The sequence below is a fragment of the Cucurbita pepo genome, chromosome 6 (assembly GCF_057944985.1).
Source record: "Cucurbita pepo subsp. pepo isolate OVF chromosome 6, ASM5794498v1, whole genome shotgun sequence".
In the NCBI taxonomy this organism is placed as follows: Eukaryota; Viridiplantae; Streptophyta; class Magnoliopsida; order Cucurbitales; family Cucurbitaceae; genus Cucurbita; species Cucurbita pepo.
The window spans coordinates 15,645,914-15,716,828 of record NC_141803.1 but is presented as its reverse complement, the minus strand read 5'-3'; the positions used below and the strand labels follow the sequence as shown (position 1 = coordinate 15,716,828).

The 70,915-nt window shown below is 35.9% G+C and overlaps 2 long non-coding RNA genes across 3 annotated transcripts; both read right to left on the bottom strand.

Moving 5' to 3' along the window:
* Positions 1-31,889: 31,889 nt before the first annotated feature.
* On the bottom strand, positions 31,890-34,436 carry LOC147792437 (uncharacterized). Its single transcript, XR_015421342.1, has 2 exons — positions 33,365-34,436; positions 31,890-32,159 (listed from the first exon to the last, which is right to left on the bottom strand). It is a non-coding gene; the product is annotated as an uncharacterized LOC147792437 (long non-coding RNA).
* Positions 34,437-38,774: 4,338 nt separating this feature from the next.
* Positions 38,775-41,112, bottom strand: LOC111784656 (uncharacterized). Of its 2 annotated transcripts, XR_015421336.1 has the most exons (3): positions 40,426-41,112; positions 40,250-40,328; positions 38,775-39,044 (listed from the first exon to the last, which is right to left on the bottom strand). It is a non-coding gene; the product is annotated as an uncharacterized LOC111784656 (long non-coding RNA). The 2 variants fall into 2 exon arrangements; XR_015421335.1 differs by having other exon boundaries at positions 40,250-41,112.
* Positions 41,113-70,915: the final 29,803 nt, after the last annotated feature.

Below are 70,915 nucleotides of genomic sequence, written 5' to 3'. Positions count from 1 at the left end.
ACATATGTTCTTCTCTCTTGTAACAATTAATTTAATAAAAAATTAAACCACCAAAATAAATTTAAAAAATAACAACATATTAAAATTAATTTAATAAAGTTCACTAATAAAATTTTAAAAAATTATTTTAAATTTAAAACTAGAAAATATACTTACAATTACTCGTAACACTAGTCTCAATTGTTTGACTTAAACAGTACAACTATTATCTCAACAAAAAGAAAAAAAAAAAAATTATTTGACGTCATCTCCTAATGGATGGACGACGTCTTTATATCAATTTAAGTTACTTTAAGATTAAAGTAATTACGACAAGTTGTTTCTAACATATTGAACTTTGATTTCAACATATATGTTCATTACAAGATCACTCAAAAAAGGATTATTTCAAGTTAACCACTTTTATACATATAATAATGATAATATATGTGTAACAATCCGAAATTTTCTGTTTAATTTAAGGTCGTCACTGTATACATATCATGAACATTGAATACAGAAATACTTCATTTAAACTTTCATAAAATGTCACCTTCACCCTAAAACACAGCCATAAACTTACGTGTTTTGAAAACACTTTTAAAAATGACACAACAAAGGACTAAATAAAATAAATAAACGTTTAAATTGTAAACATCCTATTTTCCTACGGCAATATCCTAACGGTTAACTTGGATATGTACCATATACTCTATACACAGCCCATATATGCGAGTATGGACTCACCATTCAGTTCGCACTCTGCTGGGTCACGTTTCTTTTCGGGCGAGCATACTCTGGGAGCTCCTTAGGCCGGACACCCGATAGAACTAGTAACTTTTACGACTACATTAGGTTAAACATAATGATCGCTCTCCTGCCTGACCGTCACAGCATTATGATAAACATAATGATTGTTCATCTACTTGGTCATCGCAACATTATGATAACCATAATGATCGTTTTTCTGCCTCGTAAAGCATGCGCCCGTACTCTCGTGAAGGGTAAGGGGTATCCCCCAATGCATGAGCATGAGCACTCAATAATGCATGAGGTCCCAAATTTTTTTCCATTTTTATTATCATTTCATATATCATTTATCATATCATTTATCATATGTTTCATGCATACGTCGGGGTTGTATCTCTTGCTAGTTCGTCGTTTTGCATTTCAATAACATCATATCATTCAAATTGCATAAATATATCATATCATAACATTTCATGCTTCCAGACATAATTGTTGGATCGGTATGGCAACCCTAGAGGGGGGGTGAATAGGGATTTAACGATAAAAGTGTTTAAACGTGATTAATTTTTCTAATGATGAAACTTTTTACAAATAAGTAGAAGATGATAATTACTAGAACAAAATAATTCAAGTCAAAATAATAATCAAGTAGAACCTGCAATAAATCACAATAATAATTTTGAAATTAAATAGGAAAGAGTCAGAGAAAATGACACCCTAGTTTTATAGTGGTTCGGTCAAACTCGACCTACTCCACTCTCCAAGCACCTCTTGGAAATTTGAATAAAGAACTTTCTCGACTCTTTCCACGAATCAGAGCCAAACCGCTACACCATTCTTTTTTCGAGTTCAAGAGCAAACTTAATCGTTTCCACGGCGCAGGATCAAACCGATACAAGTATTTAAGTTTGATAATAACACACCATAACTTTCTCAAAGAGTAGATTTACAATTTGGGACACTCACAACTATTTCCTCACAATACAATAATAATCTCTCTCAAGAATAAGATGAAAAGAAATAAACTTATAAGCTTGGAGAGAGCAACGAACAATGGAGACTTTGAATAAATGAGGATTGGAGAATGTATGTAAGTTGTATTTTAAAATGTGGGGAAGATAGTTTATATGGAGGAGAAAAATGGCAAAATGTAGGAATTAATATTGACCATTGGATTGTGTTAGGAATAATGGAAGGTGGAGATTAAAAGTAAATAAATAAAAAAAAAAAATCCAAATTTATTTATTTAAAAATTTTAATATAATAATAATAAAAAGTTACGTGGGTAACGGTCAAATGGAAATTCAAAATTTATTATAAATATAATAATATAATAATAATAAAAATGATGTGGGTAACTACCAAAATTTTAAAATATAATAATATAATAATATATTAATATATTATAGTAATAATAAAAATGGATGTGAGTAACGGTTAGATTCAAATTTATATTTTGTAAAAATAATTTTATTTAGAAATATAATAATAAGAAAAACTCCCCCATTTGTTACTCTTCCAAAATTATAAATGTCATACTTATATATTTTGATTTGTCCATCCTTTTGATTTTGCTGCCACATCATCACGTCGGGTATGTTGTCTCGACTCTAATTTCTTCGTTTTAGCTTTGATTTGAGTAATTGAAAAGTCGTTGTAATCGTTATTCCCGACCTTATACTGTGGACAGTTCAAAATACTGATAATAGTTAATAATTAAAAGTAGGTTTGTTATCATCAAAACAAATCAATTAATTGATTGAAATTAATTAGAGTGAGATCAATGGCCAAAAAGCCAACAATAACAATTTTCATCATATATATATATATCATACCATAACATATCGCATCACAATATATAATATTATAAACATGTCAATTTATCACATATCTCGTACCATAACATATTTCATATCATATCATTATGGTCATATCGCTCCCTAACTTATCATAGCCTTAACATTCTTATACCTATCACATTCATATCGTACATAAACATATCCTAACACTATCGTTCTATCAATCTGTCATAATCCTATCCCTTTCTACCCATAATTTAACCATATTATTTTATCAATCGAACGTGACTAAATCGTGTTTATCAATCTCTTATATACATAGCACTTCGATACGTAACCTAACCTTAATGTTTCATGAACATATCTTACTCCTATCATTAGATTAGGTTTAGTGCATCCTTCTCGTATCCTATCTCAAACATATCATTGAACACCTCATACTATAAGTGTTACCATGCAATTCACATATTATAACATATACATATCATATCATAAGCATATCGATCCATAAATAATTCATACATATCAATATATATGACACGTGCAGAACCACGAGGCACGTGTCAACATCAAATATAACCATGTCGATAGTAAGGCCACTTACCTGATTAGTTTAGGTTGATATCACCAATTTATGCGTAATGAAAGTTTGATTTTGTCCTTTGTACTCATGTCAACCTACGGAACCCGACATCAATTTCAAATTCAATTCTCTATCTATTCTAATGTTTTAGTATTATACTATGGGTTATGGATTCTGCTGTTTAGTTATCGGTTAGTCAATTGTTATACTAAAACTATATATTGAAAATGGTTATATATAGTAAATGACTATTTATAGTAAAAAGGAGATATATGTAGTAGGTGGTTATGTGCGGTAAAGTTATATATATAGTAAGCTAAAACTATGTATATACTCGGTAGTTCTTACAAGATGTACTTTCTCTATTCTATCTGTACATGAATACAAAACTTTTTAGCCAATTTTCTTGCATTTTCTCTCTCGCTTATTATTTATGTTTATAAGATGGATTGTGTGCGTTGTTGTGCGATCCTAACACATATCGTTCCATGAACATGTCTTAGCCATATTGATACATTATGTTTATAACGTCCTCCTCGTATCCTACTTCAAACAAAGCATTGAATGCATCATACAATAATAGTTATCATACCGTTCACATATTGTAACATATACATATCATATCCTAGTTATATCATTTCATAAACATTTCACACACATCAAATATATATGACGCGTGTAGAATCACGTGGCACGTGTCAACACACAACATCAATTCTATCATATTTCCAAAATTGGCTTGACTTGCTCTCAAAGTTTGTAAGGATAAAAAAAAGTACATAATTGAAGGGAAAAACTAACAAAAACCCTATAGAGGAGTTGTTAAGGATAGTTAACTGTTCATTATAAGGCAAATATCTATATTTGCCTTACATTATGGGTTAGCATATTTGCCATTTTATTAAAGGCAAATATATTGTATTAATTTATTATTTTTTCCTTTTATTGCTATTTCCATATTATTTGTATTTTACCATATTTTCTGTATTCTGTAAATGATTATAAATAAGAGAACTCACACCACCATTTAGGTGTGGTGGATTCAGCAAACATTCACATAGTATCAGAGCCCTTTCGGTTTAACAACCCTGATCCTGTCTTCTCTATGACTTCCGAATCTTCTTATCATCTTCTTCCTTTCCATACTCTAATCCATATGATCACCATCAAACTTTCTTCCTCCAATTATCTTCTCTGGAAAAGCCAACTTCTCCCTCACCTCACTAAAAATCTTCTTTCCACAAGTAAATTAACGTCTGATTTTCCTCTCTCCGTTACATTTACTAATAATCTTATTACTATCCAGAATCGTCAAACAGGAAGGGTGGTGGCAACCGGTAAAAGAGATGGAGGGCTATATGTGCTAGAGCGTGGCACCTCTGCTTTTATTTCAGCCCTTAGAAACAAATCTTTACGTGCTTCATATGATTTATGGCATGCTCGTCTGAGTCATGTGAATCATTCTGTTATTTCTTTTTTAAATAGAAACGGTCATATTTCTCTTACGTCTTTATTGCCTTCTCCATCATTATGTAATACTTGTCAGCTTGCGAAAAGTCATTGATTGTCTTATTCCCGCAATGAACGTAGGTCGTCTCATGTGTTAGATCTTATTCATTGTGATCTTTGGGGTTCTTCTCCCGTCAAATCAAATTCGGGTTTTCTTTATTATGCTATTTTTATTGATGATTATTCTCGATTCACTTGGTTTTACCCTTTAAAATTTAAATCTGATTTTTTTGATATTTTTCTTCAATTTCAAAAATTTGTGGAAAATCAATATTCTTCTCGTATCAAGGTATTTCAAAGCGATGGTGGTACCGAATTTACTAGTACTTGTTTCAAAACTCATTTACGTAATTCTGGCATCCACCATCAACTCTCTTGTCCATATACACCTACTCAAAATGGTCGTGCTGAGAGTAAACATCGTCATGTGACTGAGACTGGCTTGGCCCTTCTCTTTCACTCTCATCTTTCTCCTCGTTTTTGGGTTGACGCCTTTAGCACTGCAGCTTACATTATCAACCGGTTGCCTACTCCACTTCTTGGAGGTAAGACACCCTTTGAACTCCTTTATGGCTACACTCCACATTATGACAATTTTCATCCCTTTGGTTGTCGTGTTTATCCTTATTTGCGTGATTATATGCCTAACAAGCTTTCTCCCCGCAGCATTCCTTGTATTTTTTTGGGGTTATAGTTCTGCTCATAAAGGGTTCCGCTGTCTTGATCCCGCCACCACTAAGCTATATATCACCTGCCATGCTCAATTTGATGAAACTCACTTTCCTGTTATCCCTAGCTCTCAGGCCCAACCTCTTTCCTCTATTCCTATTTCAAATTTCTTGGAACCACATCTTCATCATATTGATTCATCCCCCTACCACTTCATCACCGCACATTCCTCGATCCAGTTCATCCCCGTGTGATATTTCTTCTGACCTTGTAGATGAGTCTGTGTAGGTGGCCAAGTTTAGGTGATAAATGACTAAAATGTCCCTAATGATTAGCTCAAGATTTGTGTCTTAATGATTCTAATCCGTTAGAAATTTGATATGACTTGTGCTCACTTTACAGCCTTGAATATCATCAAGTTGTGTTATAAACTTTATGTTATGCTTAGGGTTAGCCGTGAATTTGTAATTAGCCAACTACCCTAAGTCAAGGTAAGTAAATAAGCTTCTCGTTAGTCCTTAATTTTCAAGTAAACAAGATGGTACCCAAACCAAGATAAGTAATAAAGTTTCGGGATAGCTCTTGATTTTCAAGTAATTAGGATACTACCTCAAAAGAAACATTAAGTAATCAAGATGTTGCCCTCACAAACAGCTCCAAATTAGCCCTTAATTTTCAAGTAATCAAGACGTTACTAAGATAAGTTTAGGTTAGCCTTAGATTTTCAAGTAATCAATATGCTACCTTAACGCATGAATCAAGTAAATAAGCTTTCGGTTAGCCCTTGATTTTCAAGTAATTTGGATGCTACTTATAGGCTATATATTAAGTCAATTAAGTTTACTACACCCCGATACCCTCAAGTTAGGTATACTTTAAGGTCACGATTAAGAGCTTACATGTAGGCTACTTACAGAGTATTTATACTCACTCCATATTTTTAAAGTTTTTCAGGTAACTAAGGAGTGGTCAAGGACGTGAGTGGATTCTAGAGCAAGTGTCATAGACAAACCACACTTCAACCTCGAACACCCTTCTTATTTTCGTTTTGTATTGAAACTATGTCTATATGAACTCTACTTTGATATATGTTCTTAAAAAATATTTTATTTTCCTTTTTTTTTTCCAAAATAATATTTTCTATATATAAAATCTTAAATGCTAAAGTTAGGCAATTATTTGTTCATTATACTCTAAAAATTCTAAATACATTCATGTTATAATATCTTCAACTTAATAGATTAATTGGGTTTAGGCTATTTTAGTTGAGAAAGTAAACATTGAACGCAATACAAATCCTAAAAATATAGAAATATATTATTTTAATAAACTTACATCATACGAAAAAAATGAATATAGCCCATGCATAAAAATACGACATATAAACAAATTATTTACAGATCAAGTTTTATTCCACTTGCCAGTAAAGTAACAGTTTGTCGCTCAGATTCAAGAACACGGTTTCGATAGATCCTGTCAATGTAATCCTTAGCTTTTCTATCAATGCCCGGTTCAGCAACCCAACGATGCATTTTGTCCTCATCGCTCGGCCATACCTTGTTCGATCTTGGCATCTCGTCCCAACAGCCACTATGGTCGCAGTGATCTTCCTTTCTACCTCTTCTAAATTTGAAAAAGTTAAAGATCGAGAAAGATGAGTGAGCTTTCTTCGACCTATTGTTGCCTCCCATCCGTAGAGATAGAGAAAGTGATTAAATGGACAAATGAATTGGAAAGTGAGTGTTGGTTTAAAGAGGGAGGGATGAAGATGATGCTTTTATAGGGAATTAAAAGGGCATCACTTGTTAAAGGACAACTCTTGGGAGAACAAAGAATCTTTGGATTCAAGCTATGAGAAGTCACTATGCAAAGAAACATAAAAGTTAGTGTGTAGGGTAATTATTCAAACACTTTTTATTTCCTCCATTGCTTTAAGAAACTTGTTGACTAGAAGAATCATTTCCAAAGACTTCGAATAATTCCCCCCACTTTTTCTCCCTTCCTACTCATGTTGTTGGGTAATTTAACAATCACATGAACAGTAAATAAATATCAATATCAAAATTAAAAGTATTATAATGTAGGAATATGTTTAAATTTATAAATGTAAAATTTTCATTGATCACCACCTCATTATAATAACTATTTCATGAACACGTTCTAAATAAGATTGCTCGTAACTTTAAGGAAGAAAACAAGGGTTGAAAGTATCCCAAACACGTTTTCTCGGTTCATCAGCCATAAATTAGTTTAAGGAAAAGTTCGAAATTGAAATTTAGGTCTACACACATATTCATCATGTCTATCCTATCTCAATCAATTTTTGAGAGTCCAATGAACATTTCTTGTGAAGACCTCGAAGACCAACAAGTTTAGGAACATTGCGAGTTTGAAGAAATCATTTCGGGTAAATTTTGGGAGTAAAGTTGAATTTTATATTTACCATCCCTCTCATTTTAATTTAAATTTCTATTAGTTTTAGAAGCCTAAGTGAGTATTTTTCATGAGAGAATCGTGACTTGAGGAAGTCAGGATCGAGCTACACAAAAGAAGAAAGTTTCTGCATTTAATTGACCTATAGACTGAAATTATAACAGCCCAAACCCACCGCGAGCATATATTTTCTGATTTGCTCCGTTACTTATCGGTGTTAGCGTCATGATTTTAAAACACATCTTAATGAATTATTTAACAGAACTGGTACTCATCCATATACTATCCTCTTTCGGCTTTTCCTTCCGGATTTTTCCTCAAATTTTTTAGGCTTTCCCTTTAGGGCTTTCCCATTACCTCTATAGAGAGGTTTCCACACCCTTATAAGGAATGTTTGATTCCTCTCTCTAAATTACGTTGGATCTCACATAAATGTTTGACTCGAATATTGAGGCCACACACAAATTCATCCCTCCAAAATAAATTCTTTAGCTTTAGGGGATGAAAGGAAGAACTCTCCTAAAGAAATTGGAGGCTAAAAAGGTCCATATTGAGCTAACTAGTAAGAAGTGATTCTAGGTAAGCTCTGGCTAGGGAAACAAGTTTCAGCCAACTTTGAAAATGAATAATTCGAGCTACCGCTCACTAAAATATATGAAATTGGTCCATACTCTTTCCTTGTAATGTGATCTTTTAAGTTTGATGATAAAATCGAGTTCAAAAGAATGTTGTACAAAGATGGAGAAGATGAGTTTGAGGCCGAGGAGCAACCGAGCAAAGGGTTGTGTATCTTCTCCCTCTATTTTAAGGAAGAAGAAGATGACATAGTAGCTTCAATTGAACAACCCTTGAATTTCTTTAAATTAAAATCATTCTAGGTCGTTTCTTTTAAAATTATTTTTGATTTGTGAAACTATATTCTCTGATGGATCACCCAAAGAAAATTTGGAGGAATTCGAGTACTAAAAACTAGAAAACCGAGGCCTCAAACATCACCTCAGAAGTAAATAGGCAATCTGAAATTTTCTTAAGAAATACCGGTAAAAATCACTTGGATTTAAAAATGAACATTAAGTTTACTAAGATTTAAATATGAACATTAAGTTTAGTAAGCTTTAAAGTATTACGGAAGAATTAACTTAAAGAATTGTGAAATAAGGAACTAAAGTAGATATTTTACTTGAGAATTAAGTACGTTAGAATAACCCATTAAATGGACTGCGATATTTTTGTAGCCATTAGATGATACATTAACATTATATATGAATTTTTGTAGCCATTAGATGAGCTTAAGGAGCTAAACCAAGTAACGGTGTAAAATGGCTATAATGTCCATATGGTAACTTACCTTCGATTCATAACCCAAATGACCTCCATATATTATAAAACTTTATAAAAGCCTTATTTTGTGTTGTTTAAGGATTATGTAAAGTTTCAGAGCCAGTAGATGATGTTCGGGGCTCAAACTAAGTCTAGGTGATAAATGAGTAAAATGCCCTGAATGATTAATTTCAAGTTTTACGTGTCTTAATGATTCTAATGTGTCGGAAGATTGATATGACTTCTACTCACTTTAGGGCCTTGAATATTATCAAGTATCATAATCAAGCTGTGTTATAAACTTTATACTAGGCTAAAGATTAACTCTTGATTTTCATGTAATTAGCCCACTCCTCTAAGTCAAGGTAAGTAAATAAGTTTCTCATTAGCCCTCTATTTTCAAGTAATCAAGATTGTACCCAAACAAAGATAAGTAATAAAGTTTTAGGATAATCTTTGATTTTCAAGTAATTAGGAGGCTACCGTAAATCAAGATGAGCTATAGGCTCTTGATTTTGAAGTATTCAGGATACTACCTTAAGATGAGCCTTAGGATTGCCCATGGTTTTTAAGTGATCACTATGATATGCTTAGGTGAACCTTAGATTTTAAAGTAACCAATATGCTACTTTAATGCCATGAATCGAGTAAGATTTAGATTTAGATTAGCTTTAAATTTTCTAGTAATGAATATAGTACTCCAAGGCCATAAATCAAGTAAGTAAACTTTAAGTCAGTTTTTGATTTTCAAGTGATCAATATACTACCCAAAAGTTAGGAATGAAATCAAGTAAATAAGTTTTAGGTTAGCCCTCGATTTTTAGTCAATCAGGTTGCTATCTCGAAGCTATATAGTAAGTCAAATAAGCTTACCACACACCCATTTCCTCAAGTTAGGTACACTATAAGGACACATTTAAAAGCTTACAAGTAGGTGACCCTATGTTTTTCAAGTATTTTTAAGTAATTAAGGAGTGATCAAGGACGAGAGCAGACTCTAGAGCAAGTGCCATTGACAAACCACACCTCAACCTCAAACACCGTCTTTGTTTAAAAAATTTAGGTATGTTCCTTATTTTGTGTCGAAACTATGTCTATATGAACTTCATTTGAAAATAAGTTTTGAAACAAAAAATTTAATTTCCCATTTTTTCAAAAGTAATGTTTGCTATTTATACAAATCATAAATGCTTAGGTTATGCAATTATTTATTTACTTATTTTATGTCCCGTTTTATAATTATTACTCTCAATACTTTTCTCTATGGAATCCCAAAACACAAGATTTTTCTTTTCTTTCTGAATTGCACTATTTAAATATGATTCTATCAATATACTCTAAATTTGTAAATATATTCTTGTAATAATATCTTCAAAATATATTAGATTTATCTGGCAAACCAAAACGTGCAGCTAATATTTGAGTTGAAAAAGTAAATATTGAATGCAATACATATCCTAAAATTATAGAAATATATTTGTAATAACCTAAACTTTGGTAAAAAAAAAAAAAAAACGGGGGGAATGTTCCCCTTGGACAGTTCGTCTGCTAGAGAATACACTATTTTAAATTATTTTATGCAAAACAAAGTGAGCTAATTCCGTTACTCGATTCTAGTTTTTGATGTTTTTATATAGAATTATATTTCAGAGAGAAGTGTTAAGCTGGCATCAAAGGGTTATAGTAGGTTTGGCCTAGACAAACCAAGTAAGTGGCCCTACCGTGAGTTTGGTTATAATTATATGCTGAATAAAGACATGTGCCTGTGGCTTCCCATGTGTCATATGCTGGTATATGCAAACTATTATAAAATGATATGTGAATAAGATGTTAGGTGAATATGTTGTATGTGATGAATTGATATGTTTGAAAGCATGCTTAGGTTATGTTCTGTGACTGTTATGATATATGATATGATATGTGCATGATATGAATTTATACGTTTGAAAACATGATAAGTTAATGATATGACATATGTGCAACGTGAATAATATATGACATGATTGACATTCAAATGACAAATTGACATAATGTACAACCTGATATATGCATGGAAAGCTATGATAAAAATGTTATGATATGAAGGGAAATGCTAGAAGGGTTAAAATACATCATAATGAAAAAGGAAAATGTTGGGACCTCATGCATTGAGAGATACCCCTTCTCTTTTATGATAGTACGAATGCATACGTTACGAGGCAGGGAAATGATCATTATGTTTACCATAATACTACTATGACCGCCGCTATTCCTAGCGGGTGTCCGACATCAACAGGTACCAGAGAATGCTCGCCCGTCCAGAAAGGGACCCATGAGGTGTGCGAACCAATTGGTGGGTCCATACTCACATGTGTGGATTTTATGTACAAAAGTAAATACACATCCAATTGCCCACTTAGGATAACTGCCGTAGTAAAATAGACTGATATGATAGGTCCCACTCATGATTTGTATGTGTTTGCATTTAATCCCTATAGAAGGTTCACTTACTGAGTATTTCTTAAAATACTCAAGCCACGTGGTACTTCTATTACAGGTAAAGGCAAGTCATCCATGTATGGCGGATGAAAACATCGCAATCCGAGACCATGACACATGCTTAAGGTAGTTTTACTTATTTATATTAGACTTAGGTTCGAATATGATGTTTTTAATTGTAACATTTATTTATTTCATTTAGTATTTCGCTATGTCGTTATAAAGATGTTTCCGAACACGTAAGTCCATGGACATGTTTTAAGATGAAGTTTATGTTTTACGGTAAAGTTTAAACGCTTATTTTCGCACAAAATGATTACATTTTGACAGCGGTAGTGACTCTAGGTTAGTAGAAATTCTAGACCGTTACAATATTATTTCAATAAACTTACATCATACGAAAAAGAAATGAATATAGTCCATGCATAAAAAAATTAAAACAACATATAGACAAGTTATTTACAAATCGAGTTTATCCACTGGCAGGTAAAGTAACAGTTTGTCGCTCAGATTCAAGAACACGGTTTCGATAGATCCTATCAATGTAATCCTTAGCTTTTCTATCAATGCCAGGTTCAGCAACCCAACGATGCATTTTGTCCTCATCGCTTGGCCATACCTTGCTCGATCTTGGCATCTCGTCCCAACAACCACTATGGTCACTGTGATCTTCCTTTCTACCTCTTCTGAATTTGAAGAAGTTAAAGATCGAGAAAGATGAGTGAGCTTTCTTCGACCTATTGTTGCCTCCCATCGGTAGAGAAAGTGATTAAATGGACAAATGAGTTGGAAAGTGATTGTTGGTTTACAGAGAGAGGGATGAAGATGATGGTTTTATAGTGAAATAAAAGGGCATCACTCGTTAAAGGACAACTCGTGGGAGAACAAAGAATCTATGGATTCAAGCAATGAGAATCCACTATGTAAATAAACATAAAGGGTTGTCTGCAGGCTCATTATTCAAACACTTTTTATTTCCTCCATTGCTTTATTAAAATTGTTGACTAAAAGAATAATTTCCAAAGACTTCGAATAATTCCCCACTTTTTCTCCCTTCCTACTCATATTGTTGTGTAATTTAACGATTACATGAACAATAAATAAATAACAAAATCAAAATTAAAAGTATTATAATGTTGGTTTTTAATATAGGAACTTGTTTAAATTTGTAAACATAAAAAATTTTATTTGATCGTGTCTAACCTATCCCAATCAATTTTTAAGAGTCCAATGAACATTTCTTGTGAAGACCTCGAAGGCCAACGATATTTAGAACATCGCGAATTTGAAGAAATCATTTCGGATAAGTTTTGGGGGTAAAGTTGAATTTTATATTTATGATCCCTCTCGTTTTAAATTGATAATTCGATTAGTTTTAGAAGCCTAAGTGAGCATTTTCACGAAAGAGGAAAGTTTCTGCATTTAGTTGACCTATAGGCTGAAATTGTAACAACTCACGTCTACCGCTAGAAAATATTGTCTTGTTTGGTTCATTATATATCGGCGTCGATGTCACGATTTTAAAACACGTCTTATAGAGTTATGCAGCGGAACCTGGTACACATCCATATACTATCCTCGTTCGGCTTTTCCTTCCAGATTATTCCTCTTTTAGGCTTTCCGTTTTAGGCTTCCCCATTATGCGTCTAGATAAAGGTTTCAATACCATTATAAAGAATGTTTCGTACCTCTCTCCAACATAGAATCTCACATAAATGTTTGACTCGAATACTATGGCCACACACAAATTCATCTCTCCAAAATAAATTCTTTAGCTTTGGGGAGGAAAGGAAGAACATTTCTAAATAAATTGGAGGCTAAAAAGGTCTGCAATGAGCTAACCAATAATTATTGATTCTAGGTAATTTTCTAGATAGGAAACAAGTTTGAGCCAATTTTGAAAATGTATAACTGGAGGTACAACTGGTTGGATGATGGAAGTCCTACATCGACTAATTTAGGGAATGATCATGGGTTTATAAGTGAGGAATGCTAACTTCATTGGCATGAGGCCTTTTGGGGAAGCCCAAAGCAAAGCCATGAGAGCTTATGCTCAAAGTGGACAATATCATACCATTGTGGAGAGTCGTGTTTGTCTAACATGGTATCAGAGCCATGCCTTAAACTTAGTCGTGCCAATAAATTGATAAATCCTCAAATCCTCAAATATCGAACAAAGAACTCCTAAAGAAAAGGAGTCAAGCCCCTCCTCGAAGGCAGTCAAAAATGACTAAGACTCCAAAGGAATCGAGCCTCGATTAAGGGGAGGCGCACTTTGTTCGAGGGGAGGTGTTGGATGATGGAAGTCCTACATCGACTAATTTAGGGAATGATCATGGGTTTATAAGTGAGGAATGCTAACTCCATTGGCATGAGGCCTTTTGGGGAAGCCCAAAGCAAAGCCATGAGAGCTTATGCTCAAAGTGGACAATATCATACCATTGTGGAGAGTCGTGTTAGTCTAACACAACTTACTAAAATGTATGAAGTTGGTCGATACTCTTTCCTTGTAATGTGATCTTTAAGTTTGATTAAGGAATCGAGCTCAAAAAACCGTTGTTGAATGTTGGAGAAGATGAGTTTGAGGCGGACTCTTCCTATAGTTTAAGGAAGAAGATGATGACATAGTCGGTTCAATTTAACAACTCTTGATTTTCTTTAAATTAAAAATCATTCTAGATCGTTTCTTTTAAGATTCTTTTTGATTCATGAAACTAGACTCTCTCATGGATCACCTAAAGAAAAATTGGAGGAATTCGGGTACTGAAAACTCGAGAACCACGGCCTCAAACATCACCTAAGAGGTAAATAGTTAATCTTAAATTTTCTTAAGAAATACTTATAGAAATCACTTGGATTTAAAAACGAAACTTAAATTTAGTACATTAGGTTTAGTAAGTTTTAGAGTATTATGGAAGAATTAAGTGAAGAATTGTGAGATAAGGACCTAAACTAGCCATTTTACTTGAGAACTAAGTATGTTAATTAACTCACTAAATGGATTCCGCTACTCATGAAAATTTAATTGAAGTCCTAATATGATAGATCAACACTATTATGAATTTTTGTAGTCATTAGATGAGATTAAGCAGCTAAATGTAAAATAGTCATAATATCCATAACGAAAATGACCTCCAAATATTATAAAACTTTAAGACTTATTTCATGTTGTCTAAAGATTATATAAAATTTGAGAGCCATTCGATAATATTTGGCACTTGAAACAAGTCTAGGTGATAAATGACTAAAATGTCCCTAATGATTATTCTCAAGATTTGTTTCATATTGATTCTTGAACATCAAGTATCATGATCAAGTTTCTCATCCGCCCTTAATTTTCAAGTAATCGAGATTGTACCAAAGTAAAGATAATTAATAAAGTTTTAGGATAATTCTTGATTTTCTAGTAATTAGGATACTACCTAAATCAAGATGAGCTATAGCTTGACTCTTGATTCTGAAGTATTGAGGATACTACCTCAAGACGAGCCCTAGGATAGCTTTTAATTTTTAAGTGATCAAGATGCTACCTTAAGTCACAATGAACTCTATGTTAACCTTTAATTTTTCAATTTATCAAGACGCTACTAAGATAAGCTTAAGTTAGCCTTAGATTTTGAAGTAATCAATATGTTACCTTAATGCCATGAATCAAGTAAGTAATCAAGATGCCATGAATTAATATACTACCCTAAAGTTATGAATCAAATCAAGTTAATAAGCTTTATGTTAGTCCTCGATTTTCATGTAATCAGGATGCTACCTCAATGCTATATATTAAGTCAAATAAGCTTACCACACACCCATACCCTCAAGTTAGGTACACTTTAAAGGCACAATTAAATACTTACAATTAGGCTACTTACTGAGTCCGTGTACTCATCCTATGTTTTTCAAGCTTTTTTAGATAACTAAGGAGTAGTAAAAAACGAGAGCGGACTCTAGAGCAAGTGTCATAGACAAACTACACTTCAACCTCATACACCGTTTTTGTAGACATGAACTTCACTTTTATATAAGTTTTGAAAAAATATTTAATTTCCCCTTTTTTTTAAAAATAATATTTGCTATTTATAAAAATCTTAAATGCTTAGGTTAGGCAATTTTATCATGATATTCTAAAATTCATTAGTTTCACGCAAACTAAAACGTGTGGTTAATATTTTACTTGAGAAATAAATATTGAACTAATATTGTATGAAAAAGAGAAAATATAGTCGATGCATAAAAAAATAAAATAACATATAGACAAGTTATTTACGGATCGAGTTTTGTTCCATTGGCAGGTAAAGTAACAGTTTGTCGCTCAGATTCAAAAACACGATTTCGATAGATCTTGTCAATGTAATCTTTGGCTTTTCTATCTATGCCTGGTTCAGCAACCCAACGATGTGTTTTGTCTTCATCACTCGGCCACACCTTGCCCGATCTTGGCATCTCGTTCCAATAGTCACCATGGTCGCAGTGATCTTCCTTTCTGCCTCTTCTGAATTTGAAAAAGTTAAAGATCGAGAAAGATGAATGAGCTTTCTTCGACCTATTGTTGCCTCCCATCGTAGAGAATGCGATTAAATGGACAAATGAATTGAAAAGTGAGCGTTGGTTTAAAGAGGGAGGGATGAAGATGATGGTTTTATAGTGAAATAAAAGGGCATCATTCGTTAAAGGACAACTCGTGGAAGAACAAAGAATCTATGGATTCAAGCTATGAGAAACCAATATGCAAAGAAACATAAAGGTTAGTGTGTAGGCCAATTATTCAAACACTTTTTATTTCCTCCATTCGTTTATGAAATTTGTTGACTAAGAGAATCCTTTCCAAAGACTTCGAATAATTCCCCCTACTTTTTCTCCCTTCCTACACATTTTGTTGGTTCATTCAACTATCTCATGAACAAAAAATAAGTATCAAAAACAAAATTAAAATCATTATAGTGTTAGATTTTAATCTAGTAACATGTTTAAATTTATAGGTATAAAATTGTTATTGATAACCACCCCATTATAATAACTATCTCATGAACACATTCTAAATAAAATTACTCACAAATTTGGTGAAGAAAACAAGTGTTTGAAAGTATCTCAAACAAGTTCTCTCAATTCATCAGCCATATTAACTAGTTGAAGGAAAAGCTTGAATTGAAATATACGTCTACACATATTCATCGTGTTTAACCTATCCAATAAAAAATTATGAAGACCTTGAAAGCCAACGAGCTTTGGAACATCACGAGTTTGAAGAAATCATTTCGAGTAAGGTTTGGGGGTAAAGTTGAATTTTCTTTTTACGGTCCCTCTCCTTTTAAATTGAATATTATATTAGTTTTAAAAGGCTGAGATGAATATTTTTCATGAGAGAAACGTAACCTAACGAAGTCAAGATCGAGCTACCCAAAAGAAGAAACTTTATGCGTTTAGTTGACCTATAGACTGAAATGTTTGACTAAAAAATTAATGCCACACACACAAATTCATCCCTCCAAAATAATTTCTTTAGCTTTAAGGGAAGGAAAGAAATAATTTTGGTGATGAAATTGGGGGCTAAAAAGGTCTAGAATGAGCTATCCAATAAGAAGTAGTTCTATTTAAGTATTTAAGTTCTGGTGTCGGAAACGAGTTTCAGCCAACTTTAAACGTTTCCCACCCCATAACTTTAAAAGTTTATAACTCGAGCTACAATCCATTAAAGGGTATGAAATTGGTCCATAATCTTTTCTTGCAACGTTATCTTTAAGTTTTAGAAAGAAATCGAAGTCAAAAAACCACGGTAGAAAGTTGGGGAAGATGAGTTTCAGGTGAAGGAGCAAAGGGTGGTGCATCTTCTTCCTCTGTTTTGAGGAAGAAGAAGATGACGTGTTAAATTAAACAATTCTTAACTTTCTTTAAATTAAAATTATTCTAGATTTGTTCTTATAAAATTCTTTTTAGTTCGTAAAATTAGACTCCTTGATGAATCAACCAAAGAAAATTTGGAGGAATTCAGATACTGAAAGCTCGAGAACCGAGACCCTAACATCACTTAAGAGAGAAATAGTCAATCTAAAATTGTTTTAAGAAATATTTGTAGGAATCACTTGTACTTGATAATCAACCTTAAACCTTAAATTTAGTAGGATTTAAATATGCTTATATTTAGTAAGATTTAAAGAATTAGGAAAGAATTAGGAAAGAATTAAGTACGAATTATGAGATAAGGACCTAAACTAAATATTTGAACTAAGTAAGGTTAAAATAACCCACTTAAATTTAAATATGCTTATATTTAGTAAGATTTAAAGAATTAGGAAAGAATTAAGTAAGAATTATGAGATAAGGACCTAAACTAGATATTTGAACTAAGTAAGGTTAAAATAACCCACTAAATGGTCAGATGCTCATGAAAATTTAATAGAAGGCTTAATATAATATAGTAACAACATATATGAATTTTTGTGGTTATTGGATGAGGTTAAGGAGCTAAATCAAGTAATGGTATAAAATAGTCATAGTGCCTATATGGTAACTTACCTTCGTTCATGACCCAAATGACCTCTAAATATTATAACACTTTATAAGAGACCTTAATTCATGTTGTCTAAGAATTATAAATTTTTTTAGAGTCATTAGATTATGTTTGGGGCTCGAACCAAGTTTAGGTAGTAAATGACAAAAATACCTCTAATAATTAGTCTCAAGATTTATGTGTCTTAATAAACTTTATGTTATGTTTAGGTTTAGCCCTTGATTTTTATGTAATTAGCCAATTACCCTAAGTCAAGGAAAGTAAATAAGCTTCTCGTTAGCCCTTTATTTTCAAGTGATCAAGATGGTACCCAAACCAAGGTAAGCAATAAAGTTTTAGGATAGCCATGATTTTTAAGTAATCATCATGTTACTTGATCTCTTGTGGATGATGTAAAATTCACAAGAATAAGTGCAAGTATACACTATCATAAGTAGCAAGTAATAAGTAAATTATCGATTCCACAGAGAACCTATCTTTTTGGTTAGTTTTGTTGCAGGAAATTAAGTGAGTTTTTGGGTAACATTCAAATGGTGTGGGTGATTTTAAACTAATTAAACGAAATTAACGCAGACCGCCACTACCGTCGAAAAACAGAAAATGACGAGAAAATCAATAATAATGAGAAAGGTTCGGCTAAGAGAAATTAAATAGATAAGTTGTTGAGTTTTGTGGTAGATGTTAGTTTCTTTTAATAGATTCCCAAGCTCAGTTCCGAGGGTCATGCATAATGATTACTTTCATAATCATTTTTTAATTTCTATTAGCAATGTTATAGGACAAGAATTATTCTTTTAACTCTTCTGTTTTTTAATTTCTATTAACAAGTTCTAGGAGAAGAATTATTGTTAACCCTTCGGTTACCTTCAAGTATCCTTGCAATGGAACTAGAGTATTAAAGAAGATTTCATTGATTCCTCTGTTCTCGAATAGGAGAACAACTATGCATGTAAAGTAGCTAATTAAACACACATGTAATTATTAACAACTTTTTAATAAATTAAAATCATATCGTCAACATACTTAAACTACATAAAACTCTCTCGTCTCCCTTATAAAGTTTAGCTCTCCCTACAAGCTTAATTAAACAGAGGAACCCACATCTCAATCATATAAAATTGATAGAATAAGAGAAGAGAGTAATAAATAGAGAGTTATCAAGCTTTGTTGCTGTTCTTCCATGGAAGTTCCCTTCTTTTGAGCTCTCACATCTGCCTCTTTCCCCTAATCTATCCTTGTTGATCTTCTTTTCCTTTTGCTGTCAACAGCGGTTGGATTAGGATTTTTTTTCTTTTTCTTCTCTGTTTTCATAGCAGTTCACAAAAGCAGAGTCTTTGCTGTCTAATCTCAAATTTTCTTCTTCCACAAATGTGGCTCCCCCTTCTTAGGTATCCATTTTCCTTTTATATTGTGCATTGCTTCCCATTTAGGGCTAAAAAGGAATAAATTGTCCACCTAAGACGTTTTTAATTAGGTAGTCAATGACCCACTTGGACTGCTGATGTAAATTAAAATTTTCATGTCATCTCCGAAAATTTGCTTTCCGAATTGTTTCAGTATCAGAGTCAAGAATTTGTTTCCAAATTTGCTACAGAATCATATTTCAGCATAAATTTTTTGAAATTTTTACCAAATAACTCAATTAAGTATACAATTAAGCTCGATTTATGTAAATTGATATTCTTTTCATATTGTACTACAATAGACTATTTCATGTATATTAATTAGAATAAATAGAGTAATTAATGAGAAAATGGGGAATATAAATGCAAAATTAACTACAAAAATATATAAGATATAACTCTACTTTTGGAGAGTTATCACTTTTGAGTAATCATTGTCTTTACTCTCACTTTCTTTTCATTTTTTCTCATTAACAAAATTTTTCTTCTATGTATATTTATGTTTCTTCCCCCACCCCCCTTTCACCTTACACTTTAACTAAATCTTACTAGAAAAATAACACGATTCTCACTTTCACAACTTGACTTCATAATTTATTTCATTAATTTTCTCTTATCATAACACAATTTTTTTCCCCCAAAAATCCTTCAAGTCATCTTCTATTCTATGGGTGCCTCCACTTGTGGTGTAAATAACCCAAGTCTACAAGGGATGACTGTATAGGCCGACACTCATTGCTCGTCTCTCTTGCTAGCATCCTGAAGTTTACAGTATGGTCACATTTGTGATGCGACTCACTTGAACAATAAGATAACTTCATTTTTTTTTCACATCCCCATTAACTTCGATCAGACACCTCTATTGGTGATGCAGATTGTTTGACAACGAGCAATTTGGACAATTTTTTTGTTATTTATTTATTATTATTGAGAATGTTTGCATAATCCACCGCACCTAAATAGTGTGTGAAAGTTCTTTATTTATAATCAAATAAATTACAAGGATATGGAAATGGAAAGAACAATATATGGAAAGATAAGTATGCTAAGAAGGCAAATATCTAGATATTTGCCTTATAATAAAATATCAAATATGATATATATGGTAAACTATAGTTTAGTACTAAAAATCTTTAACACCCCACTGCAAGCTAAGCGTCGGATTTGAACGAACGTGAAGCTTGGATCTGAAAAATTTAAAGAGATATTAAGAAATACTTTTCGTGAAGATGTCAACAACCTGGTTCGGAGGAGGCGTAGAGAAATACTTTCTTGGCCATCGAAAATTGTAGAGGGATTGCCGCTCAGCGGCGATGTTGCCTTGGCTTCGATGAGAATATGTCTAACCCATGAAGAGGGATCATCACTCAGCAACGATGCTGCCTTGGCTCTAGTGAGAATATGTCTAACCCCAAGAAGTAGAAGGGAAAACCTAGAGCAAGGGACAAAGACAATGTTGAAGCCGGTAGAGTCGCCACAGTGGGCGAACAAGCCAATTTTGGTGAGAGAAGGGCAATCGGAAGAGTCACCACGTTGGGCGAAGGAGCAAATTTTGGCAAGAAGGGCGGGCAACTTGGTTGGCAAAGAGGCCAGTGCGGCACCCAGATTCCGAAGGTAAATCTCTGCAAAAGGTTGATGGACTTGTCGAGATTCCGTATATTTCTGAAGAGAACACTGATGAGGATCCTGAAATTAGGGTTTCTGTGAAGGATGAAGGGAAGATTGGGAAGAAAATGAAAGAGAATATGTTGGCTAAGGGAAAGTTGATTGTGTTGGAAAAAGTGAGGTTGTATGTACAGAGTATGGCAAAAGGTGATTTGGGGGTCAATAGGGTAGAGTCGAAGAGTAATCAATCGGCTCTGCATGTGGCAGTCATGGAGACTACCCCTGCGGCGTCAAAGCCAGCACAGGTGGTGGAAAAGAAAATGAGTAGGGGATTCAGAAGCCATTGAAGATAAGGGATCGAGGTTGTTAAACCGAAAGAGCTCTGATACCATGAGAATATTTGCATAATCCACTAAATAGTGTGTGAAAGTTCTCTATTTATAATCAAATAAATTAGAAGGATATGGAAATAGTAATAAATGGAAAAACAATATATGGAAAGATAAGTATGGTAAGAATGACAAATATCTAGATATTTGTTTTATAATAAAATATCAAATATGATATATATGGTAAACTATAATTTAGTACTAAATATCTTTAACAATTATTATTATTATTATTATTATCTTTTTGCATTGAGAGTTCAAGCTTGGTTGAAGAGGAGTGGTCTCGGATATCGATTTTTTTTTTTTTTTTTTTAAATCTTGCATTTTATATGGGGTGAGAGAATTGTTTTAATACCCCTGAACTTAAACTAGTGATTGTCCTCCACCAGCATTGGTGTGGGTGTGAATCATTCTTAAAAATAGATCAAGATGTGGAAGCTCTTGGTTATTGTTTTTGTTGTGAAAATGTTTAAGATGGATTATAATAGATTGGATCCTCATCTTAACTTTAATGAATTTCAATTTGAGCTTTAATTTCTTTACTCTTTTTTTCTTTCGAGTTATATATTTTTTTTAAGGAAACATACGTTTCATCTTAACTTTGATGAATACTCCTTTCAATTTGGGCTTTGTTTGTGGCTGATGGATTCGTGGTGCGGGTTTGGGTTGTGTTCTTCAAATTGGCAGGTGGGTCATGCTGGGAGACTTTAGGCAGAGCACAGATGTGCTCCTTGTTTCCAGAGACTGGGCCATTTGTCAACAAGGCTGGACTGATATTGGGTTGCAGGTGGCCGGTGCCCTACCTAGATCGAAATTCGATGGACTTCGTCTTCTTCGCCTAATTCCATGCATTTTCCAGATCTCCTTGTTGAAATTAAAAGCCACTCTGATACCAATTTGTTGAAACAAAATTCACTTTGATACCAACTTGTAGAAAATGAACGCTCGCTCTGAAACTAACTCGTTTAAATAACTCTCACGAAACTGTGAAGGAGATGTCGAGAGAGAAGAGACAAGGAGACAAAGAATTCTCAAAACTCTATCTCTATAACTCTCGCTCTATCTGCTCTACTTTTTACAATGAAAAACCTATTAACTTAGGTTTTTCTAAAATCTAAAATTGGCTATCCCATAATCCATTCTCTCACAAAATTATTGTTGGCCTTCATTTTTTTTGTCTTTTCCTTCTCACGACTTAATTTCAAAAACCTTACCGAAATTAACAAAATTAAAAATTACCTTTTTTTCATTTAAGTTTATTCCCAACAAAACTCCCCCATAAACTTAAATGCTCTATTCAATGATTTCACCTGCGCCGCTTTCGTTTTCTCGACTTCAGTCGTGGGTTCTTCAATTTCCACTCTTTGCCCTCGAGTGGCAAACTGAGCTTGTCCTTTTCTGATGAGACTTCATTTAGAGCTTCTCGAGAACAGCCCATTTGAGATACCGACTCTTCATTTCTCCCGTTCTTAGCCACGCTTGACTCAGACATCATGGCTTTGTTCAGTTTACTTAATTCCCTTCGCAAGTCTACAACGACATTTATAGCTAGCATTTTTGCTTCCTCCAATTCGGCTTTATCACGAGTGAGTGTCTCAATCGTGTATCGTAAATTCACTGCCTCCTGTTGGATTTGATTCAGGTTCACGTCGAGTGAGTCTCTCTGTTGAGTCAGCATCTCTATATTTTTCTCCTCCCTCACTAGCTCGTTCACTAGAGCCTCAATCTCCATGAACAAGCCATTCTCTTTCTCCACACCTTCTTCAACTCTCTTCGTAAGATCAGAGATTATCTTCCCATTCTTGTCCTTCTCTTGCTTGAGATAGAAGGAACTCTTACTCAACTCAACCATTTCTTTCTCTAACCTTTCAACTTTTATTTCTACCTCTTTCCTTTCTTCTTCCATTTTCATTCTATTTCTTCTTTCTTCCTCGAATTGTCTTTTCGGCCATTGGAGCTCTCTCTCTTCGAGCTCGGGCTCTCTGTTATTCGGTTGTTCATCTTTATTCGATTTTCTTGTCTCCGCTATCACGATTTCGCCACATCCGCTGTGCATCACCTCATTTCTAACAGTTTCCATCGTCTCACAACCGTTGCTATCGTCTATCGTGCCGCCGTCTCCTTTTGTGTTCGGCTCTTCATTTTTTGCCATCAAGAGAATCCCTCCATTTGTTGCATCATCCAAGGCTAGGTTGATGGTTTCTTCCACCTTTTCTTCGGCTCAACAATCTCTCGCATAATGACCCATTCTGCCACAATTGTAACATCTGTCGGAGTTACAATTATTTGCATAGTGGCCATATTTCTGACATTTATAACACTGGATGTTGGAATTGTATCCTTGACCGCGTCCTTGATTGCATCCTCTTCCACGCAAATTTTCTTGGCTCGACAGTCTCTTCTCCTGGTAGTTTTTTTCAGAAGTGTTGCCTTGACCACCTCGACCATTCCCGCGGCTTCCACGACTTCTACCTTGAACATTTTGTGAATAGAGTACTTTTCCATCCTTTATTGATGCCTTCGTCTGAAGCGCTTGATCGAGTGGCTCATCTTTCTTTTTCTTACGTTGTTCATGTGCCTCGAGAGAACCGGCGAGCTCATCGACCGTGAACTTCACTAGGTCCTTCGACTCTTTTATTGCATATACGACATTCTCGAAGTTGTCTGTTAATGACCTCAAGATTTTCTCCACAACCCGCGTCTCAGGTAACATTTCTCCGTTTCGATTTAGCTGATTCGCCACGGTCTGTACACATGTAATGTAGTCAGATACATTTTCTAACTCCTTCATCTTCATGCTCTCCAACTCGCCACGTAGAGTCTGGAGACGCACCTGCTTGACTCGGTCAGTTCCTTTGAACACCTTTTCTAGGGTGTCCCACGCTTCTTTTGAAGTAGTTGCCCTTTTCAACATGTATAATGCTGCCTTATCTTTTGATCGTGCTTTTTTTAACGCCTTGTTTTGCGCTGCCGTATAACCCGTGGTATCCTTCGGTTCTTCGAAACCTTTTTCGACCACCTCCTATGCGTCTTGCAAATCGAGAAGAGCTTTCATTTGGATTCTCCAATTCTCGTAGTTTGTCTTCATCAATCGTGGTAGCGGCATTTGTCCCATCATGTTCGTCATCGACTCTGATACAAATTTGTTGAAATTAAAAGCCGCTTTGATACCAATTTGTTGAAACAAAATTTTCTCTGATACCAACTTGTAGAAAATGAACACTCGCTCTGAAACTAACTCATTTAGATAACTCTCACGAAACTGTGAAGGAGATGTCGAGAAGGGAGAGACAAGGAGACAAAGAATTCTCAAAACCGTTTCCTATTGCTATGTACTTCTTTTTGTCTACTGTTGCTTTACTTGCTCTGCTTCTTACAATGAAAACATATAAATTGATAGGTTTTTCTAAAATCTAAAATTGGGTATGGCATAACCCACTCTCTCCGGTGATTGTTGGCCCTTCCTTCTTTTCTTTATACTTTTCCTTCTCAACTGAATTTCAAAACCTTACTAAAATTAATAAAATTAAAAATTACTTTTTTTTTTTCATTTAAGTTTATTCCCAACATTCCTTCCTCTCTCATTTGACAATGCTTTCTCACCCAATATCCGACCCCTAAGACACTAAATCAATTTGTCTTCCATTCTCATGACATCTAAGGTCCTCCTAATACTCCCAAACATAGATCCATTGATTTTTTCCACGAGTTTGAACTTCGCCTATGACGAGATGAAAACACGAAGTTTTCCTTTATACGTACCCAAAGTTGTTACTACCTTATTCCTACATATGCATCGTTCGTCGTAGCGTACTCGAGAGGGTTCTTGCATCTTATCGGCGTCGTGCTCGTCAGAAAACAAAAACCAACCTTTCGTCTTCCCCCTCATTTTTTGCAGGGTATTCTGGAGTGTGCATGACTGAGTGGAGCGTGTAGGCAAGCTGAGGTTTCGTGGTTCGATAGGAGTTACGAATATTCCGGCAAGTCGACGAAATTTTCGCGTCTTTTCCGGCGACTGTACAGTTTTTTTTTTTTTTTTTACTATTACAGTCTGATTATATCATAATACTCTAAAGTTCTAAATACATTCATGTAATAACATCTTCAAAACATAATAGATTCATCTGTTTCAAACACACCAAAACCTACCGTTGATCTTTTAGTTGAGAAAGTAAACATTGAATGCAATAAATTCTAAAATTATAGAAATATATATTAATAATAAACTTACATCATACGAAGAAATGAATTTAGCCTATGCATAAAAAAATGACCTATAGACAAATTATTTACAGATCAAGTTTTGTTCCATTGGCAGGTAAAGTAACAGTTTGTCGCTCAGATTCAAAAACACGATTTCGATAGATCCGGTCAATGTAATCCTTAGCTTTTCTATTAATGCCAGGTTCAGCAACCCAACGATGCATTTTGTCCTCATCGCTCGGCCATACCTTGCTCGATCTTGGCATATCGTCCCAACCGCCACTGTGGTCACAATGATCTTCTTTTCTACCTCTTCTAGATTTGAAAAAATTGAAGATCGAGAAAGATGAGTGAGCTTTCTTCGATCTATTGTTGCCTCCCATGGATAGAGAAAGTGATTAAATGGACAAATGAATTGATAAGTAAGTGTTGGTTTAAAGAGGGAGGGATGAAGATGGAGCTTTTATAGCTCGTTAAAGGACAAAGAATCTTAGGATTGAAAGCTACGAGAAACATAAAAGTTAGTGTGTAGTCTAATTATTCAAACACTTTTTATTTCCTCCATTGCTTTAAGAAAATTGTTGACTAAAAGAATCCTTTCTATAAAATTAATATTGGTTTGTTTTATATTAAAAAATTGAAAGAAAAATATTTATTATCTTTATTTAAAGGAAATATATTTTTGAGAAATCAAATTATTATTTGGTTTATTAGATTGAAAAAAAATGTAAATGAAATAGTTTTAGAAAAAACAAAGTTTCTTTAGAGAGAAATTCGTTTTTATAATATATTTTTTTAAAATTTACAAATAATAGAAAGAATAAATTATTAATAAAGAAAAAAATAACAAGGAGTATGCGCTAGCTCATAGTCAAGCTTAGAGGCTGCATATACGAGCTTGCCTAGTGAATTCATGGGCACGTGCATGAACCGTCGTAGAGAAGTACTATGCATTCAACCCTACCAAGAAAAGAAAGTAGAGCTGTGACACCCGAGTAGAGGAAGGATATATGAATGAACCGAAGACCACATCCGAATAAGAGCGATATGAGAATAGGATGACTAAGAAAGACTAATTGAGAATTACTACCTATACCAAAAGAAATACCTTCCTTTTAGGTGGCTCAATTATAGAAACTCCAAGGTTAAGCATGTTTTGCTTTGAGGAATTCTATATACGAGGAGATTCAGTTGTTGGAGGAATTTGATCAAATAAATTAAAAACCAACTAGAAACTCCTCCATATTTCTTTCGTGTAAGTTTCCTTAACCCTTAGTTTTGTATAATTGTAAATAAATTTAAACTCAATTCCAACACGCACGAATGAAGTGTTCATTAAAAAAAAATGTCTATTTGTAAAGGCCGGGCTAGGTTCTAGATCCATCTTATTTGCTCCTTATCATTTTGTTGTTCAAGTTTATCTTTCAACTAAATGTAGGCTATGTCATGACTAGATTTTCAAAGTTCATCAGTGAAGAATCTCAGACTCAAAATACACAGACATGACATCCCGCAATGACCCCATTTATGACTGCACAACTCCTAAATGGTCCACCATCTCGACAAGTAGTCACCAAACACTTGAAAAAGAATTGTAGAATAGGGTGAGTATAGAAATACTCAGTAAGTAGCCTATTAGTAGCTCTCACTACGTCCAATTCCTAGTAGGTGATTATGAACTTTTCTCTGTGCTCAAGGAAGTTTGGGTCTAATTCTATAACTATCTGATCTTTCGGGGAGAACTTGAAATTTCAAGTGATTCTCTTACATGTCATCGATCCCGTTGGAGTCTGGAAGTTATTTACTGGGTTTTAGCATCTCGGATCTACTTGACTGCATCTTCTGAAATACTGGAAGTTTCACTGAGTTGCTGAAGTTTCAAGTGATTCTCTTACCCAAGTTCTTCACGCAACTTCTAAAATACTTCTAATTTGGGAGGCTGTCAACAAATCAACAAGTTGATTTCGAATAGAACAAAACAATAAATTAATAGCTTCTTATTTTGTAAGATCTCTAAGAAAGTGAAATCTTACCCTTATGCATTTAAAATGTCCATGTAGAACTGGACTCTTGGACAACTTAATAGTTGCATCATCACACATTAGCTTTGTTCTTCTATTTGAGAATAACCAATCTCTTTGAGTATCATTCTCATCTAAACAACTTGACATCTTCTATTTGAGAATAACCAATCTCTTTGAGTATCATTCTCATCTAAACAACTTGACATGCACATAAAGAAGCAATAACAAACTCAACTTCAGTAGTAAATAAGGTGACTATAGGCTACTTACGAGAAAACCAAACTATTGCTTCTCCACTCATCATAAACACATACCTTGAAGTACTCTTGCTATCTTCCATGTCTCGTGCATAGTCACTATTAGTTAATCATACTAAATCACTAACTCCTCCAATCTATAAAATTCACCATAATTTACGGTATTTTTCAAGTACCTTAAAACCTTTTTAGCTGCTGCAAAATATTTGTTTTGGACGTCATAAAATGACTAATCAAATTTACAACAAACATGAGATCAAGACGAGTAGGTGTGAGATACATCAGACTTCCCACTATTTCTTTGTACAAAGTTACATCTCCTCTTGCACCATTTTTATATTTGTTAATTTTATGTCCGAGAACTATGAGATTACAAAAAAAAAAAAAATAAAATAAATAAAAAAATAAATAAATAATAATAATAATAATAATAATAATTATTGTAATTCTCTATGCTAAATTGATTTAAAACTTGAACGTCATGCTTTCTTTGGCATATAAAAATATCATATGATCATTGTATTACCTCTTTTCAAAGGAAAAATCTCATATGAACTAAGTCAAATGCTTGCAATAAAATTTTACCTTCATTCCTTAAGTAGTGTTTGCTCACTAAAACTATTTTTGAATACTTCCTTGATAAAATAGAACTTTATTAGACTAAACCACCTCCTAGGTGCCTCTTTAAATCCATAGTCTTTTAGAGTTTGTACACTATCTCCTTACTTCTCTTTTTTTTTTTTTTCTCGGTATTTTGGTTGCGATTCAAAAACATATTCTTTTAACTCCTCATATAAAAAAAGTTGATTTGACATTTAACCGTTAGAGTTTCCAACCTTTTTTGGTCCGCAAAACCAAGGATCAATCTCACAATATCTATTGTTTCCACAGGTGCAAACAGTTATGTATAATTAATTTCGTACTTCTGTGTGTAGTCTTTTACCACCAATCTTGGTTTGTATTCATCAACTTCTCCAGACTCATCTAGTCTTGTTTTATGAATCTATTTTACTCCTATTTTCTTTGTTCAAATTGATAGCCAAGTTTAATTTTTTGTTTTTTTAATGAATTTAATTTCTTCACCCATAGCCAATTTTAATTTTGGGCGTTTGACAACTTCCTCAAAATTTACCAGATCCAAAATTATCAACAATTCCATATTTTCTTCATCAACTTGAGAGAAACCTTCATAAGAATCATAATATGCTAACCGTACAGGTGGATGTCGATTTCTCCCCAACTTTATTGTTAAATCTAGTTCAACGGTTACGAAAAACCTATTTTCAGCAACTGGTTCAATTGTTTCAACAACTGGTTCAATTGTTTCAACAACTGGTTTAGTCGTTTCCCTTGTAATTTCTCCTTTTTCAACTGTGTTCGAATCAATTTCAATATTTTCTCCTAGTCCAAACATTCTATACGATATACTATAATTTTATTTGTAGTTGGATCAAACATTCTATACCCTTTGGATTCGCGAGTGACTCCAAATAAACCACAAGTGACACTTTTATCTTCAAGTGTTTTACCCTTCGCATCTCGAATATGAACATGTCTAACACATCCATACACTCTAAATAATCAAGGGATAGTTTCACTTAGCTCCAAGCCTCTCTTGGTGTCATGTCTTTTAGAGCAAGAGTAGGTGATTCAAAATGTGAATCATCCCAGACTACTTCAGGCAAGGAATTTGATGGTGTTGTTTTAACACATGCGGAAGCAATTTGGATCTTAGGCACTCTACGTACATCAATTATAGTAAATTAGCTAGCACGATCATAAGCATTAAGACTCAAGGAGTTTGAGTACTAACCTTTTGTAGTTCAAATTTCTTTTTCCTCACGAACCGATTTCGAACCACCACTAGTGTCTTCCCTACTATCCTCCGGCCTTAGAACGAGATTGTGGAATCCGGTGGTGACTAAACTTGGAAGGAATTTAGTATATGTGAAGAGAGAGTTTCTGAGGGTTTTGCACAAGATTTTTCTCATAAAACTTTCAATGTGTCTTGATCACTCTATTTGTAGACTCATATTAGCATGTTGATGCAAATTTGAGATTACCAAATTTTAACACTCAAAATTTCACTCAAATGTGTGGGATTACCCGGCAAGCATGCAAGTTTGAGTTAACCAAATTTTGACACTTAAAATTTCACTCAAATTTGGGGGGTTTATTTGGCAAGCATGTTAAACCAAATTTTGACACATGGATTTTTCCATGAAGTTAATGAAACATTTTGACTCTCCATTTTAATTTAACGATTAATTTAAATAATTAATTTCAAATTAAAGTAATATTAAATGATTAATTAAACAATTTAATTAATATTTAACATTAATTCAAATGTCAATCCCAATCAATTCCGACACATATTGATTAAAATATTTAAATCTTTCTGATTCTCTCTTTTTGTTTAATTCGTAAATAAAACAAAATTGCAGTTAAATATATCGTATATATTTAGCGCATATTCCCTAATTTGAATTCGAACACTTCGAACTCACTTGTCACACTGTTTTATGGTTTAATCCGATATGAGCTAACAGGGGGACCTAATGAACCTATAGATCATGGGCTCCAACGATCCGAGATTAACCCGCTAAACTCATTAACCTTGTTAACCAACATTCGTTAACTACTAAGACACTCCACTATAGCCTAGTAGTTGCACTCCCCTCACTATAGATATATTTCGGTCCATTTGATATAACCATGATTAGTAAGTCGATCCTTCATAGGTTGTTCGTAACTAGAGCTTGATCAATTTACCATTTTACCCCTGAAGTTACTTCTTGTTTCTTATGCTCCACTAATCCTCTCATGAACAATTGGTTTGTGGTCCAACTAGTAAACTGAATCCTTCTCAAACCAGTGAGAGTGGGGCCCCTTGTTCAAGACCTTAAGTCATTACTGAAGTGAACAACCTCTCAACTATCTCTAAAAGTGGGTAGGAGTGAATTCCATCTTGCATCCTATGTCCCCAGTTATTCACCCAGTCTTACCCCTAAAATGGGAGGCTTATTGAGTCGGCAAACTCGAGCCCCTCTCACCCATGCAAATCTAAGGATAATTCTGAATAAATAGGAGTTCATGGTTAACTCAGGATTAAGATTGAGTTACCTAGGTCATCGAATGAAAAAAAAAAAAATTAGTCTCAACAGCAAACAACATATAAAGTGATAGTGATTTTCTTCATGGTCCGATCTTATACAATACTCATTGCATAGGACGCCCCCACTCACATATCTCCGCATGTACAATTTAGTGATCACATTGTTTATATCATATACAAAAGTGGGCCGCATCCATAGTGTTCCCAAGATAAGGCACTCAGTCTTATCCCTGTACTATAGATCATTTTGACTATATACTTGAATTTGAAACACTCTTATGTCTCTACATATAGTTCAAATAATCATATACTATAGTCAGAGTGCTCTTAGTTTATTAGATTTAGATTAATAATCATAAAATTCACTTTATTCAATAACAATCTTTACTGACTAAACATCAATAATAACTTTATCAATAATAACTTTATTGAAAGTAGAATATGTTTTTGTTTACAAACAATGAGTTTTAGGACATAAAATCCAACAGAACTTTTAGGTACTTTCTTCTCTAGGCATGGCTCCTACCAAGTGCATTTCAGTGCAATTTTTGCATTTGACCATTCCATTTTATTGTGGGGTATAAGTTGTGGTCAATTGTCTCTTCACTTTAAGCTATTTGCAAAAATTGTTAAACTTTGCAGAGTTGAATTCTCTTGTTCTATATGTTATTAAATATTGTATAGGCATTCTAATTTTCTCCAATAAAACATAATAAATATCTTTTCTGGTTGCTTGAAGCTGGTGAAATTTAGACCATATAGAGATGGAGTGTCACGACCCGATTTTCGAGGCTTCGAAGAATCGAACTCGTGACTAAAAGGACGAAATCGAAAACAAACAAAAAGAAAATAAAAGAAAAGAAAAGCAAAGTAAAAGGATAAAAATACCATTCAATTAAAACAAAAGAGAAAGAAGATTTGTTTCGAAAATATTACAAAGGAAATTGCAAATGTAAAAATGAAATACAAAATTAAAATCAAATATTTCAAATGGAAAATACAATTATGAAGAAAAATACAAAAGACTCTAAATATGAAAACAAACAAAGGACTCTAAAAGACCGACCAAGGACTGACGCTCCGGAACGACACCCCTCTGTGACCGCACAGCTCTCGAACACCTCCCCGTATCGACTGGTACCTGAAAAAAAAGGGGAGAAAGGGGTGAGTATAAAAATATACTCAGTAAGCAGCCTACTTGTAGGCTCTTTTCGCATCCTTATCTTGGTAGGTAACCACGATCTTTCTCTGGTTTCTAAGGAGAGTGATCTAAGCTACAACTCTCCTTTCTGTATCATAAAAGGCTTGCCCATCTTATGCAGTGAAATGATCAGTGTCCTGAGGTGAGGCGCGACCTCATAAGCAAATCTGAGGGGATCGTATGGCTGGATCTGAATACGTGACTCTCTCTTTGAACATCATCCGTGGAGGTTAACTGACGACCCTCACACGGGACCATACATCCACAAAACGGGGTGCGACCCCCTATGTGCCGGTCAGCTACTGAGTCATCCTAAGTGGCTCCACATCCCCCGCTCAGGGACGGGTTTCTACGGCCCAGGAGTCCTGTTCAGAAGACCCCTTAGCTATCACCACTAGGTCTGGACACCTGTCACACTTCCCTATCCGGATCTGCAAAGCTCAACGATCACCGTACCGGAGCTCTGTCTCGACGGTATGGTATCGGAGGAGAGAGGGAAGTGGAGGTTCTGATGACACTATCTTCACTGCTCAACTCTAGCGGGCTACCCACAGTTACTGTGGTGACCTATTATTCTTCCTAGGGTGGAACTTGGTGCCTTAGACTTAGATTCGTGTTTCTCTAGGATTCTCATGCCTGGTGTCACAAACCTATCGGGTTTGGAATTCTGGGTTCTGGTTCTGCCGGTAATCATTTCGCGGGTCTAATTGCACGGTATTCTAGAGGTCCCCCAATCTAGGGTCTCGTCTAGCCTACTTAGCCATAAGCGTCCTAATCTAAGCTCATAATTTCTTCCTATTCATCAAGAAAGATAATATAAGCAATCATCATACAATAGAGTTTACACGCAGCAGTTCATGCAAAATTATCAAACATGATCAACGAGAAGATAACGTCCATCTTTACCTGGAGCGCAGATTTCACAAGTTTCCCCAACCTCCTCATACATACATACATTATCAGAGTCTCAACCAAAAACAGATTTAATACACATTTTGTATCTAGCTTTCCATAATCATCTTATATTCGCAGTTTCTATAATAACACGCTAAGTCCGGCTAGCTAATTTCATAGGTGGTAGCATGCATGCTTGTTCCTAGCAGTTCCTACAAGTACTGCTCGTGGAAGTCCAAATGGCTACTTACTTGGTTGACGCGTGCCTTCCCAAGCTCGAATTATTCGCCGGAAAAGATTCCAAAAATTCTGGAATTTCCTTGATAGGTCCTAATTCATATAAAAATAGGATCAGAGTTGAAATCGGGGCGAAAAACAAGCAAACGGAGGTCGAACGGAGGGAAAAAGATCACCCACGCGCCTACACGCGCCTGCACGCGCTCTGGAGGGTGTTTTACGCGCGGCTTTCTACGCACGCGTGTCCACGCGCGGCTTCCCGCGCAGTCGCGGGCCAGCGGCCGGTTCGGTTCGGTGTTCCCGGGTCGCGTGCGGAGTGCCGGATCGGACTCGGGTTGACCCGAATCCGCGCCCTGACGCGTGTCGACTAGCCAGTGGGGCACGCCTCCCCAACCTGCAGTCGCCACGTGTCACTCGTCGGTCCTGCCGCGCTCCTCCATACGCCGGCCGACGCGTGGCGGCAAGGCCTCCTCTCTCTCCTCCTGCGTTTTTCCAAATTTTCCAGAAACGTGAGTTTTTGGCATTTTCGATCTATTTTCTTCCGATTTTCTTATCTTTCAATCCGTAATCCATATCAACAAAGTTCCTACACGTAAATTGTAGATCTCATATTCTACTTCTACAGTATATTTTTTCTTTATTTTTTTCTTGAACACAGGATGAGTTAAGGCCGTCCAAATATACAGAAAAACTCACATTTTCTATTTTCGATCGCTCTACCCGAAGTCAGACTAAACTCTGATTTTCGTCCGATTCTCGTCCAAGAACTTCAAGAAACCTGTGAGAATCTTATTTTAGTCACATACCTCAAAAACTCCAGATCTAACGCTCATGAAACTCCTCACATCTAGATAAAATCGAAATAAGAAGTTCGGAACCTTACTTTGTCCGTTCTCGGATTTTCTTGCCGAAATGAGTGGATTCCACCACTCGAACTCCTTTTCCAGCACTGAGAGAAGTATTGCATCGGGGTTTCTTGCCTTGGATTCGATCTCCAATGGCGATTTGTCATCTCTGTTCTTCCTCTCTCCCAAACCCTAACTTCTTCTCCTTTCTCCATTCTCTCTCTCTTTTTCTTTTCTTTTCTCCCTCTTTCTTCTTGAGCCCAAACAACTAGACCCCTTGGATAAGAGTAGGGGCAAAATGACCCTTTTGCCCCTATGTTGTTATTTTTATTTTTTTATTTATTTCTCTAAAAATTCGGGTATTACAATTCTCCCTACCTTAGGAACTTTCGTCCTCGAAAGTTTTTCCTCCCCGGAAGATTTCGGGGTAAGACCTCCTCGTGTCACCCTCACATTACTACGAGGCTTCGTTGTCCTGACAGTTTTCCCATAAGACCTTTGCTAATGGAATTTCCCTTTTCGTGGTTTCCTTCCGTCACATGCCATTATCCCAATGACTTTTTCTTCATACGTTAGATCCCCCCGAAGGGAAAGTGTCTCGTGATCAATGATGTGAGTTGGATCCAGAGTGTACTTTTCTCATCAGCGATACATGGAGTACGTTGTGCACTGCGGGGAGCGTGGGTGGTAATGCTAGTCTGTATGCCACGGGACCAACCCTTTCTAGGATTTCGAAGGGTCCCACGAACCTCGGGCTCAACATGCCCTTCTTCCCAAACCTTAGCACTCCTCTCATTGGACTACTTTCGGGAAGACGTGATCACCCACTGCAAACTCGAGGTCTTTCCTACGAGAGTCTGCATAACTTCTTTGCTGACTTTGTGCAAAGAGTATCCTCTATCTAATTATTGTACTGCTGCGTTAGTAGTCTGTACCAACGCCGACCCCAACAACTGTTTCTTGCCTACCTCCACCCAGAATATAGGAGTTCTACACCTCCGTCCATATAGAGCTTCGAATGGTGTCATCTGAATAGCCTGATAACTATTGTTGTAGGCAAATTCCATAAGGGCCAGATGCTCATTCCAGCAACCTGCAAGGTCCATAACACACGCCTCAACATATCTTCTAGGGTCTAATTAAGTCTTTCGGTTTGTCTATCTGTCTGAGGATGGAATGCACTACTGAACTTGAGTTGTGTTCCCAACGCCTTCTGTAATCCTTTCCATTAGTCAGAAGTAAACTTAGCATCCCTATCAGACACAATGGACACTTGTACGCCGTGCAAACGGACCACTTCCTTGACGTGCAACTGGGTCCATTGGTCCACTTGATAAGTGGCTTTATCTGGAATAGAGTGGGCTGCTTTGGTTAATTTGTCTTCAATGGCCCAGATGACATTGAAGTCTCGTCGAGCCTTCGGTAGGTCCGAGATGAAATCCATACTTATTTCCTCTCATTTTCATGCTGGAATATTCAGCGGTTGCAACAACCTTGCTGGTCATTGTCTCGGGACCCTTACATGCTGACAGGTCAAACGCCGACTCACATACTCAACCACGTCCTTCTTCATTCCTAGCCACCAATACCTACACTTTAAATCCTGATACGTTTAGTACTACCAGGGTGAAATGTGTAGGACGTGTTGTGTGCCTCAGTCATCATTTCGTGTAGAATCTTCTCATCTCGAGGTACGCATAATCGGTCCTACCACATCAATCCCTCTTCAAAGGAACTGAGTATCCCTCTGGTCTCTCAGTTTCCTGTTGACCCCAGATATTACTACGGTGCGTATCAGCTCTCTGAGCTTCGATGATACGTCTCTTGAGGGTGGGTTGGACCGAAAGTTGCGCTAATTGGGCGGTGACGCCTCTAACCAAGACCTCTATTCCAGCCCTTTATATCTCATCCTGTAGATACCTCAGTCTCGTGCTCAGTGCGGATGTGTGGGCTGTCTTATTACTCAAGGCTACCACTATATTGGCTTTTCTTAGGTGGTAAAGTATTTCAATATCATAGTCCTTAACTAGTTCTAACCACCTCCGCTATCTCATGTTCAGCGCTTTTTGTGTGAACATATGCTAAGGCTCTTGTGGTCAGCATACACCTGAACTTTCTTGCCATACAGGTGGTGACGTCAGGTTCTCAATGCATACACCACGGTTGCTATCTCCAAACCGTGGGTGGGGTAGTCGCGCTCATACTCTTTCATTTGTCTAGAGGCGTAGGCTATCACTTTGCCCTTTTGCATGAGTACACACCCTAACCCTTTTTCCTAAGGCGTCGCTGTAAACCACAAGTCCACCTGACCCATCAAGCACTAAAAATACAGGTGCAGTGGCCAACCTCGTTCTCAGTTTCAGAAAACTTTGTTCACACTCTAGTGTCCAAACATAGAGTTTCTATTCTGGGTCAACTGTGTCACTCTACTGAGGTCTTAGGAAATCTTATTCAAACCTTTTATAAAAGCCTGCTAAACCTAGAGAACCCTTACTTCAGTGACAGTGGTTGGTCTAGACCATTTCAAAATTACTTCAATCTTAGCGGGGTCCACCGTTATCCCCTGCTTGGATACTAAGTGGCCAAGAAAGGCCACCTCCTGCAGCCAGGATTCGCACTTCATGAATTAGCATACAACTGGTGGGCTCTCAATAGAGTTAAAACATTCCTCAAGTGTTCCTCATACTATACCTCAGACTTAAAACACACCAGAATGTCGTCAACGAACAAATCACGAAGATGTCTAGGAATTCCTTAAACGTTCTGTTCGTCAGTTCCATAAAACTGCAGAAACGTTAAATTAAACCAAAAGACATGACTATGAACTCATAATGTCCATAGCGGCTTCTAAAGGCTGTTTTAAGTATGTCTTCCCATTTGGTTCTCATCTGGCGATATCCCGACCTTGTCAAGGCGGTCTTTACTACTTCTCCAAAATGGCCTAGTAATTTCATCTCATTTAGCCAACTTTTGCTCAGCGAGACGCCCTGTAATGTGACTCGCTTAAGTACTAATACCCATCTGGGCTAAGTATGGATTCTTTTGGAAGTAAAGATCCTTACATAAGTTCTCTACGTTCACCTAGGTTAACCCCTGTCGTATCTTTTATGACTGAACTAGACACATTTTCTCATAGTGATATCTCATCACTGGCTCTTTTTCAAGCACGTGAACCTTTCAAGTTCTTGTACAGGATCCTAGGGAACTCTCTGAAAACTCTGGTTTGGTAGCTAGCCTCCCTCGAACTTCGAGGGTGCCACGTCTAGTGTCTTCTCTAATACATATCATGTATCTGCTAGCCTTACCTGTTTACAAGTCACCATCTCACTATCCTTCAGGTAATTTCCAACATCACGTTATTTGGAAGTTCTACCTCTACCTGAGAATGCTTCACAAGTTTGGCATTACACTCGTGTATGAGACTGGAGTTCTACTCTTTGTAGTCTGGATCACCTACACAAGGGTTGGTCCTTATTAAAGCCCATCTGGACTTTCTTCCTTCAGACGGTAAAGGCATGACCATAGTTTGACCTCTTTTCTTTCTGTTCTCAACCCTGAGGTTCGTTGGACTACCTTGACAGTTCCACGTCCTTCACCTTGTGAGTATACATGCCCTGACCAAAGGATAGGTTAGAACACAATGTTATAGTTCTGATAACCACGTGCTGCCTTTGGACTTGGTCCTCTCCACCAAGGTCCAAAGCGACTTGTCATCCATTGGGTGATTCTTTAGTAGGAGTATCCTACACCCCATGACTCATTAGTGGCATAAAAGCGCACATCTCACTTATGAAAGTCCATGAACCTGAACTTATATCACGAAGACTCCAACCAACCTTGAATCCATGGCACCCATAGTTTCGCTCTCTCTGTAAGTGAATCTTATCTCTCGACTTCCAACTTAACCAAACTCACTGTGAAAATGGTTTGCTTGAGGGGTGCTTAATTCCTACAGTGGCTGCCCTTACTTGTAAGAACGATGTTGTCTGGGTCTACTATGTGGTTAAGACAACTCTATGTTGTCTAGGCCTACTACGTGATCTCCACGGAGGCATGCTTGACATCTAGAATTATGGTCATGGGAGGCTAGGTCATAGGTATATCATCTCGTACTGGGCCTTAAAAAGAAAATCTCATGTACATTTCCAAGGGTTGGACGTCACGCGCTCTGCGGAGTCACCTTTGTGTCTTCCTAAGGCCAATAAACTAAAACATGACCCCTCTCGGCCTCCTCACAATAATTCGAATCTAGCATCATCATACAGAGGGAATGTTCACTTTTAACACCCTAAAGCGTTAACCCAAAACATACATCAAGTTCTTACTGGCATTACATCATATCATAACCTACTAAACATGGTTAGACAGCGTACCTGGTCGCGGCGAGGTATGTCGTCAAGCTGAGTCACAGAGGTGTACGACTCTCTATCCTAGAAAAAAGTCTACAGAATCAAAACCCGACTGCTCTAATACCAATCTGTCACGACCCAATTTTCGAGGCTTCGAAGAATCGAACTCGTGACTAAAAGGACGAAATCGAAAACAAACAAAAAGAAAATAAAAGAAAAGAAAAGCAAAGTAAAAGGATAAAAATACCATTCAATTAAAACAAAAGAGAAAGAAGATTTGTTTCGAAAATATTACAAAGGAAATTGCAAATGTAAAAATGAAATACAAAATTAAAATCAAATATTTCAAATGGAAAATACAATTATGAAGAAAAATACAAAAGACTCTAAATATGCAAACGAACAAAGGACTCTAAAAGACCGACCAAGGACTGACGCTCCGGAACGACACCCCTCTGAGACCGCACAGCTCTCGAACACCTCCCCGTATCGACTGGTACCTGAAAAAAAAGGGGAGAAAGGGGTGAGTATAAAAATATACTCAGTAAGCAGCCTACTTGTAGGCTCTTTTCGCATCCTTATCTTGGTAGGTAACCACGATCTTTCTCGGGTTTCTAAGGAGAGTGATCTAAGCTACAACTCTCCTTTCTGTATCATAAAAGGCTTGCCCATTTTATGCAGTGAAATGATCAGTGTCCTGAGGTGAGGCGCGACCTCATAAGCAAATCTGAGGGGATCGTATGGCTGGATCTGAATACATGACTCTCTCTCTGAACATCATCCGTGGAGGTTAACTGACGACCCTCACACGGGACCATACATCCACAAAACGGGGTGCGACCCCCTATGTGCCGGTCAGCTACTGAGTCATCCTAAGTGGCTCCACGTCCCCCGCTCAGGGACGGGTTTCTACGGCCCAGGAGTCCTGTTCAGAAGACCCCTTAGCTATCACCACTAGGTCTGGACACCTGTCACACTTCCCTATCCGGATCTGCAAAGCTCAACGATCACCGTACCGGAGCTCTGTCTCGACGGTATGGTATCGAAGGAGAGAGGGAAGTGGAGGTTCTGATGACACTATCTTCACTGCTCAACTCTAGCGGGCTACCCACAGTTACTGTGGTGACCTATTATTCTTCCTAGGGTGGAACTTGGTGCCTTAGACTTAGATTCGTGTTTCTCTAGGATTCTCATGCCTGGTGTCACAAACCTATCGGGTTTGGAATTCTTGGTTCTGGTTCCGCCGGTAATTATTTCGCGGGTCTAATTGCACGGTATTCTAGAGGTCCCCCAATCTAGGGTCTCGTCTAGCCTACTTAGCCATAAGCGTCCTAATCTAAGCTCATAATTTCTTCCTATTCATCAAGAAAGATAATATAAGCAATCATCATACAATAGAGTTTACACGCAGCAGTTCATGCAAAATTATCAAACATGATCAACGAGAAGATAACGTCCATCTTCACCTGGAGCGCAGATTTCACAAGTTTCCCCAACCTCCTCATACATACATACATTATCAGAGTCTCAACCAAAAACAGATTTAATACACATTTTGTATCTAGCTTTCCATAATCATCTTATATTCGCAGTTTCTATAATAACACGCTAAGTCCGGCTAGCTAATTTCATAGGTGGTAGCATGCATGCTTGTTCCTAGCGGTTCCTACAAGTACTGCTCGTGGAAGTCCAAATGGCTACTTACTTGGTTGACGCGTGCCTTCCCAAGCTCGAATTATTCGCCGGAAAAGATTCCAAAAATTCTGGAATTTCCTTGATAGGTCCTAATTCATATAAAAATAGGATCAGAGTTGAAATCGGGGCGAAAAACAAGCAAACGGAGGTCGAACGGAGGGAAAAAGATCACCCACGCGCCTACACGCGCCTGCACGCGCTCTGGAGGGTGTTTTACGCGCGGCTTTCTACGCGCGCGTGTCCACGCGCGGCTTCCCGCGCAGTCGCGGGCCAGCGGCCGGTTCGGTTCGGTGTTCCCGGGTCGCGTGCGGAGCGCCGGATCGGACTCGGGTTGACCCGAATCCGCGTCCTGACGTGTGTCGACTAGCCAGTGGGGCACGCCTCCCCAACCCGCAGTCGCCACGTGTCACTCGTCGGTCCTGCCGCGCTCCTCCATACGCCGGCCGACGCGTGGCGGCAAGGCCTCCTCTCTCTCCTCCTGCGTTTTTCCAAATTTTCCAGAAACGTGAGTTTTTGGCATTTTCGATCTATTTTCTTCCGATTTTCTTATCTTTCAATCCGTAATCCATATCAACAAAGTTCCTACACGTAAATTGTAGATCTCATATTCTACTTCTACAGTATATTTTTTCTTTATTTTTTTCTTGAACACAGGATGAGTTAAGGCCGTCCAAATATACAGAAAAACTCACATTTTCTATTTTCGATCGCTCTACCCGAAGTCAGACTAAACTCTGATTTTCGTCCGATTCTCGTCCAAGAACTTCAAGAAACCTGTGAGAATCTTATTTTAGTCACATACCTCAAAAACTCCAGATCTAACGCTCATGAAACTCCTCACATCTAGATAAAATCGAAATAAGAAGTTCGGAACCTTACTTTGTCCGTTCTTGGATTTTCTTGCCGAAATGAGTGGATTCCACCACCCGAACTCCTTTTCCAGCACTGAGAGAAGTATTGCATCGGGGTTTCTTGCCTTGGATTCGATCTCCAATGGCGATTTGTCATCTCTGTTCTTCCTCTCTCCCAAACCCTAACTTCTTCTCCTTTCTCCATTCTCTCTCTCTTTTTCTTTTCTTTTCTCCCTCTTTCTTCTTGAGCCCAAACAACTAGACCCCTTGGATAAGAGTAGAGGCAAAATGACCCTTTTGCCCCTATGTTGTTATTTTTATTTTTTTATTTATTTATCTAAAAATTCGGGTATTACATGGAGTCTGATGTTGTTTTTCTTTTATACATGCCTCGCAGGTGTTGCTTGGAGCTATAATTTGCGGCAGACATTTCACCATGTTTTTTTGTTTCAAGGTGCAGAAACCTTTGTAACTAAGATGATCATAACAGTATTGCAAAAATGTTCATTCATCTGTATTTGAAACTTGGACACATCTTCCTTCATTTGTTGTGGGAGATGGTTCAGCAAGCAAAATGAATCTTTGATTTGCACCCATAATTTGTTCGGCCACTTTTCCTTTGTGTGGATTAAAAATGCTACACACAACATCTTTGAACAACACTACTACTCCTTTTTCCTATAGTTGTTGGACCCTCAAAAGATTATTTTTGAATTTAGGTACACAATGTACCCTACTAATAATATAATAAATCCTACCAAAAGTTAATTTCACCCGTACTTTCATGCTTGTATTATTTCCAAGCTTGACCGTGTGAAAAAGGTCATGTTTAAGCTTGAAAACATACATTTATTTGCCCACCAAAGAGTTTGAGCAACTAGAATCTAAAAACCAAACATCACTCATTTTTGCTTCATGAATTTGAGTCATTAACAACATTTCATCCTCTTCTTTTAGCTCTGTGTAATTGACTTCCTTATTCACTTTTGGACATTCGTATTGAAAATGACTTAACCATGTCACCTATAACATTCAACGGTTGTTTTGTTGAAAATTGATCTTCCTCTTCAGCGTCTTCTAACCTTGTAAGTTCATTTTTCTTTGTAACTTATTTTTGTTCCATCTTTGAATTTCATAACTTGATCGTCTCCATCAATGTTGGATCTTCAATTTTTTTTTCATGCACCGCTAATGAACTTTGTAATTTATCAATGGACATATTATCAGTATCTTTTTATTCCTCAATGGATACTACAACATAAATAAATTTTTCAGACTGGGCACGTAAATTTTTTTCCATAATTTTATTCTTTGGCATATCTTCTTCATTGCTCTTGTTGGAGATCATCATCACTCTTGCATAATAATTAGTGATACTTCTATTCTTTTTTCATCTCTAGGATCTCAAATTCTTTCCTTAATGCAATAAGAAGAGATTTCTTCACTTTTTGGTTTACACCAAACTTTCCTTTCATTCAGCCCCAAACAATTTATCTATGAGGCGATCCAAGATTTGTTCAAAGATAGTACGAGGAATTTTTTGGTATAGGTAATGTTTTACCGGGGGATCTTTGAGCCTAGTAAATCAAGGTGCACCTTTTCTACCTTAGACAACATTGTTCCTTCATATTGTTCTAAAAAACTAATCTCCACAAGATTTCATAGACCCTTGATTCTAAGAAAAATTTTCAAGAGCTTGCCTCTAGTAATTTTGTCTTCACTAGTAATTTTGTCTTCACTCATATTCTCTGTGACTAATTATTAAAAAATTGCTACTCTACAAAGCAGAGCGGTGATGATTCTTATATCAATGATAAGGTTTTGTAAGAATAATGACTAAAAGCTAGAAACATAAACGGTTGGAGTTTCAATGATGATTTTATTTGACAATTAACTTAACATTTTGTAGCCTTACAAAATAATAAGGGAAAAAGAAATAAACCACAAAGTATTGCTAAGTAGTTAAAGAAAGACCTAAAAACTCCTCAAACTATCCAAAAAGAAATGGTCTTTATTTAACCATTGATTGAATCAAATTCTTCTAACATACTGTGGTCCCTAGCCCCATCTTAGTGTGGGTTCATAAGACAACAAGTCTAGGCTCTCGACCCGTCTCTAAATAGTAATAACTATTTAATTCACCACAATGATTCATCCTATTTGACCTTAGTCAAGTTTGACGGTATGAGTTTCTACATATCTATTATTTGGAAGTGGTACTACAGAGTCCAACCTAGATGACCAAATAGTTCTACTGTGGTATTGGAGACAAATAGGAGGCAGTCGAGCTTTGGTTATAATGTTCATGCTGCTATCAACCTTGTAATCTCTTTAAAGTCAATGGGTGCTGTGGAGGTTTGCTATGTTCGGAGCGCGCCTTGGTAGTTTAAATCTTAAACTATCATTTTCAAGTCACTTAAGACTAGTTCTTCGAAGCTAATTTAATTTTTTTGGGAGCTCTGTGATCTCGACCACTAATCGTCGCTTAGAAACCTAGAGTACTCGGTCTACTAAAAATGTCTTGTTGATTAACATGAAAATTTTCTAGATCTAATACCCTATTTTTAACTTAGAATATTCATACATGCTTGTTATGGAGAAAATCTTATCAATCACCTAAAGCACCTAATCTACTATCTAAACATTCATGAAAGCTCAATAGGGAGATAACGTACATCAATCACCCGAAGCACAAATTACAATATGTCTTCCTCCTTTCTAGCACAACAGAAAGCATTATAATCAGCATGCATCTTAAATTCATTTTGATAAATTTCTAAATCATATATTGCATTGTCATTTAAGATTCCTCTCTATAGTCCTAAACATGTATATTCTAGTCATCTAAGGAAAAATATGCTCTGATGTGCCACATCCTTGCGATCTAAACAAGTATTACTTGAAAAAAACAAAGTCCAAATGATTACTTAGTTAGGTGACACGTGAGTCTCGAGCTTGTTTTTCTACTTGATAGGAGCTCCAAATTTTATAAAATTTCCTTATAGGTCCTAATTCAAGTCAAACTAAGGTTAGTATTGGAGTGAGCAATAATCAAACAGAGGTCAAACAAACAAAAATAGAGCTCACCACACGCAAGTACACGAGCAAGAAGTCAAGCGCCTATGGGAGGAGTACTCACGCACTTGATGTGACATGTAGCATTCGCTGACTGACCACTCCAATACCTGAAGCGTGCGTGAAATTTTCCTCCCAATTTTATTTCTGTACTGTTCTCTATATAACTCGATTCAACCGAGTTCCTTCATCAAAGTTGAAGAGGTGTAATCTAGCTTTCCATAAAAAAAAAAAAAAAAAAAAAAAAAATAGATATATATTTTTTTCGTTAACTATGGAGGGAAATAAATGCGTTAAAGATAAACTCAAAACTCATAATCTTATCGTTCTTGAGGATGGTCAGAACTCTGGCTTTCGATCTGGTTCACCTCTGGATTGTATTATAAAAGTTTTCTGAAATTACATTATGGGTCATTGCACGCTGCTCTCAGAATCTAAACCTCCACGAACATCTCTCTAAAGAAAAATCAACGCTCTTCATTTGTTAATGGATTTGGACGATTCAAGTGTCCAAAATGAATCTATTCATAATTCTAAGTTCTATGAATCAATGTTCATAACAACTAGAAATAATCAGATCAAGAGGTCTCCGACCATTACTTTCTATGTCAACCTTCGTTTTTTTCTCTCTTCTCTATGTATTTCCTTTCTCTTCTTTGTTTTATGTTCTCCTTCACTAACCCTTAACTAACTCATACGAAGATACCTAATTATGAAAAGGTAGCTAAAATAACAAAAATGGAGTTGACTTTGACTTCTTTTTCACTATTTTGTTTTATACTTTTCTTTAGTTTCTAAAATTTTTCTAAAACTTCTTATATTCTACATCATCATTAAATTCGGCTTCTAGGCCCTCAATAAAATCTCATAAGTTGGAATTTTAAAAGAAGAAAAGTCGGAAAATTTTATTCTCGTCGGGCTCGAGTGTTACAGGCTATTGCTATACTTCCTCGAACGAATTCGTTACAAGTACTTATTTTATGTTTAAAACATTCTTCTCTATGTACTCTATCTTTCCACACACCATTTACTACTCTTTTTAGCATTAGAAAAGTGCTACTACTTCACTTAAGTTGGTCAAAGTAAAAGATAAAATGGAATAATAACAAATAATTAGGTACAAAAAAGAGTTTAAATCTAACCCTTTAAGAGAATTAGTTATGCATGATAACATGAGATAATTAATAAGTGATTTTAATACGAACAAAAAATTTAAACATGTTATTAGATTAAAAAATGGACATTATAATGGTTATAATTTTATTTTGATGTTTATGCCTTGTTCATGAGAGGGTTAAATTATCCCATTCCATTTTAATTTGAAGTCTTTGCAAAGGATTCTTTTAGTCGACAATTTTCTTGAAGCAATGGAGGAAATAAAAAGCGTTTGAATAATTAGCCTACACACTAACTTTTATGTTTCTCTTTGAATCCTAAGATTCTTTGTTCCCCAAGGAGTTGTCCTTTTTCTCAATATTTAGCTTTTTTCAAATCGAGAAGAAATAGAGAAAGAGATCATTCTTGTAATAGTATAAGTCCACTGCTAGCAGATATTGTTGTATTTGGGTTTTTCTTTTCGAGCTTTCCCTCAAGGTTTTTAAAACGCGTCTGTTAGGTAAAGGTTTCCACACCCTTATAAAGCGTGTTTCATTCTCCTCCCCAACCAAAGTGGGATTCTAACAATCTACCCCTCTTCGGAGCCCGGTGTCTTCGCTAGCACTCGTTCCTTTCCCCCATCGATGTGGGATCCCCACCAAATCCACCCCCCTTCGGGGTCCAGCGTCCTTACTGGCACACTGCCCCCGTGTCTCCTCCGGGGAACCGCCTCCTCGTTGGCACATAGTCCAATGTCTGGCTCTGATACCATTTATTAACGATCCAAGCCCACCGCTAGCAGATATTGTCCTATTTTGACTTTCCCTTTCGGGCTTTCTCTCAAGGTTTTTAAAACGAATCTGCTAGGTAAAGGTTTTCACACCCTCCTAAAGGGTGATCTCAAAGACTGTTGGGATGAAATGTCGAGATCAGGTTAGGTTTGACCGAGCGATGACGACAAAACTTATCAGTGAGTTGTATGACTTGATATTGACAGAAAAGCCAAAGATTACATCGACAAGATCTATCGAGGGTGATCTCAAAGACTGTTGGGATGAAATGTCGAGATCAGGTTAGGTTTGACCGAGCAATGACGACAAAACTTATCAGTGAGTTGTATGACTTGATATTGACGGAAAAGCCAAAGATTACATCGACAAGATCTATCGAAAACGTGTTTTTGGATCTGAGCGACATACTGTTACTATACCTCTCCATAGAACCCGAGCCCAATATGTATATGATTTGTCTATATGTTTTTTTGTTCATATTGATTTCGATGAAATAACTTAATTTAAAAGTCCAAGATAGTTTGAAGACAATATTAAATCAGTTTATTTAAAATTCTAGAATATAACAATAAATATCATTTTAATTATTCAATTATAAAACAAATACAAACTTGTAATTTGGAATTCCGTAGAGAAAATTACTTAAACAATAATTATAAAATAAATGAATAAATAAGTAAAATTGATAATTACCTAACCTAAACATTTTAAATATTTATAAATAACTAATATTGTTTTCAAAAAAATAATAATAATTAACAACACAACAATTCAAAACAAATTAGGTCAGTAGTATGAACTAATATTGTATTTAGTAAGCTCTCATTCCATCCTTATCCTATTAGGTCACTATGAACTTTCTCTAGACTTTAGTAATTTCGGGTGTAATCTCTATTGCTATCTAAACATGCTCATTTATCAATGTTTTAAGAAACACTTATTTTTTTCTTGAATAATTATTATAAGTCTCAACGGATTAGTCGGGTTTATCTTTTTTTTTAGTATAGGTATTCTTTTAAGCACCCTGTGGGCTAATCAAAACCTCGGTATTTATTGGAATTGGAATCCGAAAGAAAATTGAGCATTCATTACTTGAACCATTAATATAATCTGATGGGACAGTATGACACATTTCATTAGAGTATTTGGAGTGATGGATGATAACATAGGACCAAAATTCTTAAACATAAGGCTTTGGAAAATACAGTACATTAACTATTTGTAAAATAACAAAGCTAAGATGTGTCTATCTTAAAAATAAAAGAAGAGAGTTGTTTGAATTTTTTGAAGGTTAGACATTTTGTATTAATACATCGATAAATTTATTGGGTATGATATTGTCCATTTTGAGTCCATACTAATGGAGAGATTATTCTTTGATTATAAATTCCTCATTTCCTATTAGCCGATGTGGAACATTCATCCGTGTTTCATTAAATATTAAAAATATCCTTCCGTCAGTTAAAATAGAAAATTAAATATAAGAAAAAGGATAGAAAAATCATTCCATTTAAGAAAAAAATAGAAATAATGAATTTGTCTACACCATAGTGATTTAGTTTGGCTTAGGTTTTGCTTTGTTAATAGACAAAGAAACCTCCATGTGCAACAATGTTACTCTCACGCTTGTATGCTACTTTCAATTGGTGTAATGGTTGGGGTTTGAGGAATGCTTCCAACTGATGCAACTTCCGGGGTTTGAGCAATGCTTCCAACTGATGCAACCTCCGAGGTTAAAGCCTCCGGAGTTTGAGCGATGCTTCCAACTAATGAAACCTCCGGGGTTAAAGCCTCTGGAGTTTGAGCGATGCTTCCAAACGGTGCAGCCACTAGGAATTCTGTGCTACTTGCAATTGGTGCAACCGATGGGGCTTGTGTGTCATGTGATCCAAAGGCACGAAACGAAAATTGATGATCGAGCTTTGCAACACCAGTGACATCGCCAAAAGTGGCACCCACTTTCGCAAAACATTGCCAAGCAACCACTAAGAAAAGGGTGTGAAAGAGCTTGAAACCTTTGCCCATGGCCATTATGAATTGTCTTTAAGTTGTCGGGTTACAAGCTCGTTTCACCAATGATGAAGAGTAGCAATGATTATGGTGTGAGTGCTTGGATTTTACTGATGATGTGAAGCTCTATATATAGTTTGATAAGAAAACTATATTTATAAGAAAACTATATTTAGAAAAAAAACCACACAAATTTAGAAAGGCTTTCAAAATTTTGTGGGTCATGAAGTATTCCAAGTATGGAATGTTTGACTATTTAATTTTTAATTTTTAATTTCTCCCTCCCTTAATTTGAGTGACTTTAATAATTATATTTTTAAACAAAAACATACCATTCTTACTTTTGATGGGTAATAATTTGATATTTTATTTTAATGAGACCATGTTTCTGATCCTGATATATAGCAAGGTCATCGTAATTTTTTTGTAGTTTTGATACCACGTTTGAGGTTGGCAAAGACCATGAGAAACAATGTTCTAGTTTTTAGATTATGATAAAGAGTAAGTTTTTCACTACTCTGTTGTTTTGAGGTAATGTTTGAGACCGTGAGAAAGAACAAGATTATTGTCAATTCTAATTCTAAGACCATGAGAAACAATAAGGTTGGCGACACTCTTCATAGTTTTAAAATCATGAGAAACAACAATGTTGCCAAGTAGGTGAAACATGAGCATGATAAGAGTTTAGACTATGTGCTATACGACACTCTATTTTATGACCAATGATCAATATCGTACGGTAGGATGTTGTGACCATGTAGGGATGATTAGGAGACTTGCTAAGAGTATTTGTATGGTCTGGCAAGAATATGGAGTCATTTCTTTACGTTTGACTTGAGGACTACATGGACGTCACCATCATAATTTGCATTGAAGCCTATTTCCCCTTGATACCCTCGATGACTGGGAGTTCGTATAGATAGGGCAGTACTCCTAGATAGCTTATGTGCCAAAAGAATATCATGAATGGAAACGAGTAGATGATTTATAACATGGATACATCGTAGTTGGCAAACATGAGGGTTGGCCTATTAAGGAGTTGTCAACAAATCTCTTGTAGTGAACTAGGTTGATCCATCATGAGGTCACACCTCATAAATTATGATACATTGGTTTTATTGCACAGGGAATAGTTAAGAGCTGACTAATTCATTTTAGGATCTGTCACCTAACCTTAATGAATAGATGCATTTCATTGAGTTGAGTGATATAATACCACATCTAGATAAGAGTTTTGATTGGTAGGCTATATGATGAAGAACTATGAAAAGCTAAACACGAAGATAATTACATCAATCACCCAGAACATAGATCCCAATATGCCTTCCTCCTTTCTAGCACAAGAGCAAGCATTATAATCCGCATGCATCTTAAATTCATTTTGATAATTTTCTAATCTCTACAATCATTACTTGAGGCGACATGTAGCATTCGCTGACTGACCACTCCAATCTAACTTGTTTCCTTCACCAATGTTGTATGTGTGTCCCTTCTCCTTTCGGATGTGTTCAAGCCCTCCTTTGTCGACACATGTTCACCTGTGTTTTGTCTTCCACGAGTTAGATTCAACGGGTTTTTTTTGCAAATTTGATTTTTGTATTGTTCTCTACATAACCTGATTCAACCTAGTTCTTTCGATTGAATGAAAGTCCTATATCGGCTAATTTAGGGAATGATCATAGGTTTATAATCAAATAATACTATTTCTATTGGTGAGAGGCCTTTTAGGAAATCTCAAAGCAAAACCATGAAAGCGTATGCTCAAAATGGACAATATCATACCATTGTAGAGAGTCGTGTTCATCTAACATGATAATAGAGTCATGCCTTAAACTTAGCCATGTCAAACAAAGTATTGTCAGCCTCGATTAAGCGGAGACGGTACTTGGTTCAAGGGGAGGTGTTGGATTGTGGAGGGTCGATGAGATAGTTAATAAGTGGTTTTAATACGAACAAAAAATTTAAACATGTTAATTAAATAATGGACATTATAATAGTTATAATTTTATTTTGATGTTTATGCGTTTTTCATGAGAGGGTTAAATTATCCCATTCCATTTTAATTTGAAGTCTTTGCAAAGGATTCTTTTAGTCGACAATTTCCTAGTGTTTGAATAATTAGCCTTCACACTAACTTTTATGTTTCTCATAGCTTTGAATCCTAAGATTCTTTGCTCCCCGAGGAGTTGTCCTTTTTCTCAATATTTAGCTTTTTTTCAAATCGAGAAGAAATAGAAAAGGAGATCATTCTTGTAACAATATAAGTAGTATAAGTCCACTGCTAGCAGATATTATTATATTTGGGTTTTTTCTTTTCGGGCTTCTCCTTAAGGTTTTTAAAACTCGTTTGTTACGAAAAGGTTTCCACACCCTTGTAAAGAAAGGGTGTTTTGTTCTCCTCCCCATCCAAAGTGGGATCCTCACAATCTACCCCCCTTCGGAGCCCAGTGTCTTCGCTGACACTCGTTCCTTTCCCCATCGACGTGGGATCCCCACCAAATCCACCCCCCTTCGGCCCAGTGTCTTCGCTGACACTCGTTCCTTTTCCCATCGACGTGGGATCCCCACCAAATCCACCCCCCTTCGGGGCCCAGCGTTCTTACTGGCACACTGCCCCCATGTTTCCCTCAGGGAACAGCTTCCTTGCTGTCCCATAGTCCCCCCATGTTTCCCTCGGGGAACAGCTTCCTTGCTGTCCCATAGTCCAGTGTCTGGCTCTGATACCATTTGTTAATGATACAGGCCCACCGCCCAGGCCCACCGCTAGCAGATATTTTCCTATTTGAGCTTTCCCTTTCGGGCTTCCCCTCAAGATTTTTAAAACGAATCTGCCAGGAAAAGGTTTTCACACCCTTATAAAGGGTGATCTCAAAGACTGTCGAGATTAGGTTAGGTTTGACTCGACCAAGCGATGACGACAAAACTTATCAGTGAGTTGTATGACTTGATATTGACAGAAAAGCCAAAGATTACATCGACAAGATCTATCGAAAACGTGTTTTTGGATCTGAGCGACATACTGTTACTATACCTCTCCATAGAACCCAAGCCCAATAGGTGAGTATAAAAGTATTTAGTAATCTCTCATTGCATCCTTATCCTATTGCTATCTAAACATGCTCATTTATCAATGTTTTAAGAAACACTTTTTTTTTTCTTGAATAATTATTATAAGTCTCAACTGATTAGTCGGGTTTATCTTTTTTTTAGTATAGGTATTCTTTTAAGCACCGTGTGGGCTAATGAAACCTGGATATTTATTGGAATTGGAATCCAAAAGAAAATTGAGCATTCATTACTTGAACCATTAATATAATCTGATGGGACAGTATGACACATTTCATTAGAGTATTTGGAGTGATGGATGATAACATAGGACCAAAATTCTTAAACATAAAATAGGAGGGCTTTGGAAAATACAGTACCTTAACTATTTGTAAAATAACAAAGCTAAGATGTGTCTATCTTAAAAATAAAAGAAGAGAGTTGTTTGAATTTTATGAAGGTTAGACATTTTTTATTAATGCATCGATAAATTTATTGGGTATGGTTTCATATGATGTGAAATGAACACAACTCTCCACAATAGTATGATATTGTCCATTTTGAGCCGCATACCAATGGAGAGATTATTCCTTGATTATAAATCCACTTCCTATTAGTCGATGTGGAACATTCATCCGTGTTTCATTAAATATTAAAAATATCCTTCCGTCAGTTAAAATAGAAAATTAAATATGAGAATAAGGATAGAAAAATCATTCCATTTAAGAAAAAAATAGAAATAATGAATTTGTCTCCACCATAGTGATTTAGTTTGGCTTAGGTTTTGCTGTTAATAGACAAAGAAACCTCCATGTGCAACAATGCTACTCTCACGCTTGTGTGCTACTTTCAATTGGTATAATGGTTGGGGTTTGAGGAATGCTTCCAACTGATGCAACTTCCGGGGTTTGAGCAATGCTTCCAACTGATGCAACTTTCGGGGTTTGAGCAATGCTTCCAACTGATGCAACCTCCGGGGTTAAAGCCTCCGGAGTTTGAGCGATGCTTCCAACTGATGCAACCTCCGGGGTTAAAGCCTCCGGAGTTTGAGCGATGCTTCCAACTGATGCAACCTCCGGGATTAAAGCCTCTGGAGTTTGAGCGATGCTTCCAAACGGTGCAGCCACTAGGAATTCTGTGCTACTTGCAATTGGTGCAACCGATGGGGCTTGTGTGTCATGTGATCCAAAGGCACGAAACGAAAATTGATGATCGAGCTTTGCAACACCAGTGACATCGCCAAAAGTGGCACCCACTTTCGCAAAACATTGCCAAGCAACCACTAAGAAAAGGGTGTGAAAGAGCTTGAAACCTTTGCCCATGGCCATTATGGATTGTCTTTAAGTTGTCGGGTTACAAGCTCGTTTCACAAATGATGAAGAGTAGCAATGATTATGGTGTGAGTGTTTGGATTTTACTGATGATGTGAAGCTCTATATATAGTTCGATAAGAAAACAATATTTAGAAGAAAACTATATTTAGAAAAAAAACCACAAAAATTCAGAAAAACTTTCAAAATTTTGTGGGTCATGAAGTATTCCAAGTATAGAATGTTTGACTATTTAATTTTTAATTTCTAATTTCTCCCTCCCCTTAATTTGAGTGACTTTAATAATTATATTTTTAAACAAATACATACCCTTCCTACTTTTGATGGGTAATAATTTGATATTTTATTTTAATGAGACCATGTTTGTGATTCTGATATATAGCAAGGTCATTGTAATTTTTTTGTAGTTTTGATACCACGTTTGAGGTTGGCAAAGACCATGAGAAACAATGTTCTAGTTTTTAGATTATGATAAAAGAGTAAGATTTTCACTACTATGTAGTTTTGAGGTAATGTTTGAGACCATGAGAAAGAACAAGATTATTGTCAATTCTAATTCTAAGACCATGAGAAATAATAAGGTTGGCGACACTCTTCATAGTTTTAAAATCATGAGAAACAACAATGTTGCCAAGTAGGTGAAACATGAGCATGATAAGAGTTTAGACTATGTGCTATACGACACTCTATTTTATAACCAATGATCAATATCGTACGGTAGGATGTTGTGACCATGTAGGGATGATTAGGAGACTTGCTAAGAGTATTTATATGGTCTGGCAAGAATATGGAGTCATTTCTTTACGTTTGACTTGAGGACTACATGGACGTCACCATCATAATTTGCATGGAAGCCTATTTCCCCTCTACACCCCCGATGACTGGGAGTTCATATAGATAGGGCAGTACTCCTAGATAGCTTATGTGCCAAAAGAATATCATGAATGGAAACGAGTAGATGATTTATAACATGGATACATCGTAGTTGTCAACAAATCTCTTGTAGTGAACTAGGTTGATCCAGAATGAGGTCACACCTCATAAATTATGATACATTTGTTTTATTGCACAGGGAATAGTTAAGAGCTGACTAATTCATTTTAGGATCTGGCACCTAATCCTAATGAATAGATGCATTTCATTGAGTTGAGTGATATAATACCACGTCTAGATAAAAGCTTTGATTGGTAGGCTATATCATGAAGAACTATGAAAAACTAAACAAAGTTAAGATACTATAGGTTTGAGTGTTTGGGTTTCATTGTTTAAGCTACCAAATAACTCCATGAATGGTAAAATAATTGTTAGCTAACATAACGTAGGATTTTTTTTAGTTTAAAACTAATAAGATTTAAAAGATAAAAACATTAAAAATATATATATATTTATAACATCTCAAATAAAGTTTAAGTTTTTACTCTACAAAATTCGACACAAAATAGAAAAGGCTCTAATTCGTAGGATCAGTTCACTATGGCACCTGCTCTAGATTTACTCCTAATCGACCAACTACTAATCCTTATCTTAAAAACATGTAAAAAATAATTATAAAACTCAATAAGCAGCCTATTTATCGGCTTTTAATCGTGTCTATAATTGATGCTAAGGTACTATCTCTATGATCTTACCAAGACCTTAAAATAATTTCTTATCTTGAGGACCTTGGTTCTAAACCATGAGTCATGAGTCATGATACTCAGTCAATCCTTAAACCTAATCTCAAAAAACTATTCCTCTAGAAGACCTAAAAAGGACAAATAGTCGGTGAATATCATGAATCTAAACTTGTCATCATAAATAATAAAATAAAATAAAAAGTCGGACAACTTGCAAGTAAACATGGGCACGTTTTCTAGGTGCAGAAAAAACAAGAACATGGAACATGACATACACAAAATAAAACATGGGTAGGATATCTTGCAAGAAACATGGACACAATGTCCTACAAGAAACATGTATATGTATAGGGCATCTGATTTTGAGCGAAAAAAACATGGTTTCATATTGCATATCATAGTGGTGTTAGATTGAATGGCACGATGACCTATATGGGTCACGACCTCATGTATTTATAGATGCGTATAATGAAGATTACATTCCAAATCTATGATTTGGTAACAAACCATAAAATCATAGATTTGGTAACAAACCCTTCAAATCATAACAACTAGTAAATCTTAGACTATTTTAGTATATACAGTTATGATCTATTTTAGGTTTAACACCCCCCCTCAATCTGGACGATGTACTACTAAGTTCAGATTGCGCCTAAAATAGCTAAAAGAAGGAGCTGGCAGTGGCTTTGTCATGATATCGGCGAGCTGATCCTTGGAAGATATGAGTCGAACATCAAGCTGACGAGTCGATACTCGTTCACGAACGAAGTGATAATCAACCTCAACATGCTTCGTCCGTCGATGAAAGATTGGATTGGCGGATAGGTAGGTGGCACCAATGTTGTCACACCATAGGCTAGGCGCTCGCGCTTGCGAGATCCCGAGCTCACGCAAGAGGACTTGGATCCAAATTAATTCGGCAGTGGCATCAGCAACCGCCTTATATTCGGCTTCCGTACTAGAGCGAGAAACTGTCGATTGTTTCCTCGAACTCCAAGAGATAAGATTGCCACCAAAGAAGATCACATAGCCTCCAGTGCTTCGACGATCATCAGGATTCCCAGCCCAATCAGCATCTGAAAAGGCACTCAACAAATCAGTGCTGGACTTTGTAAGACACAAACCCATATCAATCGTGTCATGTAGATAACGGAGAATTCGTTTGACTGCCGCCCAATGTATAGAAGTCGGAGAGGACATGAACTGACACACTCTGTTGACACAGAAGGATATATCAGGACGTGTCAGAGACAAATATTGGAGAGCACCAACGACACTTCGATAGCGAGTAGTATCCTCAGGTGAGAGCTTTTCACCACCATTCAATAACAACTTCTCACTGGGAAGCATAGGTGTGGGCACACCTTTGGAGGTGAGCATATTGGTTCTGGCTAATAAATCTCGAATGTATTTATGTTGTGTCAGAATAAGTCCACTAGAAGTATGGCGGACCTCAATCCCAAGAAAATAACTCAAAATACCAAGATCCTTGACGGCTAAATCATCCTGAAGCTGTGTAAGAAGTTTCTCAGTAGCCGTAGAAGATGAGCTGATGATAATAATATCATCAACGTAGATGAGGATATACATCTGAATGCCCGTTTTGTTAAAAATAAAAAGAGAGACATCAGCCTTTGAAGGTGTAAAATCCAGCTGTAATAGTTTGGAGCTAAGGCGAGAAAACCAGGCACGCGGAGCTTGTTTAAGGCCATAAAGCGACTTATCCAGCTTGCAGAGATAACCAGGGTGTTGAGAATCCACAAATCCAGGGGGCTGCTTCATATAAACATCTTCATTAAGAAGGCCATGAAGAAAAGCATTTTGAATATCAATCTGCCGAATAGCCCAACCACGAGAAATAGCAAGAGATAATAAGAGCCGAATGGTAGTGGGCTTAACAACTGGACTAAAGGTATCATCATAATCAACGCCATACTGCTGTTTAAAACCTTTAGCAACCAGGCGTGCTTTGTAGCGATCAATAGAGCCATCTGGCTTTTGTTTGAGTTTGAAAACCCATTTGCAATCAATAACGTTAAGACCAGCACGAGGAGGAACTAAGTGCCATGTCTTATTTTTTTGAAGTGCCTGAAATTCATCATTCATTGCCTGACGCCAGAGGGGATGCTCAATAGCAGTAATATGTGAAGTAGGTTCAGAGGCAGAAGACCGAGCTACAAGATATGTTACTGTTCCATCTGTACGCACCTTGGGTTTCTTGATATTGTGCTTCAATCGAGTACCATACGGATGAGTAGTAGGTGCAGGATCCACATTTGAGGGGACGACCCTATCAGCCGTTGCGAGGGGAGCAACCGATGCTACAGTAGTTGGTTGACCAACGGCCGAGGATTCGACCGGGCATTGCGCAATATCATCTGCTGGCGGAGGAGCCGAGGCCTCAATCATTGGCGGAACAACCAACGCCGATTCGCATGGCAGCGACGCGGAGGATTGTTGCGGCAATTCCGAAGCTGATGTAGACACCAAATTTTCTGCATCCAAAGAGTTAGTAGGCCCAGACATATGCATGTGATCATTCTCCAAATTAGTACTGCTATTACCCAAATGCAAGGTGCACAAATCAGGGGCATTATGCGTCGACTGCATGATTGGGGAAGAATTAGGTGAGGCTCTCTTGAATGGAAAAACATTTTCATCAAATATGACATCTCTAGATATATAGACACGACCAGAATCGGTGTCAAGACACTTATACCCTTTATGTGAAGAACTGTAGCCTAGAAAGACACATTCCTTTGATCGAAAAGAGAACTTTTGTTTGTTATAAGGACGAAGATGAGGCCAACAAGCACACCCAAAATTTTTTAATAAGGAGTAATTTGGTGGGGTATGAAAAAGAAGCTCTAAGGGGCATTTTTTATCGATGACACGAGTAGGAAGACGATTGATGAGATATGTGGCTGTAAGAAACGCGTCGTCCCAAAATTTAATAGGTACATGAGCATGAGCTAGAAGGGCTAGGCCAGTTTCAACAATATGATGATGCTTGCGTTCAGCAGACCCATTTTGTTGATGTGTGTGAGGGCACGAAACACGATGACCAATTCCAAGGGAACGAAAAAATGTGTTATGAATTTTCTGATATTCCCCACCCCAATCAGATTGGACCCACTTGATTTTAGTATCTAGGAGGCGCTCAACATGAGCTTGGAATTGCAAAAATATACGAGGAGCTTCTGTACGATCATGCATCAAATAGATCCACGAAAATTTACTGAAATCATCAATGAAACTAATATAATATTTAAAACCCCCAACAGATGGAGGTGCAGGGCCCCAAATCCGAAAAAATAAGTTCCAAAGGTGACGAAGACCTATGGGAAGAACTAGTATATGGTAATCGATGACTCTTTGCTAACTGACACGCATTACAAACTGACAAAGATGACTCACTAGCACACGAAATATTATTTAGACGCAAAATGGATTTTATTACTTGAGATGAAGGATGTCCAAGACGTGCATTCCATTGGGCGTGAGTAGTAGATCTGCTCACCAAGGCGTGCTTGAGATTATCGACATCGGATGGCTTAATAGGATAAAGACCAGATTCACACCTCCCATTTAGGAGACTTTTCCTCGACTGTCGATCCTTTATAGAAAAATGCCAAGGATGGAATTCAAAGAATACGTCATTATCACGAGAAAATTTATGAACAGAAAGAAGATGTTTGGAAATTTCAGGCACATGCAAAATATTACGCAACGCAAGAGAACGAGTAGCAGTATTAATTAGAGAATGACCAGTATGCAAAACACGCAAACCTGCTCCATTGCCGACTTGAACTTGTTCACCTCCATGATAACGTTCACGCACAGCGAGACGATCCAGGTCACTGGTGATATGGTCTGTAGCGCCTGTGTCGCTGTACCAATTTGGGTCAATCTTGTAAGAGGAAGTAGCCGCCAGTGCCGTAGGAGGAGCAGAAGAAGGTTCATCTTGATAGGACTCATCCATCCTATGCCAGCAGCGGATAGCAGTATGCCCCACTTTGCTGCAGATCTGGCAGGAAGGACGAGCAGAAGGGCCACGACGATCACCAGCAGGACGAGAGGGTGCATAACCTTGAGAACGAACACGACTCTCCACAATGGTATGATATTGTCCACTTTGAGCATAAGCTCTCATGGCTTTGCTTTGGGTTTCCCCAAAAGGCCTCATACCAATGGAGTTAGTATTCCTCACTTATAAACCTATGATCATTCCCTAAATTAGTCGATGTGGGACTTCCATCATCCAACACCTCCCCTCGAACAAAGTGCGCCTCCCCTTAATCGAGGCTCGACTCCTTTGGAGTCTTAGTCATTTTTGACTGCCTTCGAGGAGGGGCTTGGCTCCTTTTCTTTAGGAGTTCTTTGTTCGATATTTGAGGATTTGAGGATTTATCAATCTATTGGCACGACTAAGTTTAGGGCATGGCTCTGATACCATGTTAGATTGAATGGCACGATGACCTATATGGGTCACGACCTCATGTATTTATAGATGCGTATAATGAAGATTACATTCCAAATCTATGATTTGGTAACAAACCATAAAATCATAGATTTGGTAACAAACCCTTCAAATCATAACAACTAGTAAATCTTAGACTATTTTAGTATATACAGTTATGATCTATTTTAGGTTTAACAAGTGGGAGATCTAGGATGACTAAAGTTATCGATAAGAGTACAACCTAGTATTTTTAGTGGCTTAGGACTTGAGTTGTACTTTCTTGAGAACCAACCCATCTTACTTGGTTCTTCACTTTAGAAGGCACAACCAACCAAGGGAAGTAGAGTGATACATGCGGGCCCTATTCCAATCAATAGGTCATAATCATATACATTTTTTAATCATGAATTTTTAGTGTCATACAACCTATCATGCACTTGGAGTTCATAAAAATCATAAATGTTTATGATCGGTATGGTTATTTTCATAATTTTTTATCAAAGTATTTGCTTAAACCCAAACATGTTTTAATAAATTTGAAGCCATATACAGTCATCTATAACACCATAAATGAGTCTCATGTAAAATTTCGTATCATTTCAAGTTCGTTAAAGCATTAGAAACACCAAGGTCATAAGTGTATTTTGGTCCCTTTCCTCCCCAGTTTTGGTTTTGGATCTAAACTAACTCCAATTTCCTTGAAATCTTACATAGTCGTTTATATTGAGTCTGTTTAAGCCATGAAATATCTTTAAGAGATAATACAGGTATGTTTGTCATTATTCACCTGTCTTTGTTTGGGTCCTTAACATTCTCGCATTACTTTGAAATATATTATAATAATTCATAACCTTAAAAATATGCTTCATATAAGATCTTTTAAGTAGTTTGAAGTTTATTTAAGACTTGAAATAACTTACCATCGGACATTTTGAAACATGCTACTACTCATTGCTTATGAAGGTATGTGGAAAAAAGTGCAAATAATCATAAGTATAAGTGCAAGTATATACTATCTGATATGAACCAAGGCATCGACCATGCAATATAAACTTCAAGGAATATGTAAAAAAAAATGTAGTTCAAATTATCACAAGAGGTTGCAAATCATGCCACATTAAAGAAGAATAAAGTTTTATTTAGTTTAGATAGTTACATATTTTGGGGATGATAATTAAGAGTTATAGTGTTTTTTTTTTTTTTTTAAATGTATTTAAGGCTTATTTACATAGTTGTTAATTATGGCTATGAAGTATACATAGTGGCTAATTATGGTTATAAAATATACAACTCTTAGAATGTCTCGTATAAAGTTAAGAGTTTTAATTTGAAGACTATATAAAGTCATGTATGTTGTCTTTGTACACGAGACTTGAAAAATGTAGTAACAAGGCCAAGTGTTGAGTTTCTTTGCAATTCTATTTAGTTTAGATTGCATGTTTAGAATCATTCAAGCTTCGTATGATCGACCTTGTTTGTTGAATAATTCGAATCTCAAACAAGTGTTCTTGCCTTGATATATTCGATCAACAAGGTAATCTGAATCTTACTTCCCTTGTAGTGATTCCTTATCATTTCGTATCAGAGTTTTCCCTTGGGTTGATTCCTAATCGCTATCACAAGTACCAAGTAATAAGTAAATTATCAATTCCTAGAAAGGAGTGTGAATGGTTACTTATATGGATGACGTGTATCTTCCAAAGCTCGTTTTCTAGTGACTTAGTGCTCCAAAATTCTTATCAAAATTGTGGTGAAAATAGTGGGACCCTATTCAAGTTTAATTAGGATCATTATCAAAATTGTGGTGAAAATAGTCAAACGGAGGTCGGGTGAAAAAGGAGACTCACACGCGCGGTAAAATGCCTACACACGCACAAGTGGAGTCTTTCGCTCATATTCACCTCCCAGTTGTGCCAGCAACCAACTCCGGCGTGTCAACTTAGTTATCCTCATCAAGCCACTTACTTAATGTCTAGCTTCCCAACAGGTAGATGGTTCCTTTTACCTAGATCAATGAAGAAGGGAGAAGTGTATTCTTCTGAATCCCCGAAAGCGAAGCGCTATGTCGGGGCGGGGGGACAAGACAAGAAATGGCTCCGAAGAAAGATATTTTGGTTCCCAATGTTTCTTTACGCCCAACGAGATGCGTCAATCTTGGAATGCTTTACTCCTAACCCCACAAGGTTCTGAGACGGAGCTTAACTTGAGTCTCGATTAAGAACGACGATGATCTACGTTTCACACGACACACGATTCTATGGATAGTTTCATTTGAGATCGTGATGGAGGACATAGCTTACAATCATCGGCTTTGATCATGCCACTAGCCATTTGATTAGGACATTGCACATGTCACACAGACTGTAGGTTTGATACTCGTCTGATTTTTTTAGGTGGGTTGGGTCGGGTCATGGATTGGGTTTGCCCTTTGAATCTTCCCTTGTCAGATGGGAGTTCTGACCACCACGCCCATACTTCAAATCTCTATTCTTTTGCGACTAGTCGGCGGCCGACACATGTCGCTTCCTCAAGTACACACGCCTACCTTCCAGCCAAAGCGAATGTGTCTACATAATTTTTTTTATGAATTAATTTCTAAAACTGATTATTCAATGGAATTTCATGTTTTTCCTAAATTATTCCAATTATTGTATCTTTTTTAATGTATCTCAATTCAAATTTTTTTCTTCACCAAAGTTAAAAAAGTTCTAATCCAAATTTCTTTTTAAACTATCCTCATAGAGATTGGAAGGAAATATTCATGTTCAAAGTTGGCTAGAAACTAATTTCTTACCCTTCTTGAGGTTAAACTTGAGCTCGAACTACTAGTGCGTTTGGAACTTTGAAACTAATTTCTTACCCTTCTTGAGGTTAAACTTGAGCTCGAACTACTAGTGCGTTTGGCCTCAAGAGATGTGAAAAATTCTCTCTACAACAATTTGGTTAAATTTCAGAACCTATATAGATAGAAATCTCATGTATTTAGAAAAAAATAGAGGTTAAAATTTGAAACTTTTACCTCTCGTTCTTTCTTGAGTTTTGACGGTTTTGGACAATCAAAGCATCTAGAATGCTTCTCCTATCACTTATAAGCAACTTTAAAATGAAGGTAGAAACAATTTTCTCCTTTTTTCATCACTTTCAAACCCTGTCCTTCTTTCTTTCATGTTCTTTTCTTTTTATTCTTCCCCAATCTATTTTCTTATGATTAAATAAGACCTATTAATAAGGGAGTGCATTCATCTTTATGGGGTTGACTTCACTATTTTTCTAATTTTGTACTGTGAAGAGTTTTCTAAGCATTTTTCAACACAACCTAAAATTTAGTTTCTCAGCAACTTTCGACCCTAAAAGTTTTTCATTTCTAAAACAGCTCGAGGTAGAACTTCCTCACTTCCTCTACATATTTCCAAGTCGCCTCGTCATTCCCATGGTTCCTTGACTAAGGAATCACTTTGTTGTGCAACTACTTCACTGTCACAAGCCAATATCCTAACATACTTCTCTTCATAAGACAGAGTATAGGTTATGAATTGTACTTCCATAGCAATAAGACATGATTGTACAATTTCAATTATGCGGTATCATGATCTTGACATGCTCATACAAGCCTTAAGAGAAACACAAGCACAATTCACATGTTTAGCTCGAGTTTGTGGCTTTCTTGGACCTTGAGTGAAGTTTTCCTTCACAAATCGAACACAACTCATGCAAAATCTAAGCTTGTTTAATCATATATGCTGCCCATACATGCATGTTTTATGCGAGCTTAATCGACTTGCTTCTACACTATGCGTGGTCCTCCAGCTCGACTTTACCCCTACTCTAGGCCAGCTCATTCATAATCGTCATCGCATCTACTTTGGCTATTCGGCTCGGTAAAATGATTTTGACTCATTTTCTACCGTTCTGACCCTCTTGAAGCCGATTTTGACCCTCATTAAGGTAATTAAGGTCAAGACGATACTCTATTTCACAATTTCAAGTTGAATTTAAATTATATTTGTGAAATACTAACGAAAGACAACAACCTAATAAGGAACGATCCCAGGTGACATTTGGAGTAGCTCCGAGGAACGGAAGCTTAGAAAACTTGAAATTAGGGAAACGTCGCCTGAGGCCAAACATATAGGTGGCGTTACTATAGGATAAGTTAGATAATTATTCGATGTATGACGACACGTATCTAGTGGCACAAGCACGTGTTATTTATGATTTATGCTTATGATGCCTTGATGATTAATTATGATGTATGACATATGATGACGTGTATGAGCTATATTATGATGTTTGATAATGTTTTACGATGATTATGATGTGTTTATGATGACGTTGTATGATGATGACGATGCATGTCAATATGACGATGTTAGATTATGTTATTTCCTTAGTATGGTGTACGTTCCATATTAAGATGAGAAGCATGTTATGAAGGTCATATTGCATTATGGGGATAATATTCATAGGACACAACCTTAGTTAATATTAATGATGATGAAAGAATGAAAACTAATGCATGTATATTACTGACAGTAATACAAGGATGAAATTAGGGTTGTGTCATAAATATATTTGTAAAGACGATAAACTATGCAGACCTCATGCACTTCTGTGTGTACATATACATGAGGATACTTTTCCTTTTACGATGATGAGTATGAATGTGTACGCTACAATGATGATGGTGATCATGTCGTGCATGACACAAAGAAGTCTACTAACCTCAGGACATTGCTACAGATAGCTACTTGACTATGATGGGTATAGGGAGGTGCGAACTGTCTGGGGAATAATGCTTACACGTGTGGGTCGTGTGTAGGGAAGTACTGCACATCTAATTTACTCTATACTTGAGACCACCCCCTAGGATGTTTTAATGATAGGTCCCCAGAGCATCATTTGCATGTGTTTGCATTTTTACGGCCCTTATAGTGGGGTTACTTACTGAGTATTCTTCGAAATACTTAGACCCTGTAGGTAAATGCAAGGCACCCCAATAAAGCTGATGACGACATCGCAATCAGAGACCATAACACGTGCATAGGCTAGTTGCATTCTTAAATTCCTAGACTTAAGTTAGAATAGGTTGTTATGCATTTCATGTTTTTGAATTATTTATTATTATCGTTTTTAATTTTATTGTTTATGAATTATGTTTTTAAATACATAAGGCCATGACGGTATTTTTAATGATGATGTTATATTTTTAAGATGGACGATGATTTTATGATGATATTTTAAGAGTTAAATTCCACACAAAAGCTTAGGTTAAGATGACGATAATGACTTTAGGTTAGTAGAAAACTAGAGTCATTACACACTCGCACTCTTTATTATAACTAATCAAGAAAGAATTACAAGACACTCCGTAAAAACTACTCTACTCTGCACACTACTTTGATGTGCTTGGAAATTCTTACGATTTATTGGGATAAAATCTACAGTACCCCGAGGGTATCTACCAAAGAGGCTAAACAATACATTAGTAAAATATTTCATAATTTTAAAATACCTAAATCATTTTTCTAAAATTTTACATATTTTTATCCATAAAATATCTAAATCGTTTTTCATAAAATATTCCCACAATTAGTTCATATATAATTACTTGGAATCATTAATGCCATACAATTTTTGGAATCATTAATTTTATTACATGCAATGAAACTAGACATATTATAAGCCTAATGCAAAAGAATAATTAAATTACGACATTGCCCTCGACTTTTCCTACTTTTTATGTATTTTATTATGAAATTCTATTTTCTATTGTTTGTAAATAATATAACGCATTTCATTATAAAAAATCTGATTCTTCAATAATCATGAGGTGGTGATTAATTAACAATTTTGTATTTATAAATTTAAACTTGTTACTAAATTAAGAACGAACCTGTTAAGAATGATGCTTTGATACCACGTTAAGAATGAGAAACTTAAGTGGGATGGAACGTCCCCGAACATAGGTGGGATCAAAAGTACCAGTAGGATCTAAAGTCTTTGATTAATGTTCACCGACATTTAAATAGAATACAAACTACAAACTAAATCCTAAAAATAAGAGAAAATATTCTACTAACAAGATAAGATAAAATATATCAAATATAAAATCTTAAACCGCTGTATAAAATATATTCCAATACTCCCCTCAAGTTGGAGAGTGTAGGTCAATAATATCCAACTTGTCTTTACGAGTGTAGGTCAATAACACTCAAATTGTCTTTGCGAGTGTAGGTCAATAACACTCGACTTGTCTTTCAGAAAATAGTGAGGGAAAACATCGTATTTTTTTTATGATCTGGACACATTGGTTTGCTTTTTAGACTTCCAAGAAATTATTGAATTTCCAAGAAAGATGCAAAACCGGCCTTTGATATGTTTTCTTTTTAGCCTTCTCAAGAAATTATTGAATTTTCCACAAAGATTCAAAACTCAGAAATAGATTTCTTTTGATGTATCTCCGAACTTGAAGAGTTCATTCTTCGCATAAATAATTTAATATCCTGACTGATTAGAGTGATGAGTATAATAAGGATGTGTTAAATAAACCTTCGAAGTTTTGAAGATGAATTTGGCTGATTCCGCCATAAATAAATTTTAATATTTAAGAATATCAAGATTGATGTTCTCCTTGAATAGATTTATGCGCCTGGACTAAGTTCTTATTTTATTGTTGAGAAAAAAAATATTAATGATTTGCCGTGTTCATGAGATATATTTAGTAGGAGGTGATCCAAGAATTAGAACTTTTGAGATGTGGACTTAAAAGAATGATATATCTAGTAGGAGGTGATCCAAATTCATGAGAGCTATCAGGTTACATTTATAACATGGTAGGAGAGCAAGAACATCATAGCTATCATTCTTAACCGAACATTATAATGTTTTTTTATTTTGTTTTTGATATTTATTTATTGTTCATGAGATAGTTAAATGACCCAACAACGTCTTTGGAAAGGATTCTTTTAGTCAACAAATTTCTTAAAGCAATGGAGGAAATAAAAAGTGTTTGAATAATTAGACTACACACTAACTTTTATGTTTCTCATAGCTTTGAATCCTAAGATTCTTTGTTCTTTAACGAATGATGCCCTTTTAATTCACTATAAAAGCTTCATCTTCATCCCTCCCTCTTTAAACCAACACTCACTTTCCAATTCATTTCTCCATTTAATCACTTTCTCTACCGATGGGAGGAAACAATCGGTCGAAAAAAGCTCACTCATCTTTCTCGATCTTTAACCTTTTCAAATCCAGAAGAGGTAGAAAGCAAGATCACTGCGAACACAGTGGCTGTTGGGACGAGATGTCAAGATCGGGCAAGGTGTGGCCGAGCGATGAAGACAAAACGCATCGTTGGGTTGCTGAACCTGGCATTGATAGAAAAGCCAAGGATTACATTGAAAGGATATATCAAAACCGTGTTTTTGAATCTGAGCGACAAACTATTACTTTATCTGTCAGTGGAAGAAAACTCGATCTGTAAATAATTTGTCTATATGTCGTTTTTTTATGCATGGACGGTATTCATTTTTTCGTATGATGTAAGTTCATTAAAATAATATATTTCTATAATTTTAGGATTTGTATTGCTTTGGATATTTATTTTCTCAACAAAAATATTAACGACTAGTTTTGGTTTGCCCGAAACCAATGAATCTATTTAGAATTTTAGAGTATAATGATAGAATCATATTTAAATAATGCAATTCTAAATAAAACTAAACAATCTTGTGTTGTTAATTATAAAACGGGAAATAAATAATTGCCTAATCTAAGCATTTAATATTATTATAAATAACAAATATTATTTTGAAAAAAAATGGAAAATATATCAAAATGGGTTCATATAACATAGTTTCAACCTAATACAAAACTTTTAAACAAAAACCGTGTTCGAGGTTGAGGGGGTATCTTGAGTGCCTAACGATCGAGAGCCAAACTATAGTTCATCTTAATTTAGGGTAGCATCCTAATTACTTAAAAAAACAAGAGATTTGGTTAAGGTACAATCTTGATTACTTGAAAATTAAGGCTAACGAAAAACTTATTTAATTACCTTCACTTAAGGTAGTTGGCTAATTACAAAAATTCAAGAGATAACCCTAAGCGGAACGTGAAGGGTATAACATAGTTTAATCATGATACTTGATAATATTCAAGGCCCTAAAGTGAGCACAAGTCATATCAAACTTCTAATCCATTATAATCATTCAAAAACATAAATCTTGGATTAATCACTAGGGGCATTTTAGTTATTTGACATTTAAACTTGGTTCGAGCCCCGAACATGATCTAATGACTCTGAAGCATTATATATTTTCTAGACAACAAAAAAAAAAGGACTCTTATAAAGTTTTATAATATTTTGAGGTCATTTCGGTCATGAACCGAAGGTAAGTTACCATATGGATATTATGGTCATTTTACACCGTTACTTGGTTTAGCTTCTTAATCTAATCCAATGACCACAAAAATTCACATATATAATATTAACATAGCATGAGCAGCGGAGTACGACTATTTTAACATTACTTAGTTCTCAAAGTAAAATATCTAGTTTAGGTCATTATCTCACCATTTTTGACTTAATTATTCCATAACTCTAGACATATTACGAAACTTAAGGTTCATATTTAAATATAATTGATTCCTACAATATTTCTTAAGAAAATTCTAGATTGACTTTTTACCTCTTAAGTGATATTCGGAATCTCAGTTCCGAGCTTTCAATACATAAATGCCTCCAATTTTTTTTTGGTTGATCCATTAGAGTCAAGTTTCACGCACTAAAAAGAATTTATAAGAACTGATGTAGAATGATTTTAGTTTAAAGAAAATTGAACCAACCACGTCACCATCTTTTTCCTCAAAACAGAGGAAGAAGATGCACAACCCTTTGCTCCTCGGTCTGGAAATTACAATCTTTTGACCTTGATTTCTTCTTGAAACTGAAAGATCATGTTGTAAGAAAAGAGTGTGGACCAATTTTCAAAGTTGGCTAAAACTTGTTTCCCTCGCCATAACTGACCTAGAACCACTTCTTATTGGTTAGCTCATTCTAGACCTTTTCCGCCACAATTTTTTCAATAAAGTTCTTCCATTCCTCCCTTGAGGCTAAAGAATTTATTTTGAAGGGATGAATTTGTACGTTTAGCCTTAATTTTCGAATCAAACATTTTTGTCTATAGGTCAACTAAACACAAAAAAATTTCTTTTTTTGGGTAGCTTGATCCCGACTTCCTCATGCCACCATTCAATCATGAAAAATATTCATCTCAGCCTTATTAAACTAATAGACGATTAATTTAAAACGAGAGGGACATTAAATAAAAAATTCAACTTTCCCCCAAAATTTACCCGAAATGATTTCTTCAAACTCGTGATATTCTTAAGCTCGTTGCCCTTCAAGGTCTTCACAAGAAATGTTCATTAGGTTAGACACGATGAATATACGTGTAGACATAAATTTCAATTTCAAGCTTTTCCTTCAACTAGTTAATGGTTGATGAATTGGGAGAACGTGTTTGGAATACTTTCAACAATTGTTTTCTTCACCAAAGTTGTGAGTAATTTTATTTAGAATGTGTTCATGAGATAGTTATTATAATGGGGTGGTTATCAATAGCAATTTTATACTTATAAATTTAAATATGTTACTAAATTAAAATCTAACACTAATGATTTTAATTTTGTTTTTGATACTTATTTTTTTGTTCAAGAGATAGTTGAATTAACCAACAAAATGTGTAGGAAGGGAGAAAAAGTAGGGGGAATTATTCGTAGTCTTTGGAAAGGATTCTCTTAGTCTAACAAATTTGATAAACCAATGGAGGAAATAAAAAGTGTTTGAATAATTGGCCTACACACTAACCTTTATGTTTCTTTGCATATTGGTTTCTCATAGCTTGAATCCATAGATTCTTTGTTCTTCCACGAGTTGTCCTTTAACGAATGATGCCCTTTTATTTCACTATAAAACCATCATCTTCATCCCTTCCTCTTTAAACCAACACTCACTTTCCAATTCATTTGTCCATTTAATCACTTTCTCTATTGATGGGAGGCAACAATCGATCAAAGAAAGCTCATTCATCATTCTCGATTTTTAACTTTTTCAAATTCAGGAGAGGTAGAAAGGAAGATCACAACGACCACAGTGGCTGTTGGGACGAGATGCCAAGATCAAGCAAGGTATGGCCGAGTGATGAGGACAAAATGCATCGTTGGGTTGCTGAACCTGGCATTGATAGAAAAGCCAAAGATTACATTGACAAGATATATCGAAATCGTATTTTTGAATCTGAGCGACAAACTATTACTTTACCTGCTAGTGAGCAAAACTCGATCTGTATATGATTTATGCATTAATCATATATATATATATATATATTCATAATATAAGTTCAATATATTATTTTGAAAATAACAATTTCTTTTAGAATATAATGATAGAATCATATTTTAATAACAATTCTAAGTGAAAAAGAAAAAGAAAAAGCTTATATTTTGGGATTCCATAGAGAAAAGTAAGCATTTAAGATATTTATAAATAGCAAATATTATTTTGAAAAAATGGGGAAATATAAGAATGAAAATATTTTTTAAAAATATCAATCCACCTTTCTAACTATTGGGACGAGATGCAAGATCAAGCAAGAAATTGATTTATTTTAAAAAATGTCATGGGCTTAAATAATGATAAACGATCGTATTTATAGAGAAACTATGGTTGATTTAGAATTTAACCGTTCACCAATGGAAAATATAACTAAACTGCAAGAAAAAACTATCTAAAACATTGTTCGATGACCACCTCAGCATATGTCGTCATCCATACATAAGTGATTTGCCTTTATCTAAAAAATCGTTAACCAGATGATGAGTATGTAAAAGTGTTCGACAAGTGATCCAACTATTATGTTTGATAAATATAAACTCTTAGGGCTCGATTTTCGTGCTTGTCTGGAGCAAAGATCGCCACTTGGATTGACTTGATGGAACAAACACAAAACTTTTAAACGAAAATATTGTTCGAGGTTGATGTGGTTTGTTTATGGAACTTGCTCCATTGTACGCTCCCGTCCTTAACAACTTCTTAGGTACCTAAAAATCATGTTAAACATGGAGTGAGTATCAAAACTCACGAAATAGCCTACTTGTAAACTCTTAGTGGTGTCCTTAAAATTTACCTAATGCAACGACACTCAAAAATAAAATAAAATAAAATAAAATGTGGTTTCTTCAACCACTCACCCCATAATTTCTCTTCCACTAGTGTACCCTCACAACTCTCCCTCTCTTTCTTTCTCCCTTACACTTCAAAAACTTTTTTAATTTGATTTGAAAATGAGTTGTTCATTCATTACAAATTTTGGGTAGGTCATTACCAATTTTGAGGGACAAGTCAAGTCAATGTTACAAATAGGATAGAACGTGGGCTAAGGCCAATTAAATAAGTGATCTTCCTGTTAACATAGTTAAAAATTGTTATTATATAAATCTTGAGGTTAATCATCGAAGGCATTTTAGTCATTTATCACTTAAACTTAGTTCGAGCCCAAGTATGATCCAATGACTCTAACACTTTACACAGTGTTTAGATCTTAGGAAAGAAGGCCTCCTATGAAGTTTCATTACATTTGGAGGTGATTTTTGTCATGAACCAAAGGTAAGTCCAACTATGACCCAACGACTCTAACACTTTTTATTACCACTACTTGGTTTAGTTCCTTCACCTCGTTCAATCACCACCAAATTTCATATATAGTCTTAACATGTCATTTTAAGCTATCAATTAAAATTTCATGACCAGTAGACTTCATTTAGTAAGTTATTTTAACGTTGTTTACTTTCCAAATAAAATGTCCAATTTAGTTCTGACTTAATTATAATATAATTCTTTAAATCTTTCTAAACTTATATCCTAATGAAACTTTGTTAGAGCATTGAAACCACTTCTTTTTGTCTCTTAAACTATTATTGAGTTCCTTCTTGGTGTTCCCTAACTTACTTAGGTGTTACACAAACATATGCAACTATAATTTCATTTTTAACGGACCTAAACTTTGCTTATTAACCCTAAGAACAAATTTCATTTTTCAATGGGTTTAGATGCACATAGACTATCCTTGAAGATTTTCACACCCTTATAAACAAAATGTTTCATTCTCCTCCTCAACTGATGTGAGATCTTACTATCCCCCCTTCAATGCCCAGCGTCCTTGCTGCCACACCACCTCATGTCCACCCCTCCCTTGAATGTTCAGCGTCCTTGCTGCCACACCACCTCGTGTCTACCCCCTTTAGGGCTTAGCCTCCTTGCTAGCACATCGCTCGGTGTCTGACTCTGATACCATTTGTAACAGACTAAACTCACCTCTAGCATATATTGTCCTCT